The sequence below is a fragment of the Camelus ferus genome, chromosome 6 (assembly GCF_009834535.1).
Source record: "Camelus ferus isolate YT-003-E chromosome 6, BCGSAC_Cfer_1.0, whole genome shotgun sequence".
Lineage (NCBI taxonomy): Eukaryota > Metazoa > Chordata > Mammalia > Artiodactyla > Camelidae > Camelus > Camelus ferus.
In genome coordinates, this window is record NC_045701.1 from 83,667,261 (window position 1) to 83,736,203 (window position 68,943).

General features: G+C 42.0%; 1 protein-coding gene and 1 non-coding gene across 2 annotated transcripts; both read left to right on the forward strand.

The window, feature by feature from the left end:
• The first annotated feature begins 501 nt into the window (after positions 1–501).
• On the forward strand, positions 502–29,919 carry GOLGA5 (golgin A5). The gene is made up of 13 exons (XM_006184185.3): positions 502–759; positions 2,850–3,426; positions 8,200–8,424; positions 9,496–9,715; positions 10,161–10,284; positions 10,993–11,196; positions 14,877–15,047; positions 17,456–17,584; positions 19,917–20,015; positions 23,868–24,093; positions 26,500–26,605; positions 28,048–28,111; positions 29,463–29,919. Exons 2-13 carry the CDS (start codon positions 2,880–2,882, stop codon positions 29,541–29,543), a joined length of 2,196 nt encoding a protein of 731 aa, XP_006184247.1. The 5' UTR covers positions 502–759; positions 2,850–2,879; the 3' UTR covers positions 29,544–29,919.
• A 1,982-nt stretch (positions 29,920–31,901) lies between these two features.
• On the forward strand, positions 31,902–31,973 carry TRNAT-GGU. Its single transcript has one exon. It is a non-coding gene; the product is annotated as a tRNA-Thr (tRNA).
• Positions 31,974–68,943: the final 36,970 nt, after the last annotated feature.

Consider the following 68,943-nt stretch of genomic DNA (forward strand, 5'->3'; position numbering starts at 1 on the left):
TCCATCTTTTAGGTCTCAACTCAAATATCACCTCCTCAGAGAAACCTTCCTGACCACATCATTTAAAATGCTTCTGCCACCTCTAGTCAATTCTCCCCATTATCTTGTCTTTACAGCGCTGGTAACGCTCTGAAATTGTCTTGTTCTTTCACTGGTTTATTAATTATGTCTCTGCCACTAGAAAGTAAGCTGCATGAAATCAGGGATCTTGCTTTCTGTATTTCCACCTCCTGCCATGGGCCTCAACATCCTCATTCGCAAAAGAGGGAAAGGTAAGTACTGGCAAGTCCACCTGGGTCTCAGGACTCGAATTCCTTCCAGACGGGGTACCTCCTCTGACACCCACGCGGGCCGCAGTGGGGCCCGCCCCCTAAAGGCGTGGCCTCCAATGTTGCCCGGGCCGCTTGGAGGCCGTCCTCCACGGAAGGCGAGCTACGTCACACGCACGCAGACCCTGCCCTACCCTTTCTCACCATTGGCGGAAAAGGGGCGTGGCCAGGCGCGAGGGCCCCGCAGCCGGCGGCGCTGCTGCCTGAGTCACCTCCAGGTAGCTGCTCTAGGCTCCCGGCCGCTCAGGCAGCTCTGTAGCCACTCTGTTTTGGGGTCCTCACCGCTCTTCCACGTCTCCCGGAAGAGTAGCTGGGCCGCGGGAGGTCGAGGACCAGGTTTGCTCAGCCTGGATCGTCTCCGGATCGGCTGCTGAGAGGGGCGGCCCCGGAGGGCGACGAGGCTGCGGTGCAGCCGCTCCGGAGTCCTCAGGTGAGGCGGCAGCGGTGGCACAATGGGCCGACTGGTCCCTTGGGGCGTTAACGGCCTTAGGGGCGGGGGTGGCATCCTCTCAGCTGAGATTCTGATTTCTCGGTCCTGCTGGGGACTGAGGAAGAGGGCAGAAGAGCCCCCTTGAGCCTCCGCGGACGTTGCTTAATGCCCTCCCCTCTCCTCCCTCCGCCATCCCCAGCCTGGTTTGGCCTCTTTCCTCCACAAGAGGCTCAACGAGGTGGGAGGGGAGCGAAGTGAGGGTCTGTACTTGCCTATCTGGGAGCCACTGACAACGGAATCCTTGAGACCGAGTGGCTGACCCTCAGCTTCCCTTCCTGTGTGTTGACACCTGGCCTTCGTAGCAGGCCCAGCCACCGCCGGCCGGCCGACCCATCCCCGTCCCACGCACCGTCCCTTCTTCACCACGGCACGGACCGTTTCCTGGGGAGAATTTCTTGAGGGCTCTGTACCTCTGAAGTCTGCTAGAGATGTCCGTTTGTCCATGGGGCAAGTGCCCAGGGTCCATCTTGACATTTAATTGGGTAATCAATCTTAAGCCTCAGGCTTTTGTTTTAAAACCTTATTAACTTTGAAATGGGAAGCAAGGTATAAGGAATTAATAAGTATGTTTTGATTGCTTTATTAGGAGAAATAATTTGTCTCAATTACCACCAATGTTTACTTGAGAATAATACATCTGTAGGGAGTTTTATGTGTTATAAAGCATGTCACTTCCATTTTCACTTGACTTCACATAAACTGTGAATAACCGTGGCATTTTGTAAGGCGCAAGTTTAGAGGGTGAATTTCTTCTTGAGATTGTTCAGATACTGGGAGGCATGGGGAAGGCAGGGGTTAAAAAGTAGGTTTGGCTGACTTAGATTTGCCTATCTGAGCTGCTGTCTAATCTCTAGGATCTTTCTAAACCTTTTCCCTATTTGTGAAGAAAGAGTATTGCTGCTTACCGCATAATGTGGTCATGAAAATTATGTGTGCTTAAGATGAAGTCTGCAGGGCATCTAACATAAAAATTAATTCCATTCAGCAGTACTTATGGGTGCCTACTATGTACTGGGAATTCATTGGTGAGCAAAACAGATATGGCCTGTATCCACCCACTCCCCCACCTCCCTTCCCCAGTAGAGAGAGACAGGAAAAAAAAAAAAAACCCAACAGCACCACATAAAACATGAAGGGCTGTGAGGGAGAAGAATAGTGTGTGAACAGAGAATGATAGGACCTAAGTTAGATGGAAAGAAAGAGTTGTCTTTGTAGCAGATGATATTCAAATGAGGACCAGGATCAAAAAAGAGTTAACTGTGAAAGAGTGCTCCAAGCAGAAGGAACAATGTGCACATGCAAGAAATGGTGGCTGACTTTTTTCTACACTACTCCATGTCATGAAAACTAATTATTTCATCATCATTAGTTTGACTTACTGTGGCACTGGATAAGTACTCAGATATATGTATCAAATGAGTGGCTATGTAATCATACTGTTTTATTCTGAACTTAGCTTAATGTGCATATAGTAAGTACTGAGAATTTAACTTAAGGTGTACTTTAGACTGATTATATATATGCATGCCTAAATTATCCACGATAGTGTGCAGTTTAACATTAAGATAGCTTCTGTGTTAATCTGAAGTTTCTTCAAGTTTTAGCACCTTAAAACAAACTTTAGAGAATTGTTTTTATTTGGTTGTACTGGGATTTTGCCATATTGATTGTTTGATATTTGGATGCTTTTGCTACATTAAGATTTACCTTTTATTGAAATAGGAATAACAATAATAGTAGTAGTTGTAATCACAGTAATAGCAAATACTAAAATGAGTGTCTGCAATGGCATTTTTCAAAGTGTTTTTTAATGTATTATTTCATCTTAAAACTATCCTATAATATAAGTACACTTATTTTCCTCATTTTCTAGGTAAAGATTCTTAGTTTTGGTATGTAGTTTGCTTAAAGTTACATAATAGGAGGCAGGGTTATACTTTCCAACCCAGGACTCCCTGACTCCAGAGCCTGGTCTTAACCTCTAAACTCTGCTCTTATGCCATACTGATCATTTTATGGCCTTTTTACAGGTTCACCAATAGGATTATTCTGCTACCATCATGTCCTGGTTTGCTGATCTTGCTGGAAAGGCGGAAGATCTTTTAAACAGAGTTGATCAAGGGGCTGCAACAGCTCTCAGTAGGAAAGAGAACACCAGCAACATTATTTATAGCAAAAATACTGACTATCCTGAGCTTCACCAGCAAAATACAGATTTGACCTACCAGACTGGACCTAAAGCTACTTACATTTCCTCAGCAGCTGATAATATTAGAAATCAAAAAGCCACCATCTTAGCTGGCACTGCAAGTGTAAAAGTAGGATCTAGGACATCAGGGGAGGCCTCCCATCCTGTTGAAAATGCACCTGTTCCTAGACCTTCATCCCAGTTTGTTCGAAGAAAAAAGTCAGAACCTGATGATGAGCTGCTGTTTGATTTTCTTAATAGTTCACAGAAGGAACCTACCGGGAAAGTGGAAATCAAAAAAGAAAGGGGCAAGACACCTGTCTTTCAGAGTTCTCGGACAACAAGTGTCAGTTCTGTGAACACCAATGCAACCACCGTCAAAACCATTGAAGAAAATCCTTCTGGGAGCCAAAGCCACGGTAGTTAATCAGTTGTCTGTTTCTTTGACAGTTAAGCAAATTGAATGTGCTGGTAGCATTTGTCATCCTCTGTTTGGTTACCTGTCCTACTGGTCCAAGGGCAGGCTCTGAAATGTGTGGCATAAACAAGGGAGACAGCATGGAACCCTGTTAGCCAATGTACAGTTATAGTAGGGACTTTTGAATGTTGTCTGTCTGGTAACAGCCCAGCATCTTGAGAATTTATGTCCAAAATGATTCTCTTAAGATGTTTTAAGATACAAAAAAGAATATTTTGAAATCTGAAGGAAAATGTTTAGTTTAGGATTTGGGACTATCTCCATTCATTTCATTTTGTCATTGGTATTATAAAAATGACAGGAGGCTGTATTTCACATATGTTTTGAATTTTGAGGTTTCTGTGTGTGTTTTTTCCCCCTACATTCCCCCAGAAGTAAAGCTGAGAAACTCCACTTTGATCCAAGTTGAAAAATTGAAGGCATTGACCTAGTAGTGAAGTAAGAGAATTCTGGTTTTCAGTTGTCTAATTTGCTATGAAATTACTTCTACATTTACATCTTCTCACCTGCAAAAATGATATAAACATGATAATGTGACTAATTTGAGTACTTACTAAGCATTTAAAAATAACAATAAACATGATAGGTTCTTGCAGGGGTTCCTTATAGAATTGATGATTAATAGAAGCTTGTTGTGTTCTTAAATGTTATGGCTTCTTCCCTAGTCTTAGCTGTTAATGAATGAAGTCTTTCTTGTATTTCAAGATAAAAAAGTGGTAGAGAGGTTTTGGACTTTCAAGACAGGTACATGCACTAGCAGTTGATTAATTAAGTACAAAAATCCTAAATTTCTTCTCAGCTATCTTTTGTTTAATTACAAAAACATTTATTAAGAACCTGTTGGGTGCCAGGATATAGAAGTGAATGGGTTATAGTTTCGTGGACAAGATACACATGTACACAGATAATTCATATAATGTAGTAAATCCAGCAGTTGAGGTGTGATCAGAGTGTTGTGGAAGCATTTTTTTTTTCCTTATTGATTCATAGATATTTTTATATATTCTATATGGTAATTCTTTCACATCCTCCTATAGTTTTACCTTCTTTTTTTCCCTCCTATTATACCTCAGTGAATAAAAATTCTTAATGTAATGAATTTATTAATTTTTTTCTTTTATGGTTGTTTTTTGTGTCTTAGAAAATGATCCCCTATCCTGAGATCATAAAGGTATTTTCCTCTATTATAGGAAAGGTTTTATACTTTTGCCTTTCATATTTAAATGATGTTTACCTAAAGTTGTTTTCTACGTATGGTGTGAGGTAGGCATCTAATTCCCTTTTTTTCTATGTGGAAATCAGTTATCCTGGCATCATTGAAAATATTTCCTTTCACTATCGATCTGCAATACTTCCTCTGTCATATATCAAATATCCATCCATATATTGGTATGTTTCTAACAATTATTTCATTGGTTATTTGTCTGTCTTTGTGCCAGTGCCACATTGTCTTAATTAATGTTGTTTTATAATATGTTTTTATATCTCAGAGAGCAAATTCTACCACCTTGTCCTTCTTTAAGAATGCCTTTGGCTATTGGGAATTTTATACTTCCATATACACCTTAGAATTTTCTTGCCAAGTTCCACAAAAATTCTCTTGGTCTTTTTATTGGGTTCCTTCTATATAGATAGTAGATGAGAATCAGCATCTTTACAACATAGAATCTTCTAACTTATTAACATAGTATAATTATTTTTTAAATCTTTCATTAAGATTTTATTGTTTCTTCCATAAAAGTCTTGCATACTTTTTGTTAACTTATTCCTGGGTAGTTTATATTTTTTAAAGCTCTTATAAATGGTATCCTTTAAAATATTTTATCTTCTGTTTGTTGCTGTGTATTTGGTTTTTGTAAATACACACACACACAGCAAGCTGGATAGCTGTTAAGCTTCATATTTTTCCGTACATTTATTTAAATTTTTGACACAATAATATCTGTGGATAATGACTGTTTTCTTCTTAACCCTTTTACTTAAAAATTTTTTTTCTTGCCTTACTGCATTGGCTAATACTTGAAACCAATTTGGTGTCTTGTTCTTTGTCTTAAAGAGAATGCTTTGACTGTCTCAGTTTGTGTTAGGTTTTTCACAGGTACTTTTTATCAAACTAAGGAAGTTGCCATGTATTGCTAGTTTGAGTTTTTATGTTGAATTTTAGCAGTTTTTTTTTTCCTGTGTGTATTGAAATATCATGATTTTCCTTTAATAGTGATATGGTATACAAATCAGTTGATTTATTTAAACTTGAAACCAAACTTAATTTCAGTAAATATTTGCTAGAACTCACTGGTAAAACCATCAGGGTCTAGGGTGTTCTTAGTGGCAGATTTAGCTATTGATTCAATTAGTTTTCCATTTCTGTTTAAATCTGTTTCTGGTAAGTTATATTTTTTTCTAAGAATTTATCTGTTTCGTATACTTTGGGGAGGATTATATTTATTTTACTTAATTTCAGGAAAATAATGTCACGGCTGAAATTTTCTGACAGTCAGACACTAATCATTTATACTAACTGCAGAAACCAAAGCTTGAACACAGATACTACCTGAAGAATACCAGTATCTGGCACTGTGCTAAATGCCTGTTCTTTAAAACAGCATTAATGAAGTATAACTGACATACAATAAACTATGCATATTTAAAGCATACAGTTTGATGGGTTCCAACATCATGTTCATTTAAAAATTTATTGACACAATGTAGTTTATAATACCTCCCTCAGAGGACCATTTCTGGTTATGTTGATCCTCTCTAGTGTGTTTCTTTTCTATTTTATTAATTTCTGGTCTTTATTATTAATTTATGCTTTCTTTGGGTTTATTTTGCTGTTTTTGTAATCCTTAAAATGGGTGTATAACCCATTAATCCCATCCTTTCATTTTTAAATGAAATGTCCTTCTAAATACTACTTTAGATATATCCTACAAGTCTGGATATATACTTTATTTCTTTTTAGAATCTTATAAAATTAAAAATAATTTTTAAAAATTCTCTCAATTTTTATTCATTAAAAAAAAGAACTTTATCTTGGAAAATTCAAGTATACCAAAGTAGAGATTGATGGCTCCCTTCCACCCCCATATTACCTTTTATCCAGTGATGATAATCAACAGTTCATAACCATTCTTGCAAATTTATATCCTCTCATTTCCAATCCCTTTCTTTACCTGTATGCTGTACAGAATTATTTTGGAACAAATCATATATATCATAGCATTTCTTCTATAAATATTAACTCTAAAAAATACAAGTTTTAGAAACATTCACACCATTATCACCATAAAAACTTAATAACTCCTTAGTATCATCTAATAGCTAGTTAGTATTCAAATTTACCTGTTTGTCTCATCATTTTTTACATATATTGAAACGCACAAATCTTAGCTGTACAGATAAATGGCTATACCTATGTAACCGACACCTTCATATGATAAAGAACATTTCCTTTGCCCCAGAGAGTACCCCTTGTCCTTTTCTAGTTAATCTATCCCCCAAGCACCCACTGTTCTGATTTTTTTCACCTTAGATTACTTTTTGTCTGTTCTGAAACTTCTTATGTTTGCCAGTAAATAGTGGGATCGTCTAGTATGAATATGTTTCTTACCTTTCTTACCTGTTGTCTTTTATTCAACATGTTAGTGAGAGTCACTCATGTTTGTTATTGGATAACTTAATAATTCTCTTTTATTATGTAGTATTTTATTATAGTGTGGATATACCACAATTTATCCACTCTTTTTTATGGACTTTGGGGTTGTTTCCAGTTTTTGGTCATTGTGAATAAAGGTGCAAGACCTACTTTCTTTTTGTGGGAAAATGTCTTCATTTCTCTGGGATAAATACCCAGGAGTGGAATTACTGGGTAAAATGATAGGCACATGTTTAATTTCATAAGAAATTGTGAAAACTTTTCCCACAGTGTTTACCATTTTATACTGCCATCAACAATCTATAAGAGTTCCAGTTGTTCCATATCTTTGGCAACATTTGATGTTGTCTTTTTAATTTTACCCATCTATCAAGGTATGTATTGGTTCTCATTGTGGTTTTAGTTTGCATTTCTTTGATCACTAAAAATGTTGAGAACTTTTGCATTTAGATATAGTTCATTTTTTAGCCCATACTTAATTTTTTTGGAGTAAGTAAAAAGTGTATTTGCATCATATTTAGTAATAAATTAAAAGCAAGATGAACCTGAATTAATGGGTATCTGAATTAATGAGTATCTCTTTGGGTAAGGGATTTTAGATTCCAGTTTGCTATATAACAAATTGCTCTGACCTGTAATTACTCTCCTTACCTTGAAGCCCACAGCTGTTCTTTTATGCCTTTCCAATATTTTCAGTGTCGAAACTTCTCCCTGATTTTCAAAAATGATTCATGGACAAAAGGGAAACCAAAATCCTTTTACCTAAACCCAACCATGTAAATTATCTCTGATTTTCCTCTTCCCATTCTTGCATCTATTCTTTGACACCATTCATTCAGTGTATCCAGACTTTGCTTAGAGGTCTATAGGCTCTATGTATGAGAATGAAATTTCATCAGAGGAAAGTCTATTAAGAATTTACATTTACTTTTTATGGTATTTTAGCTATAGCAGTCAATTTGAGCCAAAAGGCATTCTACCAAAGTAAGCTACTAATGTGTATGTTGTCTGTAATGAGCATTTTAATGTAACAAAAATGTATTTTTTTTTTTTTTGTAGAAGCCTCTAATAATTCAGATTCTGGCCATGAAGGCCAAGAGGTTTCTTCAAAGGAAAATGTATCGTCAGATGCCTGTGCTGACCACAACCCAAAACCTAATGATGATGGCAAAACACATGAATTATCTAATCTTCGACTGGAGAATCAACTGCTGAGGAATGAAGTCCAGTCTTTAAATCAAGAAATGGCCTCATTACTTCAAAGATCCAAGGAAACTCAAGAAGGTAGAGCCTTACTTATATTATCCAGGGTTAGGAATTTATTTTAAAAATAAACTAAAAACTAGATTATATCTAAACTATTAGAAATATTTTAGATGAGAACTGTAAAATAGTGTTTTCAAAGAAATACGGGGCCCAGATTTGGAAATAGGACCAGTCTTCCTTCCACCCACCTGAAACAGAAAACTGGCCTCTTTGGTCATTCTTTAGGACCCATGAATAGAAAGATAATTTAAGATTTGTTAGACTGACTTTCTTCACTTTACCCAGATGAGTTTTTCCAGAGACCCTGGACAGTTTACTATATTTAAATTTACATTTAAATGTAAATATTTAAAATATACAATAAAAATATGTATTTTTTGCTGGCAAACTGCAATTACAGATGGTATTGGAATATAAGGATATGGAAATCTGCACTGCATTGCTTTTCTGCCCCAATTTTCTAGGTTAAAAGAACATCTTTTTCCCACAGTAATTGAAAGAAACAGATTCTTTCCAGTGTTTATCTTCAGGTTTTGTTTTTGTTTCTTTTGGTCTTCCTATACATTGTCTACCCTTGATTTGGATTTGCATTTTTTCCTGTTTCTAGCAGAACTCCAGAAATCCACTGACCATTTTAGTGTTGTGAACTCTCTGTTATCTACAGGTTTTGACTCCCAAATGCTTTTTATCTTCAGAAAAAATTTGTAGAAAAGCAGCTAGCTTCATGCCCCTTTCCAACCAATTAACTGTAATACAGATATGAATGTTGGCCTTGAAAAATGGAGGTCTTCAAAAAAATCTGAAGATAACTGTAAGCTCCTAATTTTGGCAACAAGTACTAAAGGGACTCAAAAGAGAATTTCTTGTATTGTTTGTTTGCTGAGGGGGAGGTACTTAGGTTTCTTCATTGATTTCTGCTTGGAGGAGGTACCGGGGATTGAACCCGGGACCTCTTGCATGCTGAGCATGCGCTCTACCACTTGAACCATACCCTTCCCCTCAAAAGAGAATTTCTGTGTGCTCTGAGAAAGATGTGTTTACTTGTATAGAGAAATCAGTCTTTTTCTCTCTCTTTCTTTCTTTTTGAAGAATTAAACAAAGCAAGAGCACGAGTGGAAAAGTGGAATGTTGACCATTCAAAGAGTGATCGAATAACTCGAGAACTCCGAGCCCAAGTAGATGACCTGACTGAAGCTGTGGCTGCAAAGGATTCCCAGCTGGCTGTACTGAAAGTGAGGCTACAGGAAGCTGACCAGCTGCTGCATACTCGCACAGAAGCATTGGAAACCTTACAGAGTGAAAAATCACGGTAGCTCATTGTGTTAATAATGAAAAAATGAGTTAGAGTGTTTGTCAAATAATGATAAACATGGTAGTGTACTATCTTATGAAAATTTAGCTTTTGGAAATTTACAAGAGGGAAAATTGAGCTCTTGGTAATGCTGGAAGTGTTTGCAATTAAAAATGAATTTATTATTTGAATCTTGAGATGTGTTTTTAGCAAATTCTGAAATTTAAAAATATTTGAAGAGCAGTGTCATTAGTCTTTTGACATATAATGACGTGGACTGTGCTTGTATTTGATACCTAAAAGTACCAATGACAGCCCATTAAAAGGGAAAAAGATTTCTGTAAGAATGTTTTACTCAGACCATCTTTTTCGTGCTAATATGCTAATGCTCTAAAAATGATTCTACCTTTTCACTTGATATACTGTAGAAATGAGTTATTTCAAGGGATGTGTTTTCTTTAAGAATACTGCAGGATCACAGCGAAGGCAGCAGCCTGCAGAATCAAGCTCTACAGACTCTTCAGGAGAGGCTGCACGAAGCAGATGCCACCCTGAAGAGAGAGCAGGAGAGCTATAAACAAATGCAGGTCAGAATGGGACACAGCAGCATACTTCTATTATTTGGATGAGGAGGAGTGACTTTATGCCGTGAATAACCCATTTACTCTAGTAAAATTCTGCAGTGCATTCCAGAAAATTCTGTTTCTGTGACAAAAACTAAGCATTTGAAAATTTAACTTGATAGTTGCTGAATTTATTTAATTTTATATGTTGAAATACAATTAAAATATTTAATACTCATTAGACATGTTTTCATTTAATTTGTGCAGTGGATAGTACTATTATTTGATTAAAAGCTGATTTGGGGCATCTTGTTTATTCTCTTTATTTAAACTCTTTCTCTTTTTTTGTATATGTATTTTTTTATTGAAGTATAGTCAGTATGAGGTCAGACCTAGTATCCAAGTGACCAGGTTCACCTGGGAAACTTCTTAAAAAACAGATTTCCAAGCCCAGTCTTGGAAATTCCAATTTAGTAAGCCTGAGGGATGCCTTGGGTGGCTGTATTTCTAACAGACTTCGTAACTGATTTTGATGCATCACCATGTTTGGGAGACACAACCTCAGATTTCCTGCTCTTCAATTCCTAACAAATGAAGAATTTTTTTTTTACCTCATGTTATGTTGTTGGGCTGAGCTAATAAATCCCATAAGATATCTAAATGGATGGTTGTAAAATGTATCTCAAAGCAAAATGATATAATAAGTATGATATAAAAATTTGTCTGTCACAGGGTGAGTTTGCTGCACGCCTTAATAAAATGGAAGTGGAGCGTCAGAATTTGGCAGAAGCAGTTACTCTGGCAGAAAGAAAATACTCAGATGAGAAGAAGAGAGTGGATGAGCTACAGCAGCAAGTCAAAATGCTGAAGTCCAGCGTGGAGTCCTCTAAGCAGGAGTTAATTGACTACAAGCAGAAAGCTACTAGAATACTCCAAGTAAGCATGAAATGCGCCTGTGTGAATGTTGACTGAGCCAGCTGACTGAGAGACACTTGGAGACTTCAGATCTGTGAGATGGTTTGTTTCTGTTTGTTTTTGGATTGACTTGCTTCAGGTGCCTTGCTCTACTTAGAAATACTATAAAAAAAAAAAAAAAAGATGAATTGTCTCCTGTTCCTACTACCTTTTTTCTTTTCTTTTCTTTTTTTAAAATTTATTCTGCTACTACCTAGTTCAGGTCTTCAACCTGTCACCTTAGTCACCGTGATAACATCAGTGTTTGTTTTTAACAGTTTTTATATTCTTCCGTGTTGATCCTGCTTTGAATTTTTCAGAGCAACTAGCCTAGGCCTTATCCAGTTCTCAGAATCTCCTCCCCCAGCTTTTTCCCCCCTTTTCTTAGACCTAAGATGACCTTACCCTCTATTTTACTAAAACAGGCTGCAGTCATCCAATGTAGTTTTCAACTTTTCTTTCCTTTGCCTCTCATATCAAAGGGAAAACGTGTCCTTTCACTTTTTTTCTAGGGTAATTTTTCTGCCTGTACATTGATTCCATCTCCTCCCACCTCATTTAAGCCCTTCCTGCATAAGTCTGTCCTTTTTCTTTCTCTGCATCTCTCAGCTGCCTTCTTCTGGCTCCGCTTGCTCAAGAGCACATCGTTACTTAGTGGAATAACAAAGACTAGATCTTGAAACACCTGCCTGAGAAAAAACTTTGTTATTGGCTCTTTTGACCACTTTGATCCATTTCCCTGTCCTTCTCCTTTCTTTTAACATCACACTTAGCAGAATTATTGTGATATCTGCTGTCTTCATTTTCGAACTGTTAACATTAACTCTTTCATATAATTTCTGTCTGCACTTCATTTCTGTAATTGTCTACTCAAAAGTCTTTAATGACCTAAACAGTTACTTTCTGTCCTCTTATTAGTTTCCATCCACTTTGATTTTGGTAGAGCTTTTTGACCTGTGAACCCTCCTACCTTCTTGAAACTTGCCTTCTCATGCCACTTGTACTTCCTTAGGTCTCTGTCTTCTTTACTGCTTTTTCTGTCTCCATTGGGTCCTCTTCTTAATCTCTAATGAGCAGCAGTTCTCTCAAATTCTGTCCTAAACCCTCTTTTGTTATTCTTTCTTACTTTGCTTTATCATGTACTCTGATTCTGTCACTAGTTGCAACTTCACATGCCTCCAACTTGAACTTCCCACCAGATTTCTAAATGCCTGCCATGCTTCTCTGAATGGGATATCCCAACCCCCAAAGCAGCCTCTCCTTCATTTTTCTGTTTTGGTAAATAACATTGCCATCTTCCTAGGCAATGAAGCTTAAAACAGCAGTATCATTTTGACTCCACATTTTTCCTTTAGCCCCTACCTCCTATTAGTTATGAACACCCTTTTCATTCTACCTCCATGAAGTATCATATCCATCTCCTCCAAACTCTTGCTTCTAATTATTTTTTATATCACTGTATTTTGTTAATTTGTCTAAGAGGTACTTAATTGAGTACCTAACTATTCCCTAGGCACAGTGACAGGTGCTGAAGATACAGTGCTCAAAAGATGTGTCCTCTAGAAAGGAAACATTCTGTTCAGTGAAAAGATACTGAGCAGTTGACACAGTGAAGCTATTGATGCAGTACAATGGCAGCTTGAAAGAAGTCTTAAAACCTGCCTGGAGATGTGAGGAATCACTGGAGATGCCATATAGAGAGGGACTTGAAGGATGAGTGGGACGACTCATGGTAGGGAGGAGATTTCAGATAGAACAGCCTGTGCCAGAGCAAAGGGGCCCAAGGGAACATGGTGTGTTTAGGAGACTGCAGCTAGTTCTCTGTTGTTAGAGCATCAAGTATTAGAGATTAAGAGATTGAAGATAAAACTTAATAACAGCAGAAGCCAGATCATGGAAGGCCTTGCATACCATGCAAAGAAAGGAGTTTTGATTTTATCCTATAGGTGATGATAGGGGAGTGGGGAGGTGTTGGGAGCGTTTGAGCAGCATGATGATCAGATTTAAGTGTAAGAACTGTGGCAGCTGTGAGTTAGGGGAGAGTTGGATCTCTGTCCTGTTTATTGTCGAATCCCCCAGCACAGTGCCTGGCCCTCAGTGGGGACTCAGTAAATTGTTGAATACATTGAAGGAATGAGGAGTGGGATGGTGAGATGTAGATGATAAAGAGCCAGTTATCAAAAATAATGGTAATAAGTAAGGTGGACCTGTTCCAAGTTTGTGGCAGTGGGGATGGAAAACAAGGGATAGCTAGGAGAAATGTAGGAAGTGGACATATGGGTATATAGATACAGATCTGATCATGTTGACTGTAGAAAACGTGAAAAATACAGAAAAGTTTGAAGACATCACTCATAATTCTGCCACATAAAAAGGAGAAACTGTTTTTGATGGAGAAGAGTGACTTTCAAATATTTATATTTTAGGTGAAAGAACTAATGGTCCTTGTTATTGCTGGCCTAGGATTACAGCAGCTTTTTAAACTAGTCTTGCTACTCAAATCTCTTCTTCCAACTAATCCTTTACACTAGGGGCCGGCAAAGTTTTTCTGTAATATCATAGGCTTTGTGGGTTATATGTGGTCTCCATCATATAGTGTGCTTTTACTTTCTATGATCCTTTAAAAATGTGAAAAAACATTCTTAGCTTGCAGGCTGTACGAAAAAAGGCCACTGGCCAGACCTGGCCCATAGTTTGTGAACCTCTGCTTTATACCACTGCCAGTTTTACCCTCCTAAAGTGCATCTCTGGTCACATAACTTCTTTTCTTTTTTTTTTTTTTTTTTGGCAGGGCAGTAATTAGGTTAATTAATTAATTAATTTATTTGTGTGTTTGTTTGTTTGTTTGTATATGGCGGTACTGGGGATTGAACCCAGGACCTTGTGCATGCTAACTGCGTGATCTACCACTGAGCTGTACCCTCCCCCCGGATCATAGCACTTCTTGTCCACTTTCTGGTCATTTGTTTTAGACTGCCAAAAAAAATTCAAACAGTTTAGCCTGGTATCTGAAGCCCCATACATTGGTTCTAACATGCTATCTGAACACATCTCAGAATACTTTTGGGCCCTTGTCCTTTTGCATTTTCATGCTTTGTCCTCTGTTTCTCTACATCTTTAAAATCTTAGCCGTTTTCTAGGACTAGCATAAATGCTGTCTTTTAAGTAAAGCCTTCTCTTCCCCAGAAGTGGTTTCTTCCCCTCAGAACTGTGCAAGTACTCTTACTGTATCCTTCTCTCAGCTTGTGTTTATTGCCTTCTACTGGAATTTGTCACTTCCCTTTTCGTTTATAAGACAGAGAGTACTATCTGGAGTGAGAGACATTATCTTTATTACATAGGACTCTTTGCATAGTGCCAAAACCATGGTAAGTGCTCCATAAATATTTGTTGAGTGGAATGTGATGGGTAAAAAAACATAAGAAGAGTGAGAAAAATCTTAACAAGTTTTTAACAATAACATGGTCCTGAGGACTAAAATCTAAGAACACTGTACAGCGAGGCTCTGTTGCATTTTTACCCCTGTGGATTCAACAGTCTGTGGACTTTCTTTGATGGAAAATATAATTGGAGTATTTCCATAGTGGTTTAGTTGGTGAGTAGTAGGTGGTAGTCAGTGTACAAGCTAATCTCTGCTTTGTTTATTCTTTTTTTTATAATAGTCCAAAGAAAAACTGATCAACAGCTTAAAGGAAGGATCTGGTTTTGAAGGCCTAGACAGCAGTACTGCTAACAGCATGGAACTAGAAGAGCTTCGACATGAGAAGGAGATGCAAAGGGAGGAAATACAGAAACTGATGGGTCAGGTACATCAGCTGAGGTCCGAATTACAGGTGAGAGTCATTACAGTTCAGCTTCACAGACAACCGTTTAGCCCCAGCTATTAGTAGGTTGAGAGATGTTGGACTCTATATTTTGGGGGAAGGGTATTAATGAAACAATGTGTGAAACTTAAGGAATGTTGGTTACCATATGGAAGTGAACCTAAAGCAGTAGGTTTCTCGTCCATTGATTGACTTAAGGTTATAGGAATAAGAAACATAGGTAACCAGATTCATTCATTCAGCAGAAACTTACTAAGTATTTGTCGTGTGCCAGGGATCTTCAAGGCTGAGTTATAACAGGCAATCAGACAGAATCTTCATATTTACGGATCTTACATTCTAGAGGCTAAAAACAAATTAGACTTGTCTAATTGTCTGTAAAACTGGGATGTTTTCTAATATTAGAAAGGGCTTACAGATGATCTTTTATGTTTCATGCATAATCTTATAGTTTATGTGTAGCTAATATATTTAAAGGTAAAATTGGGCTGCTTATTTGCCTTAAATATGGGGTCTTTGACATAGGAGGAGGCTCTGAGGATGAGAGGAGATAAAGTGTGGGGTAATGAGCCTTCTCTTCTTTAAAAAAAAAAAAAAGCAGCATTTTGCAAAGAGTATCTATCCATGCATTAACTCAGGAAATAATTGATTTATAAGGTGTATGTGAAATACTGGGAGAAGTGTAAGTTGTGAGAACTGTACCAGCTTGTCTGGGACATAGACACAACTATTATATCAAGAGGCAAATCCTGTATCCCAACTTTGGCACTTCAGTAAGTGTGTTATCTTGCACCAGATACTTCATCTCACTGAGCCTTAGTTTTGTCATCTGTAAACTGCAGATAAGAACAAAGGTTCTCTTGAGAACAAGGGATTATATGTGTAAAGTGCCTGGCACTGTCCCTGACACATAATAGGCCCCCGTAAGTAGTAACTGCTATTATTTCTGGGTTTTTCCCCTTACTATCCTTTAAAGTAGGGTCTTTTTTCTATGAATAATTTTGAATTCCAAATAATTCAGTCCCATGAGTTTAGACGTTGAAAGAATGCTGAACTGGATTCATACCTATTCCATGCCTTTTGGGTGAGATTATGAAAAATATGATTTGTTTTATTTACTGTCTCATCCCTACCCCAGCATCATTAATGGCATTGACACATTTTCTTACCCTTTCTCAAGTTTATGAAAGTATAATAAAGGTTATAGTGTTAGGTCTGGTAAGATGAAAGAATTGTTAATAATTATAGTAGCTGTCATTTACTGAGCACTTCATGTGCCAGGCCCTGCACTAAGCACTCGACATACATCCTTTCATTTATTCCTTACCATAACCCTGTGAGAGAGATGATGTGTGTTTTGTTCAAAGAAATTTAGGTGTGGGAAAGAAGGTAACTTGCCATGACTAATAAAGTGGCAGAGCCTGGATTAGAACCCTAGTTGGTCTGATTCCAGAACATGTATCCTTGACGACTGTGCGCACTGCCCACCGCTCAAGAATTCATCTGATGTAGTTAATTTGATGGCAAAGAGCGAATCTACCTTCTACTAACCCTGAAAATAGTAGGGGAGAATAATTGAACTTATTGCTGTTTTCCTCTAAGTCCACAAAGTTGTGTGAATTTAGAGTATTACACTGTGGTTATCTGGGAGTATCATTAATCTGTCAGTTCTTTTGAACAATATGTGAAATGCCAGAGTTTGTGAAGATGAGTATATAACAGATGGTACCAAAAGGTAAAAAGCACAATTAAGATGCCAGTTTTTGTCTCATGAAGAACCATGTGAATGGACTTATGCTTACCCATAGGGGAGAGTGTAGAAACCTAGAGCTATGTTCTTTGCCACTCGTGGATTTCACAGGACATCTAGACCATGGTTTTTGACTTTGAAAAAGAAGAGTAGTGACACCAAGTGAAGAAGTTACAGTGAGAAATATTGAAAGATGTGAAAACAGGTAATAGTAATAGAGGTAAAAAAGAAATAATATGCTAACCTCAGGTGATGTCAGAAAAGTGTATTTTTACGTATATTGATTACTGATTCACACATGTGTGCAAAAACTAATTATAACTTGCTATTTCAGAGGACCAAGACAGTGAAGTCCTTTTTGAAGCTATATTTCTACTCCTGAAATTGTTAGCTTCTGAATAGAGATGTAAATCTCCCAGTGAGCCACTGTCTACTACTCTTTAAACCAAATGGTTTTTACCACAGCATCCTGTTCATTTCTCTCACCATTTGCCATATGATATAATGAAGTGTCAGTTAATGAGCTCCTCTTAGCTGTGACTGTGTCTCATTCATCTTTATCCCTCCAGGGCCTGCTGAGCCCCATTCACAGCACATAATGATTGCTCAGTAAATACTGACCTGAACAGTTCACTATTGCTCTCACATGTAAGGTTCATCTTTTTAGGATATGGAGGCTCAGCAGGTTAGTGAAGCAGAATCAGCAAGAGAACAGTTACAGGATCTGCAAGACCAAATAGCTGGGCAGAAAGCATCTAAACAAGAGCTAGAGGCAGAATTGGACCGACAGAAGCAGGTAAGGATTTCAGATTGATAATTACCAAGGAAGACTGTCCACTGGGGTCATATGAGAAGACTTCTAGTAAAGCAGCTTACTGAGCTTTCTTAGAGGTTGAGTTCAGAGGTCCCGCCTACCTTTCCTACCCCAGCCTCCTCATTGTTTGTTTTAACAGATGAAAAATAGAGGCACAGAATGGCTTTGAGACTTGCCTGATATCACACAACTAGAGAATTGAATAGAGCCCAGGATTCCCGTCCCAGAGCCCAGAATTCTTTATGCTGCTCTGTATATATGTTATTGTATCTCCTTGTCAGAGTATATATTTACAGAACACTCAAAAAATATGAAAATATGATTTTCACATTTTATCACATTTGTACTCTTTAGACACAATAGTAAATATTATTTAATAGAAATACAAATACATCAGTGCCATAATAGACTGCTCTTTCTGTTTGAGAAAAAAAAATGCTTCTAACAGACTGTTCTTACAAGTCCTGTGTAAAATTATATTTCATTCAATTAGCAGTTGTCTGCTCTCTAAGCCAAATTATTTTGCTTTAATATACATATATAATAGTTTCAAAATTAGCACAGTTAAACATATTTAAGCCAAATTTTCAGAATAAGAATCTATATTTAATATTAGTAACATCTATAATTTACTAAGTAACAACATTATTTTAGATGCTTAGTATATATTATTTTAATCTTCATACTATCTCTGTTCTCTTCATTTTACAGAAGAGAAGTTTGTATATTTCACAGTGCATCACTTAAACATTTCCAGCTTTGCATATTTATATTCTTTAAAGGTTTTTTTCCATCCGGATTTATCATTTCCAAAACTGGTTCTATTCTCAGAGATGTTTGTTTTTATTATGAAAGTGGTACTTGATTCTGTTTCCTGAGTAGTAAGAGAAAAATTCACCATGAAGCAGCCTGTGGTGTTCATCATAGGCTGTCTGAGATAATTTAGTTATAAGATTAGCTGTCCTTTCAGAAATTGCATTTTAATTTATTCAAGTAGCTATTATATATTAAAGGACAAAAATTTGATGTTCTTGCTAGTTAGATAACTTTCATTTTATTATGGCTGATGGTTTTACCACATCCATTTCCAGTGCCCTTTTCTAAAATGAAGGAGTTAAGTAGAGGAAAGTGTTGCTGAATGTAGCTTTAGGCTGTTTACTTAGTAATCAAATGTTCCTGATGGGAAGTACTTAATCTTGGGATTAAATAGTCCCTTAGGTAATTGAAGTAATTTCAGCCTTAAATTTTGTGCTAGTCTAGAGCTTAAAAGAAACCAGGCAAACCTTCCTGTAAATTGTGATTCCCCTACCTAATTCTTTCCTCATTTTCCCTTTTCTCACTTGTCTCAGTTTTTTCAGTCTGTGAAATGAGCATGTTGAACTAACTGTCTCAGGTAGTCTCTAGCAGTTTGATTCCATACACGTTTACTTCTTCATGCAGCTCCCTTTACTTACTCTGTCTGCACAGTTAAGTGTAATGCTTTTGCGGGTGCTTAGTTAATGATTTACTCTTTCTTCCCTGGCATGTGCTTTACTGTTTAATTCTGACCTGACTCTGACTGATTATGTCCATTGTACAAACTAATTTGGTACAGTTGTTAAGAGATTTTGTACGTATTTCTTTTTTTCCTTTCTTTCTTTCTTTTATCAGTAATGGAACAAAACAGGTGCAAGATATTGCCTGATAAAAATAAGCCCATGCATGAAAACAAATATGTGTGTGTATGTGCATGACTGGAACACTGTGCTACACACCAGAAATTGACACATTGTAACTGATGGTACTTCAGTTAAAAAAAAAAAAAAAAAGCCCACGGAAAGCTACTCAGAATCATCAGGGAAATGCAAAGGGAAAAAAAACCATGGTGAGATACCACTATATACCCACTCTAATAGCTACACTTACATAGACTGACAGTACCAGATGTTGGAAAGGACATGGACGAACTGGAACTCTCTCACATTGCTGTGAGAATGCAAAATGGTACAGGTATTTTGAAAACCGTCCAGAAAACAGTTTGGCAGGTTTTCTTCCTTGAAGTTAGGCATACACTTATCATTTGATCCAGCAATTCTGTTCCTACGTATCTACCCAAGAAAAATGAAAACATATGACCAATAGACTTGTGCTTGGTACGTTATGCTGACATACTGACTTTTCAATAGATCCATCAAAGTCTGTTCATTTATCTATTCAGTATCCATGTAGCACATATTGATTGAGTGCCCACTTTGTGTCAGGCACAGTTTCAGGTACTGGAGGTGAAATAGGGAGCATTGATTTAGTTTTTGTTTATCCATGCCTCACTTTGTAGGACTTCCACTACATGGAAGAAGATCTGTATCGAACAAAGAACACATTGCAAAGCAGAATTAAAGATCGAGAAGATGAAATTCAAAAACTCAGGAATCAGGTATGAAGCCACATTCACAACTTGGGAAAAGACATCATTGTAAAATTACATTTTTTTGAAAAGTTACAGTAAGACTCCCCCCCGCCCCCATATTTTCACCTGAATTCTGTTATTGGAGTAGTGAGATAAGTTATTTTCAACCTGATACAGAATTCTCATCTAATGCCATTTGAGTCTGCATTTGCTATGTCTGCATAGCTTGCTTCTTATACAAGTATTTTGTAGCCAGTCACCCGAGGAGATGAGATGTGAATTACTCCAGATTTTCATACCTTCTAACGTCAGTGGTGGTTGTACTGATTGCCAGTTTTATAATCATGGTTTCCTAAGAAAAATCCAATGATGAATCTTATTAATAGATCTTTCACTAGAGTCACTAAGACCTTTTTTTAACTGAAAATGTAAAACATAGAAAATAACATGTGCCTACCACTCAGATTTACCAGTCTTTATCATTAACTGACAAACTCATGCATTCACTTACCCTGTCTTTGTGCATTGTCCTTTCTTCCCTTATAGTCACATGAGTGACTTAAATGTGATCATTTAAATAATTTACATAAAGATTGACTAATTCATTTCTCAGTTAGCTAATGACTTGGTTTGAACATGAAAAGTCCAATAATTTTAAAATTCTTAGACTTCTTAGTGGTCCATGATTTAAAATGTTTAAAAACTTTGATTTTTTTAATGAGGTGGGGACAGCTAATTGATTTGACTGTTCCTTTCTCCTTCCCTTTCCTCATTTGTGAAATGATTACAAATGATAAGATGACTTGCTATCAGGAAGTCAAAGAAAAGAAAGAAGCATAAACCACCAATCACTTTAATCCTTAGATAAACATTCCAATATTTGTTAAATATTTATTGAGCATGTACTATGTCTAAGAAATTGTACTATTTTTGTTAATCAAGAATTAACCATAGCAGGCTATCTCTTAAAGATTTTTCACCTAAATGAGAACAGAAAAGAACCTTTGTCTCAGAAGGAAGTTGACTTATACAATTTAAAAAGAGATCAGCATCTTAATACTTTGCAAAAAAAAAAAAAACCCACTTAATCAGTGATTTAAAATTTATACTGAATGAACAATTTAAAATGTTGTGTCTGCTTGTCTTACTACCTTTGAGCCTCCTAGGAGAAAAATATCTTGGTTAAAAAATTATGTTGCAGTTTGACTATTTTTTCATTCTTTAAAAGCTATTCTATGGGACTAGATAAAAACCTATGGAAAAAATGAACTTTGATCTTTATTCCCTAATTAGACTCATAAAGTTAAGAAAAGTTGATTTGGAGTGCAGCTAGGCCTAAACTACAAAGCCTCTAGAAGAAAGTATAGACATTTCATTTGTTTCCCGTTTTGGCTATTTATGAACAAAGCTTTTGCAATTTCAGAGAAGACAGATTTCTTAGGACATAAAAAGCACTAACCATAGAAGAAAAAAGTGACAAAATTGGATTTCAACAACCTTAAAAATTTCTGCTCATCAAAAGACTATTACAAAAATGAAAAGAAGTTAGCCACAGACTGGGAGAAGATATTTACAGTACATATATCTGACAAAGGATTTGTAACCAAAATAAGAACTCTTACTAAAAATAAAGAGATGGACAACTAATATTTTTTTAACGTGGACAAAAGACTTGGACAGACAGTTCACAAAAGAAATGCATGAATAGCCAAATAAGCACATGAATAGGTGCTTAAAATCATCAGTCATCAGGGAAATGCAAATTAAAACCTCAGGGAGATGTAGCACTACACACCCACTAGCCTGGCTGAAATGGGAAAGATTGGAACTCTCATACACTGCTGGTATAGCAGCGCAGGCACGTGGGAAAACTGGCTGTTTCTGAGAAGGTTAACAACACACATCTAACCTGTAACCCCAGATATTCACTCTGTGAATGAAGATATAAATGAAGCCATATGTCTACAAGAAGACTTGTACAAGAACATTTGTAATAGCTTTGTTGATAAATAGCCAAAACGGGAAACAAACGAAATGTCCATCAACAAGTAAACGGACAAACACATTGCGTACTACTCAACAGGGGAAGGACACAGACTACTGATACAGCAACTCAGGCAAATCTGTTTAAAAAGCCACACACAAAAGTGTTCATACTGTGTGATTCCATTTATAGGATATTCAAGAAAAGGCAGCACTAATTCTGGTAATAAAAATCAGAACAGTGTTGTCCGTGAGTGATGGAAATATTGTATATTTTGATTTGGGTGTTGGTTGCACAGTTACATTTGTCAAAATTCATTGTATACTTAATATCTGGTTATTTCACTGAATGTAAATTTTCCCTCACCTAAAACATGTTGAAGTCTGGAGTGAGTAGATTAGGGGGTCACGGTACAATCTCAAAGTCGAGCATTCCTTTTTAATAGTAAGTAAACCTTCGTTTATATTCAGTGTAATTCCATTTCACAGTTACTTGTTATAGACCTAGCCCTGCACTTAACTTGTGGGAGCACTGAAAGGGTTTCAGAAGGAAGGAAGCTTGATGGATGATAACTAGACTTATTGTGGTGATCATTTCCCAGTGTATACAAATTTCAAATCATCCTTGTACCCTTGAAACTAATATGATGTTAAATGTCAGTTTTACTTGAATAAAATAAATAAATAAAATGTAAAATAAAATAAAAATACTTAAAGATGTTTCTAACAAGCAAAAAGCAAGGAAGGAAGCTAATTTTTATTAAGTGCTTACCGTATTGCCAATTCTGCATTAGATGTTTATCGCTTCATTTAGGCATCACATCCTGTGGGCAGGGAAACTGAGGCTCAGATTTGTAGTTTGCCCCAGGTTGTAGATAAGAAAAGGCTGAGCTGGGGTTTTAAACTTAAATAAGTCTATCAGCTTCTTTTCCAGACTGTGTTGCTATAGACGGTGATTCTTGCCCTCGCAGAGCTGACTGGCAGTTTTATTAAGGAGACAAAATTGACTCCAATTAAACAGTGTTACCAGAGTGACTGGTAAATGCCAAGTCAGTCAGCAGGAGTCTAAAAGAAGGCTGAGATCAGCTTAGGCTGGTGTAGTTGGAAAGGGCTTCAAGGAAGAGGCTCTGAAGGCAGGTAGAGCCTAGGGAAGAGAAGGGGCCTGAGTTTGCCAAACAGGGAAAATGTGAACAGCAGAGCAAAGGCTGAATGGGGATAGAGGAAAGTGACAACAGATGAGGACAAATAGAAGATGGAATGAAGGAAGTTATTAAGAAGCGACAGACCCTACTAGGAAAATAATCCTCCTTTCATACCCCAGTGCAAAAGGCACTGTTACCCTCACTTACAGATGAGCAAACAGTTGTGGAGAGGTGTAGCAACTTATCCAAAGTCAGGTAGCTAGGAAATTGCAGAGCAGAGATGAAAACCTCAGGCTGTGGTCCTTGCACTGCACCACCACTGTTGAGTTACGGGGGGTTTTGAATCCAGGTTGAGAAGTTTGAGCTGTGTCCCGTGGACCAGTGCTTTCAGATGTATTTGACCATGACAGCAGTGAAAAGTCAAGTCTACATCGTCTCAGTGCTCACATGCACTTACACATATAAAACCAAAATGAAAGTTTCACTATGTAATACCGTCACATGCTATGTGCTGTGCCCTCTGATAGGTCCTGTTCTGTTCTATTTTTTAAATGCCAACTGTGACCCACCAAATTGATTTCATGACCCACTAACACAGTTTAAAAGTTGCTTCTTTAGAAGTAGGTAGTGAAAGAATCATAGAGTTTTGAGAAATCACTTAATTCCACAGTTTCCCTGCAGAATGTAGTGACGTGGTTTCTTGTTGTATGACTTTCGTTTTATGTAACAATCTTATGAACACTTTGCCTTTCAGCTTACCAATAAAACTTTAAGCAATAGCAGTCAGTCCGAGTTAGAAAATCGACTCCATCAGCTAACAGAGACTCTCATCCAGAAGCAGACCATGCTGGAGAGTCTCAGCACAGAGAAGAACTCCCTGGTCTTCCAGCTGGAGCGCCTCGAGCAGCAGATGAACTCCACCACTGGAAGCAGTAGTAATGGCTCTTCTATTAACATGTCTGGAGTTGACAGTGGCGAAGGTAAAACAAACAAAAAAAAAAGCGGGGGAGGGGAATCTGAAAAGAGTATTTCATTGCCTTAGTTTCCAATCTTGCTAATTCAAACATGAGTTTGAAAAGTTACAGAAAGACAATTTTTGTTTAAAAAGAAGCTTTATCCAACAAAGCACCCACTTTTCTCTTGATGTGAGGCCTGGGCTATGCGTTGTTTGATATGATCATTATTGAACTGAACAGTGGGCTGGTTAACACCCCTCACTGGTATGGGGCCTGGAGAAGGGAGGCCAAAGGACTAAGAATCAGACTGAAATATGTAGGACACTTAACAAGGTGCTGAGGACAAGGCAGATAATTCAGCTGAGAGGGGCTTTCAGGAATCTTAAAGCAAGATTTGCTTTCATAACCTTCCAATCCATAATTTTATTTAATATTAAAATTAATATGTAGTTACATGAGTATATCCATGCTTTGTAATTTTAATAGAGAAAGGTAGATTCTCCAAATAATCAAAAAGAATGTTGAAGATTTTAGTATAAGCTTCAACAGACCAGGTTTTTAATCTTAGAACTTTGTAAGTCTACAAAAGTAGTCATTCAGCAAATCTTTCAGTTCTTTGGCTTTAAATTTTTAGAACTTTTTTCAAATAATATTTTACATGTATAATATATATAACTATATATTATATGTATAAATATATAATATATATATATTTTAAGACACAGGCTCACTGTAAAAAGAAATGCCAAAAAAAGGAAATTAAAGTCACCTGATAATCTATTGCCCTCAGATAACATTTTGGAACATCTCCTTTGAACTTTGTTCCTATATATATTTGTAGTGCCTGTTTTGTTGATTTTTAATTTTTCTCATATAATTATATCTTCATAATATATTTTATACAATAAGTTATATATTGCTTCATAGAAATCTGTCACATGGAGTGGAGATACCATAATTTGTTTAATCAGTTCCTTATGGTTGGAGATTTCGATTGCCAATTTTGTCACTAATATAAGACATGTATCCTTGGTACATGTCTTTTATTTTTGTAGAATAGATTATTAGAAATGGAATTTCTGGGTCAATAGGTACACACATTTAAAGGCTTTTGATTTTTGTTGCCAGAATCAGCAAATAATTAAGTACCTACTCAGAATCAGATGACATTCTGAAGATACAGTGGTCAACAAAAGAGACGAAAATCTCTGACCTGTAGATCTTACATTCTGGTATTGTGGGGAATACAGGTAGAGGAGACAGGCAATAAACAAATTATGTGAGATGGTAATGCGTGCTATGGAGAAAAGTAAGCTGAGAAGGATATACAGGGTGCCTGGTGTGGGGATGTGATTGCAATTTAAAGAGAGTGGTCAATGGAGACCTCATTGAAAAGGTGGTGCTTTTAAAGTCCCAAAGGAGATAAGGTAGTAGACTATGAGGAGGTCTACAGAAAAAATGTTCTAGACAGCAAGAAGAGCATGTGCAAAGGCCCTGAGGTAGGACTGTAGCTGGCATGTTGCAGGAGGCCAGTGAAGCTGCAGTACCTGAGTGAAGGGGGAGAAAACTTGGAGGAGGCCGTTTAGGTCTGTGGTAAGACTTTAACTCTGAATGAAGTAGGAAGCCATAGAAGAGTCTTGAGAGGGGTGACTGAGCTGACTTGTATTTTAACAAGTTGCCCCTGGCTGCTGCGTCAAGAATGGACTGCAGAAAGTTACGCATATTGAGGCAGGGAGACCAGGGAGGGGCTGTTGTATTAACCCATGTGGGAAACATTGCTGATTCCAACCAGAGTGGGAATTGTGGGGTGAGTTCAGGATTTATTTTAAAGGTAAGCAGACAGAATTTGCTGGCAGATGTGGAGTTTGAAAGAAAGAAAGGAGTCAAAGGTTTTGGAAAGATGAAGTTGTGTACTGAGATGGGAAAACTGCAGGAAGAGAAGGTTGGCAGCAGGGTGGGAGATCAGGGTACCAGTTTGCAGCTTGCTGAGTTTGAAATGTCTTTTAGACATCCAGATGGAGATGAAATAGGTGATCAGATGAGTCTGGAGTTGGGGGTGGTCTGGAATAGAGATACAGATTTGGGAGTTACCAACTTCGATGAAAAGGTGCACGGCCTCACTCTTGCTGGCACAGGAAGAAAGTGCACATTAATGCTGCCTCTCACCAACACGTAGTATTTGTAAACTCTAATTTTTGCTGTTTTCGTGGGAAAGTAATTTTCTTAGTTTTTAAATTTTGATTTTTGTGGATATGTAAATTTAAGTATTAAAACTGTCTTTTCTTTATGGTTTCATCTTTGGTTGTATTGCTTTAAAGTTGGCCTTGAAAACTTCTCCCAAACGTAATGTGATGTGTATTCAACTGTAATTTTGTTAGAAATTTGATTTCGGTGTTGGTACATTAATGAATTATTTTCTTGTTTAAACAGGCACACGTCTGCGAAATGTTCCTGTTCTTTTTAATGACACAGAAACTAATCTGGCAGGAATGTATGGAAAAGTCCGCAAAGCTGCTAGTTCAATTGACCAGTTTAGGTAAGCAATGTCAGGACTGATGAGTGTTGGACCACATTTTTACAGTGTTTTCTAGTGTTTTCAGTCATAGTCCTGTCTGGCAGAGCTGATATTTAAAGTGACATTTACCTTATTCCTTTCCATGTCATGAAATTGCTTTAAGAGGTCTGCCAGCGCCTGTATTTTATCGAAGGTGATTAGTCCTGACCATTTCTCTTCTTTCTATAATTAACTCTATTTAAAAACGCATAAAATTTCATTGAGAAAACCTTCATTATGTAAATGAATCCATTTGAATGTTTTATCACCTTTATCATATGTTTAGGATAAAAGATGCTACTATATATAAATGAATAGTGCACATTTTAATATATATCTTATATATGTATTATATAAGTAACATAGTTTATATATGCTATGTATGTTTATAAGTGAACTTTTTATACTAGCAGTCATCCATCTTACAAAGAAAATGTTTTACCAGTATGTATATGTAGCCTTGATAAAGTTCATATCTAAATAACCTACTGAATTCTTTTGCCTTTTAGTTTTTATAATTAAACATAGTTTAAATTAATTGTTGTATAATAGAGCAATCTTCGCTTACCCTTTTGTGTCATAATAGAGCTATGGCATTAAAAATAAGGAGGGTGATTTACTAAGATTCCTGAAGCCATGGGCCTTGGATGCCATAGTCACTGTCTCCAAAGTATCGAGCACATCTATTTCAACTATTTTATTTAACATACATATTAATTTTTAGAGAACATATATTCAAGGCGTTGTGCTAGAGGTAATGAAAGAAGCCCTAGGGCATAGAAGAAAGGTGTATTTGTACATGTATCCACGTTGGGGGGAAAAGTGTTGCAAAAAGGCAGGAACAATAAGGTCTGGACATCATAATGCTTCCCACTCTTGAAGAAGTGTTTACTTGAGTTTCTGTGGTTTTGTGCCTTTTAGAAGTATGTGTCCATGCTGAAGCTTCCAAGTTAGCTATTTGCAGGTTTATACCAACTAGACTCTTCTTTTTTTCTATTCGTATGTTCACACTTGCCTTTGGTTCTTAAAAATGATTTTAGAGAGATCAAATTTGCCTTCTACAGTTATAGCTGAAGAAGAGGACTAGCTTGTGTTAGTTTAGCAGCCGACCCCCAGATAATGATGAAAGTATTTATTCACTACCATGATGTGCTATATGATTATTTCAGGGAGTCATTTAACAATCTACCATAAAACAGAAACAGTCTTTTATGGTGGCCACATAAATAGTTTAAATGAGTAAAGTTTTAAAAAGCATCATTAGATATATTACCATGGGAACATCTGTTTTTGTTTTTGTTTTTGTTTTTTAGTGGGGGGAGGTAATTAGGTTTATTTATTTTTAGAGGAGGAGGAACATCTGTTTTGAGTGTAACTCTCTTCTCTTCTCTCCACCCCCACCACCCCCACCACCACTTGCACAGCATCCGTCTGGGAATTTTTCTCCGAAGATACCCCATAGCGCGAGTTTTTGTAATTATATATATGGTAAGTAAGCTTGTTTGAAAAAAGTGCTGCATTTGATTTTTAAACTAGTTTTTTTTTTTTCAGCTGCTGATCTTTTTTGACTAAATGTTTATCAATCAATTTTGAAAGAGAATAGAATTCATTTTTGGTAATTGAGATTTTTTTCTTAAAGTATGCAAGTGGACAACTCATTAGATCTAAAAAATAAATCACTCGGAGGCTTTTTCTACAATAAAACTGTCGTGCGGTTTAATGGTTACTTTTATTTCTAAGCCCCTCTGATGATAAAAATACAATATGAAACAGCTGATTTCATTTTTATCTGGATATAAAGTTTCTTTAATTATTTCTGTGTGTTTTGCTTTATTACCTAAAGGGATCTCAAGATTAATGTACTTTCTTTTAGATGTCTTAGCTCTAATAAAATGGATGCCATAGCTTGGGATGTCATTTCATGTCTCCTGTGAGTCTAAAAAGACCACTAATTCTTCTGAATGGGAATGTCTTAAAGTAGTTAAACTGAATTAAGACAGGCAGTTTTGAGAAGAAATAAAAACATACTTAGAAATTTCCTTGTGATCCACTAGAGGGAAGAGTTAGTCCTTTAAATAAAAAGTTTTTAAGAAGAGAGGAAGAGAGAGGTGGGGAGGGCAAACGAAAACATTGAATGGCATCAGAAAGGATTCAGCATATGCTCACATCTGGGTTGATTTCCGAGGTGCTGGGAGATTATGAGGAACACAGGCACCTTCTGTCAGCATGAGGCACGATGTTGCACAGCTTATGTGCAAGGCACTTAGCGATGGAACCTCGTCATGTCAGCACCACCATGAGGAAGGGAGTGGAAATTCATCACTGCTGGTCCTGTGCTGGACCCTAGATCAGCCTCTGAAACCTAACACCTTAGTCCTGTCAGGAGTTTCTTCCCATCTCTTCTTCACCAAATCGTGGCTAACCCTTTTTCAAAACACCAACTATAACTCTTCTGAAAAGCCTTTCCAACCAACTTGATGTATATCTAGCAGTCTTAATCAGGCATTGACTCTGCGTTATAATCTCCTGATTGGTTATTCACATGTACATGTGCACAGTCTGAGTGAGTTCAGGACTTTGCTCCTCTCAACTGAGACGCTGTAGGTATCACAGCTCTTTATTGCCCTCACTGCACTTAGCTCAGTTGACTGTACATTTGTTTCTTCGTTGTTTATCCAGTAAACATGTTTGGAGCCCCTGCTGTGTTGCAGGCACGGTGCTAGCCCCAGGAATACAAAAACAAACAAGACGTGGCCCTTGCCCTCAGTGCACTGCACAGTGGGCCTTTGGGGAAGATTGATTTCTTGGCTAACCCATAATTTTTTTTTTCTTTCTTTAGGCTTTGCTTCATCTCTGGGTCATGATCGTTCTGTTGACCTACACGCCAGAAATGCACCATGACCAACCACATGGCAAATGACCTGAGCCTGGTTGTTTTTCTCCAGCCTTGCGGTCTGCAAAAGGGCCACTGCTTACAATTCTGAGAAGGGTGCACATGGTTAGTTTATCACTACAGGCTTTTAACTTTTTAAGTTATTATACAAGTACTCTGCTACCTACATCTTCCTCTGATTTCCTTCAAATGATAAGAGTTCCTAAAACAAACCATAATTTAATGAGCTCGGCTTTGCTTTTTCTGAGGTCAGTGGTTCAGTGTATATATGTACACACATGGATTCTGGGGTTGTTCGCCTCTGTACAGACCGTCCTGTATTTTAGGTGGCACTCATTATGGGTTATAATCAGGGAAACTAATTGTATTTAGTGATATAAATAAAATGTTTTCTTTTTGATAATTCAGTCTGCTTTGTATTTTCATATATTTAACTTGCAAATATAGATATACTTTTTACATGTTAAAGGCCTGATTGATATAAATCTTTTTATAAATACTGAAAATTTACTGTGCATTTTTCTTTTTAAAAAATAGTAGTTTTCATCTGCATTAAACAAGACCTTTGCAGATGGGCGTTCGTTAAGTAGAGCCAGAAATCAGAGCCAGCGTCACTTGCAATTGCTTTAGTGGTTTGTGCACTTCTTTCCTTTCCCTGCTCTTGTCCACATCATGTGCTGTCTTCCTTTGATTCTTGCTCATCATCCTTTGTCTTCCTCCACCTCTCTTCCTTTTCTCCAGCCTTTGCCTTCGGTTAGCTCAGGACATCCATAGCCCCTGCTGGTAGCATTTAGGAATCAAATTTGGTTTTAACACCCTTTGTCCCTTTGCATTCTTAAAACACTCCAAGACAGAGATGATACAGAATTATTCTTTGAAAAGAGACATTTTCTTTGCTTTAACTCCAGTATAATGTATGCTTTGGCTTTCCTTTTCATCTACCTGTCTGAATTTTTATTTTGTCCACCCTGGGTACTGGTGATCTCTCTTTGCATATAATTAACATGTAGATCCTGGGCTGGGCAGGGGTGTAGACCTTCCTATCAGGAATGCCTTTGCAGTAGCCTGCTGGTGCCTGACCAAAAACCTGAGCAGTTTCTTTTCTTAGTGATATTTCTCCTGTGACTTTAAATTGTTCCAAAGTTTTGGTACACTAGATGTATATGTTTCTTATTTTTCATCAGAAAATGAAGATTTAAAGGTCATCTTAGGTGTGTTTGGGCTTTTTTTTTTTTTTTTTTTCAACTTAACATGAATAAAAAAGGCAGAAAGTTCCACACCATCTAACAGTGGGTGTGAGATTTTGGAAGATGGGGTAGAGACACATTACAGGATATATGTCACAGTTCCTATTCAGGTGATAGCCAGTCAAAGTCTGAGCTGTGAAGTCAGATCTCATCTCAGACAGAACAAAGAGTTTAATCTTGTTAATATTTTTTAAAAGAATTTTTTTTCCTCTTCTGATTTGGAAGCATTTCTGGAAAATGATTAAAACCAGGTTACATATTTAAAATGGAAAACAGCACATGCTGCATCATCGTGTGTTGCCAGACTTCCCGTCTCTGCATGTCCTCCTGGCCTTTGTTGGGACAGCTCTAAATCTTTTATTCAGTTTTTATACACATTCTTGGCTTTTGAAATAGTTTGACAAAGTGTTTCCGAGATTATTTTTCTGCAGTTACTTAAATCTTTAATTGATTTTCATTTTCAGTGTTCTTGCCCACTAATACACTGGGGGATTTTAAAAGTCTCCCATTCACTTATCCTCAGATAACATGAAATCTTGACCTAATTAAAAGGATTGTGTGAGAGCTGAATTTTTTTCATTCTCAGTGTACGGCTTTGTATTTATAGCTGTCAGTTGGAAAATAAGATTACTTTATTATTATAAGAAAAGTTATTATTATAAGAAAAGTCTAGAGACTTTATGCTTAACAAAAACTACCGTTTTTATTGCTACGGAACAAAACTTCAAAGGAAAAGCATAGGTTTTGTTAAAATGTGGGACTAGGTTTACCCTGGTAGTTTTCTAGACAATGTCTGGGGCTGGCAGTCTAGCCTAAATTTAGGGAGACTTACATACAAGTCACCCTGTAGAGGGAAAACCCAGCCTACTCGGATATGCCTCACTGGACTCCGGCTCCCTACTGCAAGAGGCCCGCTGTATTGGAAAAGGCCACTGTGGCATCTCGGTCTGGACGGAAGTAGGACAACTGATAAAGCCAAAGGGACCGACGGCTAAAGCACTTCAGGCTGTGATTGATCAGAAGAAAGAAATGACGGAAAAATGTCTTAGTGGTTATTGTGAACACAGTGAGACTAGCTTTCCTAGTAACTCTTTCCTGAGTGAGAGGACTGTGGATTAAATGATTCTGAACGAGGGGAGGGGGTATAGCTCAGTGGTAGAGTATGTGCTTGGTGTGCACGAGGGCCTGGGTTCAATCCCCAGTGCCTCCACTAAGCGGGGGAAAAGAATAGATTCTGAACATTAGCAGTTCTGACTTGCGGTCTGCTCTTCAGACACAGACTCCAACACAAACACCTCAAAGTAAGTGACACTTCTGTGCAAACACTTAAGGTGTCAAGTATGTTACATTCAGAAACCTCATTTGTAGAAGATGTCTCAAAGAAACAAAAGTGGTGGTCAAATATTTTTAAGCCATAACAAGACTCTTAAGATACTTCAAATCAAGGCCCCTGTGTGCTGGCCCCTTCTAGGTACTGGGAGAGTGGTGAACAGAAGTCCCCGCCCTTGTGCGGCTTACGTTTAAGCGGGGAAGGCAGACTACAAACATGGATGTAACATGTCACTAAGTGTTAAATGCTATGAATAAAAGTAAAATGAGGTAAAGGAACAGAGAGAGATGGGCGAGGAGGGAGGGAAGTCGTCCCTGCAGAGGTGACACTGATACAGAGCCTGAATCAGGTGACGGGCCATGCAAACGTGGATGGGCAGCGCATTAAACAAGAGCAAAGCCCCTGGAGTGGGAGTTTTCTTGGTGTGTTCAAGGAACAGCACAGCACGGAGGCCAGCGTGGCTGGAACAGAGTGAGGAGGAGGGGCGGGGGGGGGTGGGCGCGGGGCAGGGACCTGGGGCCAAGGTAAGTAAGGACTTTGAATTTGAAATCCCACTTAGTTTCTCCTTAGTAACCCCTCTGTCCCTGAACCACCACCACCACCTTTAAGCAGGGAAAACCTTTAAAAATCTGTTTTAGAAATCTATAGAATACATTTGCTCCACATGCAAACTGTAGTTACAAAGACATTAGAAGCATAGTTACAAAGAGACCAAATCAGTGAATTTGTATTTTCCCCCATAACTTCTCTGTATCCACATTCATAGTTAACTCCTCATCTTTGTTCACAAGGATAAAGAGAAAAATGAAACCCAAGAGTAGAGCCCTTCATGTCTGAAGGCAAATGTCTCCCACCCTTTGACCAACCAGACTTTGCATGGCTCGCTGTCTGAGCTCATACATTCAAAATGACATTTCTGATCCCCTGAGGGCAAAGCATTACCTTTTTTATCCGCTCGTCTATCCTCAGTGCCTAGAACAGTGCATGACACGCAATTCGCCTTCAACTGTTGCGCATTGACCCTCACTGACTGAATCAGGCACAACACTATAAACCCGTGGCTGACTCCCAGCACTCCTCAGACCTTCACTCAGCATTCATGTAGCACATCCGGTTTCCAAGCCCAGAGCTAAGAACAGAAACTAACTGGCCAGGCCCATTGCTGATAGTGAGGACTTAGCCTGGGTAGCTTGTCAGAGTTTTCCCCAAGAGGGAAAAGCCGTGGGAGTTTAAAATACAAAAGTGAAATGGGGCTTGAGGATATTCATGGTGAAGACCTTTAACCACCAGGGAAAGTCCAGTTGCACTTAATGACTCTCCCAAAAGACAGGCAAGGCTGCCTTACAGCGGCCACTTCTGGAAACAGTAAGATATTTAGATTCAATTTTTGGAAGTTCTGCAAAGCAACACCTAGACACTATCAGTTTCTTTCTTAACATCAGATTCAGTGTCCTCTCTACTCCACTGGACCGCTCCTCTTTAGCCAGTTAGCTTCTTGCCCTGCGGTGCTGGCTAAACGGAGTTCACACAAAGTAATAACGGCTTTATGCACATAAACTTGCCAACTACTAGCTTTAACTCACAAATGTGGTTTAAGTCAGTTGAACTCAGCTAATTAAAGCCTTAAATGTAATTGGGGTGAGAACATGCATTCTCAACACGGGCTGATATCACCTCCCAAGGGCGTGAAAATTGAGTTTCAGAAGGGGAAAAAAATATCTTAACAGTTTTTATATATAAAGCCCAGATATGCATGCTGTACATAGCAGTATATCTGTGATGTTAAGATTTTATGGGGGTGGGGGGTAGTAATAACGAAAAAAGGATGAGAAACACAGGAGGAAAGAGAAGAGACCTAATTCCTTCCCTCATGAAGCCTACATTCTAACTAAGGAAATGTTTTGGCTTAAAAAAATTTTTTTGAAGTACAGTCAGTTACAATGTGTCATTTTCTGGTGTACAGCACAATGTCCCAGTCATGCGTATACATACATGTATTCATTTTCATATTCATTTTCATTAGAAGTTATCACAAGATATTGAACATAGTTCCCATGCTATACAGAAGAAACTTTTTAAAAATCTGTTTTTATAGATAGTGGCTAACATTTGCAAATCTCAAACTCCCAAATTTATCCCTTCCCACCCCCTTTCTCAGGTAACCATAAGATTGTTTACTATGTCTATGAGTCTGATTCTGTTTTGTAGATGAGTTCACAGAGTTCTTTTTTTTCTTTTTCTTTTTAGATAGGAAACTGGTTTTTAAAGTCATGCCTGATCTGGCCCTCCCTACCTCGTGAGCTTCAAGCTCATCTTATTCCACACTCCAGTCTCTTGTACTGTCCCAGTCTATCACTGTTCCAATTATTCACTGCCTCTTCAGCTTTAGACTGATGAGGAACAGTGACGAGTGACAAAGAAATATAAACCCAAGGCAGGCTGCTACTGCTTTCTGGCTTGCTTAACTGGCTGTCGTGATGGGCAAGTCACCGAACATCTCTGACCCTCAATTTCCTCATCTTTAAGAATGGAGAAGCTGGGAAGAATCACAGAGAACTTCTCTTAGGTAAAAAGAGCATTTTGTAAGTTGAAAGTGTATCCAAATGTTTTATTTGTGGTACGTTTATTTTAAAGATGGATGGGACGGAGAAAGTGGCGAATGGCCCTGCTAACAACCAGTCAGTCATGTTCCCAGCAGAGCATGAATGATACTCAGAACAAGAGATGGACAAAGCCAGTCTTGTGAGCCCAGAAATTACTAACACCCCCCTCCCGACTATGAGGAGCACTCCTCCTTTCTGAGCAATCACCACCACCAACTCAAGCCCCATTTTAACTCTTCTCCTAGATGACAATCACTGAAGTATTCGGTCAACCAGTTGCCCCTGCTTCTTGACAATATTCAACCCAGAACAGGCCCTCAGTTCTTTAATGCCCCCCACAATCATCCAACACAAACACAAACCCTAGAAGAAGCCCCTCCCATCTCCCCTGCAGGGATTCCCCGACAACATCTTCTCCTTGGCTGCAGCGAGCTGGGTAAACCTAACTTTGGGAGTATGTGTTTATTTGTTTTGACTATAGATGTGGTCTTTGGTCCAACAGAAGCGCCTCATATTTCACTCTAAATTCACAGTCAAGCAAACAGGTTCAGAGACCCGTCAAGGTCCTCCAGTTAGCTATAAAAATGAGATCAAACATGTTCCTGTTTGTTTTCACATAGCCATGGGTTTAGACTATTTGGTTACTAAACATGTCAGCTTACCAGATCTGTCTGGCACCGAGTCTCCCATCTTGGCTGGAAGCTTCTAGTAGCTTTTAGTTGCTGGAGAAAACCTGCCGTATTTTTTTCGAATACCGCTTAGTCCTGGGGCAAAGCCAGATACGTTCTGATGAGAGTTAATTGTTCTTTATCAGTGTGAGAGGAAGCAGGTGTGTGTTCCCCGCTGCCATCTGATTTATTTCTTTGAGCTCTAGAAGCAGACACTCCATCAGCCACCCAAGCAGGAAATTGCCTTTCTGCAGAAGGTAAACAAGAGAGTTTGCTCTATTTTTAGCTGTAATATTAGACCTAAAAAACATTTCAAATCACTTGTCTTTTAATCTGATTATTAGAGTAATATTCCTATTGTGAAAAATACAGAAAAGTATAAAGCAGAAAGTATCATTCCTCCATGGACCCACCACTCCAAACTAGTAAGTCTTCACATTTTGATCTGTTTCCTTCTAGTCTTTTTTCCCGTTGTGTATATGTACATAGGTAGGAAGGTCCAGAATTGGAGAAAAAGCAGCTTCTAGTGGAAATTTTTTCAATTTTAATTGTATTTTTTAAATTACATAATGCATGTTCCTTGTAAACATTCCAAGCAATACCATATACAGAGCAAAAAGTCCTAGTGCCCTTTTGGTACCACCCCATCCAGCCATTTCCCAGTGATAACGCCTCTTAAATTCAGAAGAAATGAGCTCTAGTGCCCAATCGTAAACACTCGGTAAGTAAGAGTTTAGTGGTGGGGAGGGGTAGATGTTGAGTGGGTTCTTCCCAGCCATTTTGTGGTAGATAGACCCTAAGTTGACTCCTAGTGATTTCCCACCTCCTGGCACCCATGCCTTTGTGTAATTCCCTCCTCGTGCGTGCAGGTGGGACCCAGGACTTGCTTCTAACCAACAGAATATGGCAATGTCTAATAGGATGTCAATCTCTTGATTTGGTTACATTATAAGACAAAGGTGATAGGATGTCAGCCTCACGATTACATCCCATTATGTAAGATTCCATCCTAACAGACTGGACTCTCCTTGTTGGCTTGATGAAGGAGTGGCTGTGTTGAGGAAGCCCAGGTATTAAGGGATTGTTGGTAACATCTAGGACCCGATGGCAGCCTCAGGCTGACAGCCAGCCCAAAAAGCCAGACCCTGTACTTTGTAGTAATACAATTACAAAGAAATGAAGTCTGAGGACCACTTGCGTGAACTTGGAAGAAGATTCTTCCCTAGTTGAGCCTCCAGGTGAGATCTGGCCAACATCTTGATGGTAGCCTTATAAGGCTCAGAACAGAGGACCTAGCTGCACTGTGCCCAGAATCCTGACCCATAGAAGTTTTGAGATAATAAATGGGTGTTGTTTGAAGGTGCTAGAACGTAGTAATTTGTTATACAGTGATAGGAAACAAATACACTTTTACTATGCATTTCCATACTGTAGGGCTGGGACTAGGGTGCAAGAAACAAGTACCAGCTCAAGCTGATATCAGCAAAAAGGAAATCTATAGGTTCACCTAACTTTAGGCATGTTTAAGTCCAGGTGCTCATACATTTTAAAGTGGTATCTTTCTCTTTCTTAGCTCTCCTTCTGTGTCAGCTTAATTCACAGACAGCTACTCCCAAAACAAAGATGACCACACTGCTTCAGTTCACATCCTAGCAGTCTGACAACCTCAGTGGAAAAGAGTAGCACCTCCTCCCCACAGGTCCAGCAAGAGCCCTGGGGTTGATGTCCACTGGCTCCGGTTGGACTAACTGAAGACATAGGCCCACCAGTCCCTGGAGACAGATGGATGTGGTTCAGATCTCCACATCCAAACCCCATGAACCAAAAGAGGGAGAGTAAATGCCAAAAGGAAAGGCGGGTTCTGCTAGTTGCAGAAGGTGGAATGGAAGCGGAATGATCAGACACAACAGCTGTCTACTATGGCTTTGTGCATAACCGTATATCCAAATGTATACACTGCTTCATAGCCTACTTTGATGACATAGCTGTATCTAACAATGTTGCAGTAAATACCTCCCATAGCATTTTTGCCAATGTTTTTAAAAAGAAACATGAAAAACTTTGTACTCACAGAAAAGTTGAAAAGATAACAAAGTGAATATCCACATGCCCTTCACCTAGAGGCCCCCGTTGTTAACATTTTGCCCCATCTGTTTTCTTTTTTTCTCTCTGAGTGACTTAAATTGCAGACCTCATGGCACTTCACCCCAGGATAGATCCCAGCTTGGATCTGAGAAGAGAGGCAGTCTCCTATATAACAACAGTGCCATTAACACAGCCAATAAATTTAACACTGTGCAAGGATATTACCTAATATCCAGTCCATATACACATTTTTCTAATAGTCAAAAAAATGTTCTTTGTAAGCTGTTTTAATTTTTTTTTTTCTGATCCAGGATCCAATCCAGGATCCAAACCAAGATTGCACTGGATTGTTCTATCTCCCCAGTCCCTTTAATCTAGAACAGCCTTCCTTACCCTTTTTTCTGGTTCTTCGTGCATTGATATTTTGAAAAGGGTAGGCCAATTATCTTTAGAAGGACCCACAACATGGGTGTCTGTTTCCTCAGATTTAGATTCAGGTTTAACCTCTGGGGAAGAATTCTTACACAGGTGATGTCAGGTCAAAACATCAATGCAGGAGGCACATAGTGTCAGTGATGCTGAGTTTGATCACTTGGTTAAAATGGTTCTTGCCAGATCTCTCCATCATGAAGGCATATTTTCCCTTTGCTTTGTAATAAGTGTTTTTTGGGGCAGTAACCCATGCAAGTATTCTATTTCCCAACAAACTTCAGTGGTTTTAGAATGTACTGGTGAATTTTGCCTGAATTATTATATTGGTGGTTACAAGTATGGTACCAAAATGGTAATTTTTCTAAATCTATCATCATTTTTGCTACCATTGTTAGCTGGCCTTTTTCTTTCTCACCACTCTTTTTTTTTTTTTTTCAAAAATACTATCACTATGTACTTAAGAATTCTTTTTTTTTTTTTTAATTAAATCTGTTAAAATCCAGTATTGCCATTATCCTTGTTGGTATTTAAATTGTCCTAGATTTGGCCAGTGGGAGTCCCTTCAAGCCAGCTCCTGCATCCTTTCCACTTGTTCCCCTTCATTTTGGAGCACGTCTTCGCTTTCTGGCACACCAAGATGTTCCGCTCTAATCTGGAAACTTCCCTGCCCTGGACCTGGAATTAGCCATTTCTGCAAAAAAGTTTCCTTTCAGTGGACAATGATAGAAACCAAAATCTCAACATTAGAACCTTCCATACAATTTTTAAAGTTGCTAACCATGTCATATTTCTAATACGTGTTTGGACTACCACTTAACTATTCCATTAAAACAGAGTACTTTGGAGAAAGTATCCTTTACCATTCAAAATAACACCGTGATGAAATGCTGCGTGTGTAAATGTATTTTTTGAATTGAGTGTCTCAGGGTACAGTTGGGAGTGGAATCACTGGGTTTAAGGTAGAGGCACTTTTCGTCTGCTCTTTGCAAGTCACCCAACTGTCTCCAGAAAGACAGTGCCAGTCTGTCACCCACCAGAAGTGGATCGAATTCTTAGCGCACCTCACCTGCAGTATGTTATCAGAATTAAAAAGAGAGCGTGGTTCTTTAACTCCAATAGAGCATGCTATCTCATTGGTTTAATAGTCATTTGATTACTGGTCAGATTGAATACAAGCAGGCAGAACATTTTTCATGTTTATTATTTGAATATGTTTTATAAAATCAGGTCATTTTAACAGGAAGTCTCAGTAAAAGAAGAACTAAGTGAATACCGTCTGGGCTCTTGTAATTTATAGGTTCAGCGTGATCAATGAGTGGGAGGGGGACAGACTGTGCTGGAGCAGCGGCGAACGAGGCTCAAAGGCCCGAGGCCCACAGCTCAGGTCAGTACCTGCTGCAGCAACCAGGGGGCCCCTGGGTGAACAGTGCAGCCCCTCCCACGGCGAGCACAGCCAAGTGGGGGAAACGGCCACAGAGGAGCCCTTGGTTTGTGTTGAATAGTCCAGTGAGCGACAGGTGATGGCCCCCATCCCACCTGCCTCACGCCCGAGTACCCCACTCCGAGAGGCCGGGGCGGATGTCAGGGGGAAGCAGCCTGCCACCGAGGGCTTGACTCACTTCCTTCAGGGTGCTGATCAACCGTCAACAATAGGGAATTCTGGAAAGCAAGGTAGACGGCTAGGTGATCTATCAGCGTGAGAGCAAGCAATGCCACCATTTTGTGGCTGAACAATTATTAAGTATGTAGTCATCCAGGAATAGGCCAGCTGCTTCAAACCAAGCATCTATGGACAGGCAGGTTTTGGTCACGTGCGATCTAGTGGGAGGCTTAAATCCACCATAGTTTCAAAGCAATGAATGAGTGTAAACAATAACTCAACTTATGTGCAACAACTGTTATGTGATATCTAAATATCTGCGGCTTCCATTGGAAACAAATTCAGGTATACAAAAACAGGTATACAATTGTGGTTTATTGTCTATATTCATAGTTAAAGGAAAATGCTGAATTTAAGTTCAAGAATAAAGAAAATAATGATGTTGTTTTCCTCCTTAAAGTTCACGGGCCCCCTGAATTCTATCCACAGACCTCTCAAGGGTCCAGCAGTGGTTAACAACCTCTGCGTGGATGGAAGGACCCTGGATCCCTGGGCCCCTGCTCAGTACAGCATTTCATTGTAGACACCTGCTGACCACCCACTTGCTCTGAGGGAATGATAAATGAACTCTTTTTCTACCAGGCCACTGAGATTTGGAAGTTGTCTGTTACAGCAGCTAGCATTACTTGTTCTAACTAACACAGAAATCAAGCCTTCAATTCAAGAAGTCCAACAAACCTCAGAAGGAGATGCCAGGACTCTGGAACCAGGCAGTCTGTTCCCAGAGCCAGTCTCTTACCCCCATCCCCACTCCACTGCCCTCCTGGCCATGACCCTGGGAGTACGAGGCCTGGGTGTATGGCTGGGTGAACGTCACAATCTCTCTGGGCTTCAGATACTTTGGCCTTATGTTTTCTTAATAAACAAATATGAGACTAAGGCAAAACAATACTTGGAAATGCTTTGGAGTAAGAAAAAACATAAGTTTAAGGTTAGAGTGAAAATAATAACGTTAAGACCATTCCTCCAGCAACAAATAGCGGGAATTATAGGCCTGCAACTCACACAGACCTGGCTCTGCCCGTTGCTTGGCAAGTCATTGGACCCCTCTGAGCCTCTGTTTCCTCATCTGTACAATGGAGACCCAGCCCTGTGGTGACTGCAAAAAATTAGATGAGATGATGTATGCAACGGTGTCTGACTCTGCCTGGCATATAGCAGGTGCTGGGTAGATGCCACCTCCCTTCCCCCGTGTCCCCTGTTCACTGGGGAAACCCCGGGGGCTTGGCGTGACGACGTGGAGCAGTTTTGCCAGACCACCTGATGAAAAGATGACATCTTTTCAAGCTCTGTTTCCTTGCTCAGCCTTTGTGGACTGCTATTTCCTGCCAAGGCTTAATTAAATCCTGGAGCAGTGAGCACAGATAATTAACGGTGAGGCTCATTAGGCGTGACTTTTGTTAATGTCTATGACTGTGGAAGATCCTAGTCACGGGCAATTAGTATTTATCATGTAATTAGGATGCTCAGTTGGCAGGAAATGGGTGAGCAGCTTGCCTGTCTGGGGTGGCAGATGGAGGGCTGTGCCTGGCCCGGGCACAGCAGGCCGGATGCGGGCAGGACAGGGGCAGAAGTCCTGGGAGGGGCTGTGGCCGAGCTGCCCTCTGTGAACCAGACACGTTCAGCTCAGGGAGTCAGCATCAGAAGCCTGGATGGGGCATATACAAACTCTGAGTTACAATAAAATGGAAAAATAAATCATATAAAATTTCATATGGTATTTATTTACATTCTGAATAGGTAATATATTCACATAACATCAAAATGTACAATAAAACAAACCAGACATCTTCCCGCCCTGACCCACATCTACTCAGTTCCCATCCACACCCAAGGCTGAAACTGGTAACTACAATGTCAAGAACGATCCCCAGTGTAAACTGTAGACCTTGGGTGACAGCGATGTGTCCATGTGGGTTCATCACGGTTACAAAGGTTCCACTCTGGGGGGTGTCGTTAGTTGGGGAGGCTGTGCTTGTCAGGACATGTGGTCCACGAGAACTGTCTGCCCCTTTGGTTCAACTTTGCTGTGAACCTAAAACTGCTCTAAAAAAATAGTCTATTAAATTTTTCACTTCATTTTTTAAAAACTAGTCGCACAGAATTTCACTGGACAAATGTGTCTCCGTTTTTTTTAACTGTTGCCTGCTAGTGGACATTAGGCCATTCCAGTCTTCTGCTCCGGCCAACATGCTGAATCACGCTGGAGGAGCAATGACTACTGTAGTCTTTTCTGTGGAGGTCTGTCCCTGCTACAAGGTCCCTGTGACAAAGGGACTTGGCCGGGAGGACAGGATGTTCCACCATCCCTTGGGCCACTGTCCTGTGCTCTGTTTGCAGGAAGGAGAGAGAGAAACCCTGGGCAAACTGAGTCCTTGAAACACCCGAGGGCAGAAGTCGTGTAGCTTACTTCCGCCCCCGTTCCGCTGGTGAGGACGCGGTGACATGGCCCCAACTGGCTGCTGGGAATTGGGTCCAGCTGGAAGCATGTCCGGGGAAGAAGGGGACACGGAACTGGGCAGATAGTTAGCAATCGGCCCCAAGGGAAATGGGGCTCCAGGCCCAGACCTGGGACACGTTGGACCAAGGGGTAGAGACAGGAAAATAATGAATTCTTGGTAAAATGTGTTTGATAGACAAACATCTCTTGAAGCGTGAACTCAAAACAAGTCGTGCAATTTGGGAACCACTGACCAGATGACCCCTTCCAGCTCTTAAAAAAGAAATCTCAAAAAAAAAAGTGCACCCAGACCCAGAAAATAGCAACTGTTGGCAAGGATGTAGAGAAATTAGAACCCTTTGTGCAGTGTTGGTAGGATTGTAAAATGGTCTTACCGCTATGGATAAACATAGGGAGGTTCCTAAAAAAATTAAAAATAGATGATCATATGACCTAGCAATCCCCCTGCTAGGTATATATCTGAAAGAATTGAAAGCAGGAACTCAAACAGATACTGTTCATATGTTTATTGCCATGTGTTCATAGCAGCATTACTCACAATGGCTAAGAGGTAGAAGCGACCCAAACGTCCATCAATGCATGAATGGATAAATGCAATGAGGTATAAAAATACAAAGGAATATTACCCAGCCTTAAAAAGAAAGGAAATTCTGACACATGCCACAATATGGATGAATCTTGAGGACATTATGCTAAGTGAAATAAGCCAATCACAAAAAGATAAATACTGTATGATTCCTCTTACATGAGGTATCTTAAATAATCAAATTCTTAGAAAGTAGAATGGTAGTTACCAGGGGCAGGGAAGAGGGGAGAGAGAGAGGAACAGGGAGTTATTGTTTGATGGATATAGAGTTAACACTTGCAAGATGAAAAAGCTCTGGAGATACATTTCATAACAGAGTAAATATATTTAACACTACTGAAGTGTACATTTAAAAACAGTTAAGATGGTAAAATTTACATGTTTTTTTTTTACCACAATAAAAAAAATGCATTAAAGTATACCTGAAACTAACACAACATTTTAAATCAACTATGCTTCAATAAAAAGTTGTTTGTTTTGAAAAAAACTTTAACATTAAAAAAGAAAGAAATCTCTGAGATATCTTTAAAATGTTCATGCTCTCTGAGCCAGCTGCTCCACTTTTTAGCGAGTGGGGAAACCTATACAATTATTTAAGTGTCAACAGTTCAAGGTAGACTTATTTTTATATTAGCATAAAAGTGAAAACAACCCACTGCCTAGAAATAGAGGCATGGTTAACGGAATTGTGACATCCGCAGTCAAAGAAAAATACTACAGACATTTAAAATAATGCACAAGAAAAAAATGCTTATAGATAATGAAGGGAGCTAATTTGTAATTAATGAAAAAAGAGCAATCAAAATGTTATGCTATGTCATGCCAAAAAAGATGTCCATACATACATACACACACACACACACAGGAAATGACAGCAGAGTGCTAACAGCATAAATCTTCAAGCACATTACAGGAGATTGTTTTTCTTCCTTTTCGCTTCAGTTTTTCTCAGTTTCTAAAAGTTAGCATACAATTTTTTTTTAATCATGAAAATGTCTCCATTTAGGGATAAGCAAACTGTGGTACATCCACACAATGGAATATTACTCAGTGCTAGGAAGAAATGACCTACAATGCCCCCAAATGACATGGAGGATTCTTAAATGCATATGCCGAGCAAAAGAGGCCAGGCTGAAAAGGCCACAGCTTTTTCAGTTGTATGATTCCAACTACATGACTTTCTGGAAAAGGCAAAACTATGGAGACATTAAAAAGATGAGTGGTTGCCAGGGATTAGGAGGGAAGGGGGACTGAATAGGTGGGGTCCCGGGGATGTGTGGGGCAGTGGAACTACTCTGTATGGTCCTGTAACAGTGGCTACATGTCTTTTTATATTTGTCCAAACCCATAGAATTTGCAGCACGAGTGAGCCCCATGGGGAGTTGCTGTTTAACATGTACAGAGTTTCTGTTTGGGAGACAGATAGTGGTGATGGTTGCACGAGAGTGTGACCCTGAGCTGAATGCTTAAAAATGGTTAGAATGTAAATTCTAGGTTATATGCATTTTACTATAACTACAAAAAAAAAAAATGAACTCCCTAAACTCTGGACTTTAGGTAATAATAACATAACAACACTGACCCACTGGATTGTAACAAAGGTGTCACACAAATGCCAGGGGTTTATAGGAGATACTGAGGGGCTGGGGTGGGGGCAGGGGATATGGGAACTCTGCTTTCTGCTCAATTTTTCTGTAAACTTAAAATTGCTTTAAAAAAAAGAATAAAGCCTACTAATTAAAAAAAAATCCTCACTTTGCTTTTCATTAAAAGCAAAGACTGGATTTTATCGACAACCATCTCACAGGCTATGTGTCTTCCCAATGGATCTGGACAGGCTCTTGTGCTGGGAGAGAGGTCGGCTGTGAATCATTCCTGGGGTCGGAGAGGTGACTAGCCCCAGCCTGGACTGGAAAGCAGCCATTAGTCATCCTGGTGGGACACTGCACAGGGACATTTATGGGACATGGGACTCTTGTGAGTGTCACCTCCCCTGGGGAGGTCAATTCTCAGACAGTGTCAGAGCAGGGCTGGGGGGAGGGGGTGTTCCTGGACATCAGGTGCAGGGTGGAGGGACAGAGACAATGAACCTTCCCTCTAACTGGGGTTCCAGTTTCAACGTATGCATCAGTTTCCTCATATGCAAATGGGACAATAAACTTTCTTTGCTCACCAGCCCTGCCAAGTCTCCCTGGGTCTGTGGAGCGCTTGGAGGGGCGCTGACTGCACAGCCCTGTGTTGGATGCTGCATACATCCTCGCCCTGATCCACAGGGGAAAAGGCAGAGACCACTGAGAGGATCCAATGATTTGCTGCAGGTCACAGCTCCCATCCGCTTGGGTAGGACTGGGCTTGGGGAGTACTGATGCACTCTGAGGATTGGCTGGAGTGATTTCCAGGGGTTTAAGGTAACCTTGAACCTTTTTCCAGAGAGATCCTGTACCCAAAGGCCCTGAGCTTAAGGCTGATTTTTTCCTGCTTTGTATTTATTGTTTTTAAATAATTTACCATTGTTTTAAATAATTGCATTTATTGTCGTAAATAATTTACTGGAAAACCGATCAATATTCTGTGTGGAACATTTAGACCAGAAGAAAATTAAGATCACCTATATTCGCACCACCCAGAAATACTGCTGTAGACATTGTGAAGGACACCCTTCTGGTCTTTATTTCTATGGCTCCTTACTCATCAAACAAGCTTTTATTACCAAGTCCTGGTTGTCAGGCACACACACATTCACACACACACACTCACACACTCTGGTATGGTTTTGACTGATACTCAACATAATGATTATTCAGAATGTAATGTCTTGGGACCTTTTTTCCCCACTTAATGTATTATGAACACTTTCCCATGTGATTGTATGTAGCCTCACAGAACCATCTAAATGGCTACATAGTGTTCCATTCTGTCAATGTACCATCATCTATTTAACCAATCTATTGTTGAACATTTAGCGCTTGGGTGAAAATCTTTGTAGCTCCATCTTTGTGTACTGCGATGGTTATTTCTTAAGGAAACTACCTAGAAGTGGGATTGCTGGGGCAAAAGTCATGTCATTATGTATTGCCTAACTCTCCCCCAGAACACACAACCGGTTTCCTCTCCCTTTGGCAGGACCAGAGTTCGCATGTCCTCCCTGCCAGAACTGAGCATTGGAAAGCATTGCAAGCTTTTTTTTTCTTCAACTTTTTGAAATAATTTCAAATTTACAGAAAGATTGCTAGAAGAGTACAAAGAACTTTCCCATAAATTTACCAAGTACTAGTATTTCCCCCATTTTCTCCTCCTCATTTTTTTCTGAACAATCTGAGAGTAAGTTGCAGGTATCATGACCCTTTACCCACAAATAGTTCTCTGTTTCCTAACAACCTCTTATGTAACCACTGTACAATGATAAGAATCAGTAATTTAGCCTTGACACAATACTACTATTTTCTAACCCATAATCTATATTCAATATTTACCAATTATTTTAGTAATGTCCCTGCCAATTCTAGTAATGTCCAGGTTCCGAATGCAGGATTGATTATACACTGGGTTTAGTTGTCACGTCTCTTTGGCCACCTTTAATCTGAAGCATTATACATTTTTAAAACCTCTGCCAACTTGACAGCCCTAAATGGTATCCTGTTATCTTCATTTCTTAGATTTCGGGTGGAGTTGCACACTTCTTCTGGTGTGTGTTCACTTGTCCATCTCCTTTCTTGCCCTGCCTGTTGGTGTACCCTGTGTCTCGTGCCCACCGGCTGTCCCCTTTCTCTCACAGATTTACACCGGCACTTTAGGAATCAGACATGATCTTTCACAAGAAGCCCCTGGCCTGGAAAAAGGACCAACCTGCCGCCCCTGGATTCTCCTGGGGCCCTGTCCCCGGAGCAGCCTTTGGCCAGAATTTTGAAATAGCGCAGTTGTCTGAGCCGACCGAGGACGCCCTATTCGTCCTTCCAAACTCCGGAGAGGACGAACGTGATTCCTGTTTGGGTTTGACATTTCCTGTGGGATCTGACCTTCCGCCAAGCCGGGCTCTGTTTCCGAGAGAGGCCACCTGCTGCGTGTCAGCGGCCCCGAGTTTGCTACTGATCAATGGTTCTTGGCACCTGAGGCTGCTCTGAGTCCCGGGAGAAGGGACTGCGCAGTGAAAGCCCCCCAGGGCGCATGGCAGGGGCGGATCCGGACCAGCCCTGGCTGCACCTGCCTAACAGGACAAGCCCTTAACCCAGGGTAGCCCGTTTCCTCTTCAGGGAAGACAGCAAACGGCAAGCTCACGGGCTCTGAGACACTAGCAGAGAGTCAACTGCAGATGCCAGCATGACACCGTGTTATCTCATCATGCATAAGGGTTACTGTGTATGTAGATTTTATTAAATCAGTTATCACTCTTTTGTGCAGTCATAAAAAGCAAACTATAAGAAGAAACCTCAATATTTACAATCTGACTCTTCTGAATCACATATTTTTTCTTTCTTTCATGTCTTAATTTTTTCTAATAATGGATATTTTAAGTACATAAAAGTTAGAGGAAATAGTATAATGAATCTTCAGGTAATGGTCATCATATCTGGTCTCCTCCACATACTCCCTCCCAGATTAGTATAGAATAGACTTCAGGAAATCATATAATGTCCTCTGTGAACACTTCAGGTTTTGTCTGCCAAATGTAAGATCCTTCTGTTTTTAACATCATCCTAATATCCTATCACACCTAAAAAATAACAGTATTTCTTAATACCATAACAATTGGGAGTCAATGTTAAATATCTTTATTTTTCTATAGTTGGTTTATTCAAATCAGGATCCAAACAAAGCTGACACCTTCACATCAGTCTCTATTTTGTTGATACATCTCAAGTCTCTGTTATCCCTTCCTCATTTTTCCCCCTTACAATTTGTTTGTGGAAGACACTGGGTCATTTGTTCTGCAGAGATCTTGCATTTTGGATTTTACAGTGTCAGTTAGCATTCCTCGCTCCCCTGTATTTCCTGCAAACTGGTAGTTAGAGTTGTTTTGACAATTGAGAGACTGTATCCCAGTTGCCTCTCAGTCACCGTAAATGTCCCTTAAAGGGAGTTTGGAAAAGCATTAGAAATGACTGAAGATATTGGGACGGTGGGGTTGGGACCCACTGGATAAGCAATTTGAGGTGGGACACATCCCCCTCTAGGTCTCATCTCAGCCAAGGACCTGGGCGTGTGGCCTCAGTGCTCCTACCTGGTGCTGACTTTCAGGTAAGAAGGCCCCTTGGGTGCATCTCTGACTGGCAGCGATGAGCTTGGCCCCACCACCTCCAGCTGAGAACTGAAGGCAGCTGGCTCATCTGGTACAAGGAGACCCCAGCTCCCTGAGCACCCACTGTCAGACCCTTGAACACGGTGTCCAGGAGTAGGGGCGGGGAAGCCTGCCCGTTTGCAGATTTCCCAGGGGTGTTTAGAGCCACCTGCCTCACGTTACAGGAACATTTATTCCCCCGGTGAATGCTACTCCTTTCTTAAATAATTCCAGAGAGATCACCAGCAGTTTCCCTTGTGCATAAGTCACAGCTCCTAGAAACTGATGCAAATGTTTCTTCCCTTCCGTTTTCTTTTCTCTTTCCTTTTCTGCCTTTCTTCTCTACCCCAACCTCCTTCCTACTTTCTCTGGGGTTTTTTCCCCTCCTGTTTAACAGTCAATTCGGTCATTTTTCAGTGCACTAGGGGGAGCTGCTATGTAACAAACCCTGCGACAAAGAGGGATTGTGTTACAGCCAAGTTATGGGAAGCAGGCCCCGCCTCCGTGGAGTTGGCCTTTGTACCCACAAAACACAGATGACGGGTCAGAAGGTCCAGTTTCAAGTCCTGTCTGTCCGCACCTCCTTTGCCCTCTTCCTCCAACGGTCCTACATCCTGACCCTGCCACTTTGCCGCTGTGTGAGCTAGGGCAAGTTGCCTGACCTCTCTGAGCTTTCCTCATGACTAATATAAAGCAGATAGTCCCTAGGATTAAGTCACAGGATTAAATAAGGTAACACCCTTAGCACAGAGCCCAGTGCATAGTAATCGCTCCATAGCATTATTATTTATAAAAATAAGACCAACCTCAGGAACCACTGTCCCTCGCAGGTCCCAGAGTCTGGGAAACGCTAGTGTATTAATGTTCACAACCTGCCAGCATCCATGGTTTGGGATGTAGTTTTATTGTGGATTGAAATTGTATTTTCCCTGATAATGTGACCTCCCCCTCCCCCAGGAGACGCAGACCTAACAGCCCTGCGACGTGGCTCTGACCTTCTGCTGGAGGCAGGGTGACCTCAGGGCCTGCTCCCCGCTGGGCTGCCCAGGCCACACTGGGTCCCCTGCCGGTCCTCTCAGCAGGAGTGGAGGAAGTGCAGACTAAGTGATGGTCCCCAAGTCAAGGCCCAACTCCAAACGCCTGAGGGAAACAGGGGGAGGGTTCCAGGCAGGCCTGGAGCACTTGGATGTGGGGCCTTTGTGGGCTCCTGTGGGTGGGGGGTGAGGGCACATACTAAGGGAACAGCAGCAGTGACAGCAAACAGGCCTGAGTGCCCAGCCTTGACCTGAGGAAACTGGGAGGAGCCAGTGTATGTGGCAGGGCCTGTGCTTCATTTGGGGCACAGCTAATGGGTTCTGATGTTTTCATTAGTGTGAGAGGAACGGGGCTCAGGTGGCCTTTGTCACACCTCCAGAGGAACATTTCCCTCCAGTCTCTGTTGTGACTGGGACCTTATCAGCCCACTGCCTAGGAGAGGTTTGAGGCAGCTTGGAAGAAGAGAGTCTCACCTGCTGCTTCTGGAGTCTTCCCGTGAACCCAGAGCAGCCTGACAGCAGGATCCGGGCGTCTGAGGAGCTGCTGGTGCATCGGGGCCTGGGCTTGGAGACCTCACCCTGCGGGAGGGCCGACGGGGAGGATGCTCATCTTCATACAACGGGAATAACTCCATCAGGAAAAGATGACAATGTGGAAAAGTGCAAGAGGTGGAGAATATGAAGGAAGGTTCAGAGGCTTGGGGAACAGAATGAGGAGAGAACACAGGATGGGCGAGAGGTAATATTGGAAGAAGCAATTGCTGAGAATTTTACACCATAGAGGAAAGCTCTCAATCCTTAAGTTGAAGTTGCACAGGTAGTCTTGAGTAGGGTCAAAATAAATGATTCCACAACTGGACACACTGTAGAGAAATGTCAGGACCTTAAAGGAGAAGAAAAGATCTTAGAAGCTCAGAGAGAAAAGACAAACTGCCTACAAAGGAACAGCAGACTGTCGGCCACAGGAATGGAATCCAGAAGGTAATGGAATGATATTTCTATAATATTTTGAAGGGCTGGGGACATATAAGCATCAACTTAAGGACCAGGGAGATATAGAGACAGAGAGTTATCACCATCCCCTGTTGAAGGCTCCTAAAGGAAGAGGAAAATCCAGTCCCAGAGGAAGGAATGGGTTATAAGAAGGAATCTTGATCAGATCAGTTGGTAAACATGGATACATTTAAATAAATATTCACTGTAGGAAACAACAATAATAAAAATGACTACTTTGTGGAAGCTGAAAAATAAAACTACTGATCAATAATAACATTTAAGACAACATGTAGGGCAGAATTGGAGGAAAAACACTTGAAGGTCTTTTTATTTTTGGGGGTGAAAAAGAAATTCTGAGATTAGACTTTATTAAATCAAGTGGGTTAACAATTTAAGAGTAACCACTAAAGAAGAAAAGTAGAATGTAGGACTTCATACCAGTAGAGGAGCAAAGGGAAAAAAGAAAACCTGATCAATCCAATAAAAGACGCTAAAGAAGCGAAAAGATGACATGGGCAGGTAAATAGAAAACTGGAAATAAAGGGCTTTATATAAATCCAAACCATCACTAGTCACAATAAAGGTGAATGGACTAAATTTGCCATTTAAAAGGTAAGGATTGTCAGATTGGATTTTGGGAAAATCCACTGCCTGATGGTAATAAGAATTCAGATTCTTTTTAACCTCACAGACTCAGACCCCGATTCCAAAATATTTATTATTTACCATGAGCATTTTTTCCTTTTCTAACATTTAAACTGCTTTTGTCACCTTCTAACAATCAGCTATGATTATCCCATTTATACAGATGAGGAAATCAAGGCTATGATAAATTGCCTAACATCCCATTTTCTTCAGCTGGTGTGTGGTAGGATTTTAATCCACGTCAAGAACACCCCAAGCTTAATGCTCTTTAAAGCCCTAAATCATCACTTTCTTCTTGCTTTCTCCTGTTCAATTGTCTCCCTTGGATCCCTCATAGCTACAGATCATCTTCAGTAATGTCTGTTCAGGCCATTGATCTATTTACCCCCATGCACTGGTAAAGCATTGTCTTAATTATTGCCCTTTTATGTTTTCATATTAGGTAAGGCTCCTTTCTCTTTTCAACTTTTTTAAACTGTATTTTTACATTTTCTTCCCCATGTTAAGTTTGAAATAATTATGCCAAAATTTAAAGACACAGAACTTTACTGGTATTTTATTCAATTTGTTCAATATTCACATTTTCTTCTATTTCCCTCAGCCAGCATTCTTTAATGACATTTATTCCCCAGAGATTCTGCAATAACTTTGTAAAGATGTTCCCACCCCCACAGAGATTCACTGAACTTGGGTTTTCTAGGTAATTAAATTATATCTTCTTTAGATAATATTACTGTGTCTATTCTTATCTGGGAGTTATAACTCTTATTACTGTTTTAAGTCTTTTTATATTGGCCAGAACTTCCAAAACACTATCAAATAATAATGCTGGTTATAGCAGACCCCATGAGTTGCCAACCCCAACCTCCATTCTCCCTTTCCTATTTAATTACAGAACCCTAATTTTTAGCTGAGTACATGGCTACTCAGCATTCCTTAAAGCTACATGGGACTGTATGTCTAAATTCTGACCAGTGAGGTATAAGTGGAAGTGTAATGTGGGACTTCTGCAAAGTCTCTGTCTTCTGCTCCCTTCTACCTGCTGCTGGCTGGAATTGCTGATGTGATGGCTGGGACTCTAGCTGCCATATTGAACCACTTGGTAAACAGAATAACGACACCCAATGATGTCCATGCCCTAGTCCTTAAAACTTGTGAATTTGTTAGTTACATGGCAAGAAGAACTTTGCTGGTGTGATTAAGTCAAAGATCTTGAGATGGGGAGATTATCTTGGTTTATCAAGATGGGCACAATTGTAATCATAAGGGTCTTTATAAGGAAAAGAGAAAGGCAAGAGAGTTGGGATGAGAAAAAGCAATGTGAAAAAGGCAAGTTGCAAAGATGTAGCCATGGTCCAAGAAATTTGGCAGCCTCTGGAAGCTGGAAAAGCTGGAAAATGGATTCTTCCCCAGAGCCTCCAGAAGGCACGCAGCCCTGCTGACATCTTGATTCGTGCCCAGTGAAACTCCTTAGGACCTCTGACCTCCAGAGCTATGAGACAATAAATTTGTGTTGATTTAGCCTCTATGTTTGTGGTGATTTGTTAAAGCAGCAATAGGAGACTCATGCAAACCTAAGGATGGAAGACAAACACTAGGATGATGAAAAATACAGAAGAGATTTTTTTCCCTAAAGACAAAGGATTTGCCCTGGATTTCCTGCCTCCAGATTTATTTTGCCTGAGACAAAAAGTTTTGCTTTTGTGAGACACTATTTTTCAGGTCTTTTTAATTCATAAGCTTAATACTTGATACAGGGATAGAGACCACTTCATTTTAATCTTGATTTTAATGAGAATTACTCTATAATGTTCCATCGTAAAATGTGATCCAAGCATATAAGTTGAGGTATTTATTCTTTATTGTATTAAGGCAATCTCCTTATACTTTTCATTTTTAGAGTTCCTAAAATAAAGATGAATTTTACTGAATGCTTTTGGAGTATTTACTGAGATAACTATACATGTTTTCTTGTATGAATTTAATACTGATACACTTTATTTGTAGATTTCCATTCTTGAGATAAATCCCACTTGGTTACGTCATGTTATTCTTTTCATATACAATTGAATCCTAACTACTGAGAAATGTAGACACTTATTCCAGACATCAGTGAGCCCAGCTAGAAATCAGGATTCTGTTATTAAAGAGGGAGGGGGCAGTGAATATAGTTTTCTCTGTATTCATGACCAGTCTGTAGGTTTTGCTCTGTGGACTTCAGGTTTCACCTCGGGTTATGCTGGCTTTGTAAAATAAATTGGGTAGCTCTGTCTATTTTTCTATGTTTCCAGCAAGTGTACATATTCCTTGGGATTATTTGTTCCTTGATGGTTTGAATGACTTCATCCATGAAAACATCTGAGATGGAAGCATTTTTTGTTTTTGATAATAACTTTGCCAGTTTCTTTCTTGGCCATTTGTCTACTCAGGTGTTCTATTTCTTGACTGGAAAGGGTTGGGCTTGGAGCCCTGAATTTGGGTATGGGCTTTACCACTTACTTGCTGTGTCTGTCCATTCATTCATTCATTCATTTCATTACTGTCTGTTAACACTAAGGCCAAGTGCTGTGCTGAGTGCTGGAGATACAGCGGTGGACAGAACAGCCAGGGTCCCTGCCCTCAAGGCCCTCACAGTCTTCAGGAGGAGAGATCACAAACAGGCCAAGAAATAAGACAATAAGTGCAAGTGGTAGAAAGACAGAAAGACAGAAAGTAAAGGAGGGAAGGAAGGAAGGAAGGAGAAGAAAGAAACAAGAGGCTGAGATGATGAATAAGGGGGAAGCCTCTGTCTGGAGGGTGAGGTCGAGGATGAGCTCTCAGGCAGATGCTGAAGCCAGATGCCCTCAGATCCCATCAGCTGGTTCTGCAGCCCACCCTCCTGCTTCGGCTCTGCTTCTCAGGGCTCACACTTGCTTTCTTTAGAGAACTGCCCTTGGGTTACTGGAGTGGGAAATGCCTGGGTTTGAGGTCCCTCCCCCAGGGGACATATGGCCTGGATTGACAGCGCAGGGGTACAAAGCCCAGATCCCTTGCCTGGAGTCAAGGGAAACTCCAAGCTACAGTTTACTGTCCAGGGCTCCCCATGGGGTCAAGCCTGAGATCACACACTGGCTCAGTGTCTCCCTTTTGCCTCTGCTGCATACCCGGTTCCCTTCAGTCTCCCTTCCTCACTCCAGCATTGCTCAGTCAGTCACTCACCCATGCCTCCCATCTCAGGGTTTGCTTTTTGTGAACCTAACCTATGACAGCCTCTGTGAGGAGATGATCCTGAAGCCAAGGCATAAAGTGTGAGAAGTAGCCAGTTTGAGGAAGAGCCAGAGAGTCTCAGGATGTGAAGTTGGATTTGGGGGGGAAGAGAAAATAGCATGTGCAAAGGCCCTGGGGCACGAAGAGGCCTGCTAAATTTGAGGCTAGAAAGTGCATGTTTTGTTTGGGAAATGGTGAGTGTGTTTGTTGAATGTGAGGGAAGAAAGGGCAGTGTCCTACACTAATGTCCTTAGATTTTATCCTGCAGGTAGTGGGGGCCAAGGAAAGATTCTGAGCCAGGGAGAGGCAAGATGAGGGCTGCGTGCTACCTTGTGAATCTGGGAGCTGAGTAATGCAGCAGAAATGCAGAGGGCATCAAGATTGGGGACAGAGAAATCATAGGGGTGCGTGGGGGTGTCAATGAGTTTGGCACAGAGTTATGTGGGCCTGAACTTGATGGCTGTGGGGTGGGGAGGGGAGCAAACTGTGGAGAGAGATTAAGAGATAAAACGGAAGAGACTCAGCAGGCTGAGTAGTATAAGGAAAAAATTTCAATTACAGAAGTAATATGTGAAGTTATTAAAAAATGACTCCAATGAATAGGAAGCAAAGGCTTGGGAATAAAACATTCTTGGATTCGAACTCAGGAGAGGAAGTTCACCTCTCTGGGCAGCAACTTCAGCATCTGTGAGATGAAGGCCCCTAGGATCGTTGGGGGGTAGATGAGAAACACAGACTTCATCACGTTCCTGCTCTCTCGTCCCTTCAGGATGAAAGGGCTGAAGCAGAAAGCTATTCCCAGAGCTGCCTTTCAGCTCTGACATTCCGTAGTTTTTATCATCCTGCAAACCAGGAGCTGAGAATACAAAAGCCCTGTATTGAAGAAATGTGCTTGCTTTCCAGGTAAGCAGAGCACAATCACTGTCATAGGAGTTAAGTGGTTTCTGGATGGCTGCAGTGTGATTAAATTCACCACTTAACCAAATTGCTTTCTATTGCCTTGATTGGATGCAATTGCAAGGAGATGAAGGGGCTTAATGTGCAAAGCTCGGCTTGCCTGCATGACTAATGAATTAACTGTTCCTTCCCCTTGCAGCCTCCTGCCTGCTTGCCTGCCCCTAGCCTGTTCCGGGGGCAGAGGGCTCTGGTGTCACAGATCACCAAGAGGATGGCCAACATGGTGTCCTTATTTTGTGAAGTCCTAGCCCTTGCATTCCCCCTCCCCCATCATTAGCATTTTCTCCCCACAGCTGACAATGGTCAGGATAGTTTTTCAGGAAATATTCAGCATGGTAGGGTAAGAATACTTACTCAAAGTTGAGATCCTGGGCCAGCTCCCTGACCTACTAGTGTGGGACCTTCAACAAGTTACTTAACCCTAGATAGAGCTCTAGGTCCTGAGTACTTACATGCACCAAGAGTCTTGCCAGGTGCTCTCCCACACTATCCCCTTTACAATTCTCCTGCCTCAAGGCTATCAGTGGCTCCAAGGGTGGATGTTTTGTTGATCTCTGTGTCCCAGCTGCAAGTCCAGGGTCTGGTGCACAGCAGAGCCTAAGAAAATGATCTGTGTAAAATGATGAATGTAAGAAAAATGAATAATTGGGGAAATGATTGGATGAATAGATGGATGAATGAAGGAATGGAGGATAAGTAGATGAGTGGAAAGATGGATGGATTGACAGATGGAAAGAAGAAAGGATGAATGGATGGAGAGTGAAAGGATGGGTGGATAATGGATAGAAGGATGAGTGATGGTTGGTTGGAAAGATAGACAAATGAGAGAAAGAATAAAAGAATGGATGGGTGGTGGATGGATGGATGGATGGATGGAAAAATGGAAGAATGAAAGGAAGAGTGGAAAGATGAAAAGATTGAAAGATGAATGAATGCCTTTCATATTCTTCCTCACAGGGAGGTACCAATATGAGAGGCCAGCCCCCAATTTTTTGTTGAAAGCCATTCAACACGTGCCTAGAAGTGATCCAGGAGTCTTAAAACTAAGTGTTCTCATCCCTATCTGTAAAACAATGGTTTAGACTAGCTGATCTCTAAGGTCCTCATTTTCATTACTGCCCTTGGGCCATTAATTCTTAAGAGAAGAGGGGAAATGATACTAGTCAACATTTATAGCTCTAAGGAACATCACAAACATCATCCCATGTGAGCCTCAAACAACCCGTGAGAATTGCAGGGCAGCTGTATTGTCACCTTCCCTACTTTACAGATGGAGACACTGAGGCTCAGAATGGTAGCACCTGGTATTTAGAATGCATACTCGAGTCAGGCAGCTTAGATTCAAATCTAGGAGTGACCATTGATGACTTAATTAACCTCTGTGCTTCTGCTTCGTCATCCAAAAAAAGGGGGCATGGCAAGGATTAATAAAGTCATTCATACAGACTTGTGGTTGCCAGGGGGGCGGAGGGTGGGAAGGGATAGACTGGGATTTCAAAATTGTAGAATAGATAAACAAGATTATACTGTATAGCACAGGGAATCACAGAGGGAAAAATGTGATAATGAGTGTGATTATGTCCATGTATGACTGAAAAATTGTGCTGAACACTAGAATTTGACACAACATTGTAAAATGATTATAAATCAATAAAAAATGTTTTAAAAAAAATAAAGTCATCCATTCATTCAACACCTTTGTAAGGAGACTACCATGTGCCGTGCTCTGCTCTAGGCACCAAAGGTGCAGCAGGGAACAAAAAATCCAGACCCACACCCTAATCAAGCTAATATTCTGATACAGGGAGACGACAACATAGAAACAGGTGAGTGAGTTATGAAGTGTGGCAGCTATGGGAAATGATATGGCGAACAGTGGCTCGGGGAAGGAGTGGGGGAGTGCTGTCAGTGGGGCTGGGGCTGTAATTTAACTGGGTGACCAGGGAAGGCGTCACTAAGAAGATGGCATTTGGATCCAGACCTAAGGAGGTGAACACATGAACCAGGTGGGTATATGGAAGCACTGTGTTCCAGGCAGAAGGAGCCATACGTGCAAATCCTGTGCTCAGGAGCGGATCTGGCATGCTGGGGGAGCAGCATGGAGGCAGCAAGGGAAGACTAAGTTGGGATGAGGTCAGAGAAGTAAGGGGGCGGGGAACAGATCACACAGGGAAGTGACATGATCTAATCAAGTTTTCAGTGGCTCGCTCTGGCTGTTGGGTTGAGAAGAGACATGAGGGGATTAAGGACAATAGTGGGAGGAACTGTTGGAGGACAAGGGCTGGATTGGGGGCTTGAGTCAAAGCAGAAGCTGTGGAGGAGGTGACAAGTGGCTGGATCCTGAATGCAAGTTGAAGGCAGAGCCAACGGGATACTGACAAGTTGGAGGTGGGTGACAAAGGAGTCAACATGGACGGACCTGGAGAATATCACATGTAGTGAAATAAGTCAGACAGAGAAAGACAAATACTGTATGACATCACTTATATGTGGAATCTAAAAAATAATACAAATGAATATATATGCAAAACAGAACCAGAATCACAGGTATAGAAAACAAACTTGTGGTTACCAAAGAGGAGGGGGACAAATTCAGGGTATAAGATTAACAAATACAAACTACCATGTATAAAATAGATAAGCAATGAGAATATACACACATCACAGAGAATTATAGTCATTATCTTGTAATAATCTATAATGGAGTGTAATTTGCAAAAATACTGAATCACTGTGCTGTACACCTAAGACTAACACACTATTGTAAATCAACTATACTTCAATTAAAAAAAGAGATCTGTGGCCTGAACACCTGGAAGGTTGTCTTTGTTGTTTCTTCAGGTGGGGAGGGTTGCAAGAGGATCACATTTGGTCGGGAAGTTTGCCACAAAACTAATGAGATCATCAAAGGAATTATACTAGGTGGAGAGAGGTCCAAGGTCTAAGGTGGAGAAGAGAAAGAGGAGCCAGGAATGGAGACTGAGAAGGAGCAGTCAGTGGAATAAGAGGAAATCCAGAAGAGTAAGGTTCCTGGAAGCCAAGAGAAGAAAGCATTTCAAAGAAAGGAGGTGTGTCAAATGTTGTGAAAGGTCAGTAAGCTGATGACTGAGAACTGACCAGCTAGATTGAGCAAATTGGAGGTCACTGACAACCGTGTCCAACAGATTCAGTAGAGCAATGAAAGCCTGATTGGAGTCGGTGCAGTAGAGCACCGGAGGAGAAGAGACGGGGGCTGGTGTAGTGGACGACTCTTAAGGAACTTCGATACGAAAAGAAGGAGGGGTTTGGGATTGAGGGGGCTTTTTGTTTTAAGATGGGAGAAATTGCATGTTCACATGTTGAAAGGAACAATCCCTCCACCCATCGTCCATCCACCCACCTAGCCAACCATCCACCCATCCATCCATTCTTCCACCCACCCATCCATCCACCCTTCCACCCACACATCCATCCATCCATCCACCCTTCCACCCACACAGCCATCCCACCAGCACTTCCTGGGAGCCTTCAAGTGCCAGCCCTGAGCTGGGAGCTGGGCTAGATAAGCTGTCTGACCTCAAGAGCTCACAAGCTGAGAATAAGGCAGAGTCAAAATCAGTAACCATGGGGTATAACAAATGCTGTGACCAGGAATGTACAAAGGATTATGGGAGCAAAAAATATGGAGTGCCTGGAGTATTTAGCAGGCTTCACAGTGGAGGTTGATATTTGGGCTATATCTTAAGGGAGTGGGTCGTGTAGACAAAGGGAGGGTAGCTTTGTAGACACACACACACAGAGGAACCCTATGCATGGAAGTGGCGAGGGCTTGGGTTGGAGCCAGGTTGAAAGGCTTTGCGTCCTTTCTTTGCAGACAAAGGAAAGCCCCTGAAAGATCTCAGGTGAGGGAGTGGCATGATGAAGCAAAGCTTTTAGGAAGAGGGGGCAGGCTGCAGGGTGGGCTCAGGTGTGGAGAGGAGGGCATGGTCCTCGTGCAAGAGGGGCTTGATGGGATGGGTGTGAATGAGACCACCTGGAAGGGTGCAGAGTGTGAAGCTAAGATGGACCCAAGGGGACGCCAGCATGGAGAGAGGGTGAGGAGGAGGATGGGTCAAAGGAGGTGGGACCCTCTGCTGCCCTGACCTTAGTCTAGCTGGTCTTAGCCTGATGTTCTCGCCCTACTTCTCCCTTCCTCTCAGCGAGTTGGTTCAGTCTTCCCCACTTCCTGGAACCCAGGAAGCATCTGGCTCAGCCTCCATCACAGCAGGGACCCCCCCCCCCTCCGTATCCAGCTTCAGCCTGGACAACCCCAGAGACCAGAAAGGAGAACTCACTACCTGGGACGGTCTCGTCTCCCTGAGGGGAGTGTCAGTTTCCTTTCTCCTCCTGCTCCCCATCCCGCCCCAGCCTGACCAAGGAGGAGTCTCAGTCCTCTTGGGCCCTCGAGGGCCTCCCAGCCCCAGAGTTGGAATTCTCCGTTTGCAAAAAGAAATGAAATTCATTATTGTTTTTGCAGATTGAAAAAGTAGCAAATGCTTGCTTTATTTCTCTAAATCAGATAATCCAGAAAGATAGAAAGAAAATTTAAATTATCTGCAGTCCTATTCCCTGGAGGACATCGTTGTTACCATTGTGCTGTGTACCCTTCTGGGATGCGTTCATTGGTAGGCCCACGTGGGCACCCACACACACCTTTCTGTGAGATCATGACAACAGCGCACTGTACACACTGTTCTGTGCACTGCTTGTAATTTTTCACTTATATCATGAGACTGTTTCCCGGTCGGCACACCTAGATCTCCATCATGGTGTTTTCTTAGCTGAAGACTATTCTGTGGTGAGAAAGGAGCTTGTTTGAATCCCATGCCTCTGAAAGACTTTTAGGGTCACCCCCTCCAAAACAATCTTCCTGTATAAATAATGCTCTGTGTACATCCTCCATCTAAAGCTTTGAGCAATAAAATTGGACTGTTCAAACTTGGGGGTTAATATGGACCTCTGACTCACGTCATGAAGGAAATTGATTTTTATTTTCAAAGTCGGTGGTGATTGAATGAACAATGGTTGCCAGGCAACCTGTGAGCAGGGCCTCCGAGTGGAGGCCAGAGCAAACAGCAGCCAGGACCCAGAGCCTCTCAGGCTCTGCTTCCAGGTAATGACCATCCGCCCACCCCGAGCCCCACTCGGCCCCAAGCCCCTAGCCCCAGCCACGGCCCTCATTGCACCTGTCCCCCGCACAGAGCCACCCTGGCCTCCTCCAGCCCAGCCTTCTGCCCCCATGGCCCAGAGAAATCTTCGACGTCCCAAGATTCCCTCCCAAAGCGACTCCAGTGGGTCAGCAAATGTTTGCTACTTGCGTGGCTGCGTCGAGTGGGGCTGCTGGGATGTGCATGAGACCCTGTGTCCTGGTCGAAGGCGAACCTCACAGCCTCTTGAGAGGCTTAGGAATTGGGGCTGTTATCCTGGAGAGTCCACAGTGTCCACCAGCCATTTTCAAGGTGTTTTTTCTTTTTCCGCCTCAGGTTATCTGGTGGGTAGGACCCACTCCCTCCAGTAGTAGGGTATCCAAAAGGCAGGTGTGTGTTGGGGGGATGGGGGGGATAAGTGGAGTTTGGAAAGGCCCCTCCGCCACCCTCACAGCCTGGGGAGCTGGTGTAGCTTCCCCAGGGAAGGGGGCATGCTTTTGACCAGGAGGAAACTCTGAAGGATTCTGAGCAAGGGAGGAACAGGAAAAAAAAATCTATCATGTCATTCCTCTCCCTCCTTGAAGTAGGATTGTTGGTGGGCCTGGAGCCCCAGCTTCCTTCAGGAAGAGGAATCCTAGGGCCTGCCTGGGCTCTGGCAGTGGTGTGGGAAAAAGCAGAGAGAGCCAGGAGGCTGCAGGCTGGAGTGGACAGCACCCAGGGAAGGGGGTGGGGCACGGAGGGCGAAGAGGAGGAACCCCCTGCAGCAGGGGTGGGGCGGGGGCCAAGGGACAGTGTGAGAGAGGGAAGGAAGCTGGTCAGCAGAACCGAGTTCTGATCCTGTCTCCCTTCCTCCAACCCCCCCCCCCCCCCCCCCCGGCTATGTAGGACTCAAACTCCCTGCGCTTCCTCTCATGGACGTAAGCTTAACCATCATCAGTACAGGGACGTCACCTTCAGTGTCAGGTGTGTGCTGAGACTCTACCCGTGTTTTCTGATTTAGCACTCACATCAGGCATTATTATTTCCTCCATTTTACAGATGCAAAAATTGAGGATCAGAACATTCGGTTGCCTTGGCCAAGGGAAAAGAGCCAGTATCAGAACCTGCCTGGTCCACAGCCCCAGCTCCCTCCTACACCACTTTCTTTAAATAAGATATTTTTTTAAACAGCCCTTGTCCCTGTTATCCCATATCTTGTCCCATATCTGCACTTAGAAGGAGCTCTGTGTTAGAAAGAGTAGCTTTGGCCCACGTCCCATCCATGTGACTCCAACCTCACCCCTCTGGTCTAACATCTGTCATGGCTCATGACACACTAGACAGAGAAGAAAGCCAGAGTAATACCCCTAAGATGGCATCACTGCGCCTGCTGCACTCAAGGGGGAAGAGGGAAGCAGATGAGCCCACTCGCGTGGTGTTAAGCTTGGGCCTGAGGCTGCTCTCAGGGTCCTGCTGGCTGTGGTTCTGGTGGCGGGTGGGCAGCCCCCTACAGGGCTGGGAGAGACATGGCTACTTCCCTTCCGGATGAGACTGACTCATGCAGGGTTGGGGGAGGGTGCGGCAAGCCTATCTTTCTCTCATCCCGGAGAATGGCAGGGGCGCTAGGAAGGTGCCCTAGTCACAGCCACCACGTGGTCCGGTTCTGCGCCCCTCAAAACGTCCCCCCCAAATCCTAGCCTACTGGTGTTCACATCCACGTATACTGAATAGAGCCAGCCTATGTGAACCATAGGACATTGCAGAAGGGACAGTGAATGGCTTCTGAAGCCAGGTCCTAACTGGATCATTCTCTCTGGGGGAAGCCAGCTGCGTGTCATAAGGACACCCATGCAGTCCTATGAGAAGCCCATAGAGTAAGGAACTGAGGCTTCTGCCTACAGCCAGCACCAACTTTCCATTCATGCAATTGAGCCACTTTAGAAGCAGATCCTCCAGTCCTAGTCAGGCCTTCAGATAAGGCTGCTGCCCTGCTCAACACCTTGTCTGCAACCTCACGAGAGACCCTGAGTCAGAACCACCTTGCTGAGCCGTTCCAGGCTTCTTAACCCTCAGACACCGTGAGACAATCAATGTTTATTGTTGTTTTAAGCCACTACATTTCAAGGTAATCAGTTACATAGTAATAGAAAATACTAATAGAATACCTTAGGGAAACTGGTGTGGCCTGAGGACTGTGTCTTGGTGATTCTGGAAAAATCTTTAAAATGAAGTTTTCACATTGGGACTCAAGAATGGCACCCAAGGGCATTAGCTTTGGTAGATGTATCATGAGAATTCTTTCTGTTACAAAAGACAGAAACTTAACACATGATCTTAAGCAAATAAAAAATGTAAAGGAGGACTTATCCTATAATTAGATCATGTGATTTGGAAGGATGGGTGGAATTAGGCATGGTGGGATTTGGGTTTACATAATTCCAGGCGCCCAGAAGTGCAAGAGTATGAGTTGGGGGTGGGCTGGGGAGAGGGGCTGAGGGTCAGAAGGACCAGAGTCTCCAGCATCGTCTGGGTGCTGACTAGGAAGGAACACTGGGGTCAGAGGAGCATCTCCAAGGTCAGGAGAGCAGAGGGTTCCCACATACCCACCTGTCCCTATATCTCAGTGTCCTCAGACTTCCGTTCTCCACCCTCCCCCTTCAGCATCAATACCTCTTGAGTCTAGTATCTCTGGACACCTCCATCCGGCCCAGGGCCAATGGCCCTTACCCTCGCCAAAGCCAACACTGTCCCAGTCATTAAATAAACACTTATTTACCCCCAGGCCTTCTGGATTACAGTAATGGGTCACACCATCCACCAGACCACCTGAGGCTGCATCCTTACTTCATCCTCCCCTCCTCCCTCTCCCTCCGTCCCTTTCCAACCACCTTCTAACAAGCCCCCAGATCCATCCACAGCTCTGTTCCACTGTCTCATCCTGCTCCAAGTCATCACCTGTTCTCCCCTGGATGACAGTGACCGTTTCCCACCTGGTCTCCCTGCCACCAGTCTTACCTCCCTGCCCCTCCCCTCTCCCTGCCCCCCCGCCCCCCCCACATTCTGCCACCTCCTACTTCTACCTATCACTTGACTGGGGCTATGCATCCCACCTAAAATTTCATTTCCCACTCTCATCTGCCAACTGAACTCCCCTTTATTCTTTAGATCTTGGCTCTGGTGTCCCCTCCTCCCAGAAGGATGCTCCAGAGCTAATCACCGCTTCCTTGGTGCTGTGGCTGAACTTTCTACACGCTGGTTTGTAGAATGCTTACGAAGACAGTGTCCTGACTCAGAAATGGGATGTTAGCCCCACCGCTTACCAGCTGTAGGACAGCCTGGGCAGGGACAGAGTGGGCTCGGCAGCCAGGGAAAGCCTTGGCAATAAAAAAAAAGATGGAGTTTCCCAGTTCAGGCAGTAGAGAGAGAGAGAAGTGCAGGCAGGCTGTGGGTGGAGGGGGTGGGAGGTGGGAACGGACACTGGTGGGGCACCTTCCTGTGCCAGGCACTGGCCTATACTCCTTATGTTACCTCATTTAATCTTTGCAACAAGAGGTGAGTATTATTGCTCACATTTTTACACATTTAGAAAGTGACGCTCAGGAAGTTTGTGACTTGCTTGGCAACACTTAGCTATGAGGGATGGAGACAGAATCTGAACTCCAGGTCTGTCGGCCTCAAAGCCTTTCAGCTCTGACATGCTGAGTCTGTGTAGATCTAGCTGGAGGGTCCCGGGCTTCTCAAGAAGGAAGCAGAGTGAGCACTTAGTCTGCCTGGCCCACAGTGGACTATCCCCTCCCTTGTGTTGGGCGATAGACTTCTAGTAATACAACTCAAGACAGACCTGGCTTTAAAGTTTCCTCTTCCCAGTTGTGGAATCAGTCCAATCTCACTTACCTCTTGGTCAAAGCAAGACACCTTCCCCCACCCAGAGCCCACTCTCTAGTGTTTTACCTTGAAATTATCTTGTAGTTGCAATAAGTCCTGATTCACCTCCCCTACGCCACCTCCGGCTGGTGCCAACATAAGGATTGCCACAGCCAACAGCTCACAGCTCCTGGTGTTGGATGAAGGGTGTGGAATGGGGTGGGGGTGCTCTTCCCTTTCTGGAGATAATTTCCTTTTGTTTCTCTACTGAGCTCAGCTCAGCAACCACCCACCTTCAGCCTCGCCAGCTAATTAATCCCACATTTTCCATCAGCCCTGATTAGATTTATCTGAGCCACCACCCTGAGGAACAGGAAGTCTGACTCGGACTCCACCTGAGAGGAAGTGGCTGACCCAAGGAGGCAGAGAGGGTACAGGGCAGAGGACGGGGCATAAACAGATATTGGCAGCAAGGGAGGCAGAGAGAAATCAGTGGACTCCCTGGAACTTTCATCACCTGAAAGCTGCATGGGACAAGTTTAATCATTTGATAAATATTTAGTGAGCCCCTACTGTGGACCATCTGTATTCACGACATGGCAGTGAGCAAGACAGATGAGGTCCCCACCTGTCCTCATGGGGCTGACATTCCAGATAAACAAAGAGAAAACACTGTCTGGTAATGATAATTGTGATGATGAAAAATAATGTCTGATTCAGCTCTCTATTAGAGTCTCACAGAGGTTTGAGGTCAGCTCTCATCCTCCTGTGATCTGCCCCTGCAGGCAAAAACCCCCAACTCCTTCCCTCTTCCACTCCTCACCTGGCACATTATTATGGCCTGTTGCCTACTGAGCACAGCACTAGCCCGTCTCTCTCGGCTGTTTGGTGTTATTCTTTTACAGAAAAAGAAACTGAGCCAGATGGTGACAGAGCAATGGAGCAGGGATTAGAGACCAATGTCCTCTTCAACTGTTCTCACTGGAGAGCGGAGGAAGGCTTGGAGTCAGGGATGAGGGCCCTGGAATTTCACATTTGGACAGAGTTGGGTGGGAATAGATGAATTCAGGTGTCTGCAGATACAATGCCCTCATCTTGAAGTCACTGGATGCCACTGGCACGGGCAGCTGAGGCTCCGTCCCACCAGGGATCCTCTGAGGAACTGCCCTGTCAGATGCACCTCAGAACCGTCCCGAGTGAAGACAGGCTGGGGTTTGCACCCCTGACCGCCATCCACTGACAGAGGGAGGCTGGTCTCTGGGGACAGTGCTACAGCTGATGTCCAAGGCTGGCTGCCGGGACCAGGAGCAGAACACCCACAGCATCCACTGTAGACACTGAAGGAAGAGCCAGGCCTGTCACAAAGCCATAAGGAAACTCAACACACACAGCCTTGCATTGGCCAAACAATGGGGGCAAGCACCTCTCTGGCCAGCTGCTGAGATATTTTCTCCTAACCTCCTTTCCAGGTTTGGAAGGAGGTAACTCCTCCACGTGGAAACAACAAGGGGAAATGGCAGCACTGGAGTGCCAGCTGGCACAGGCTCGGGACGGGATGGCGGTGCCCGGAGTAGGGTAGGTTTCTTACTGGCCCAGACACAGCCTGTCCAGAAGTCAGGAAACTGTGAATGGGACACACCAGGACACAGAAACAGGTCTATCAGGGCACCTCTGGTGGTCAGCATGTCTGGGAGACAGAAGACAACACCCCAGTGTTTGGAGCCTCCAGCCTCTCAGAGAACCTTCCATGGCAAGAGGCAGCCTGGTGTCGGTGGAAAGGTGCCAGCCTTGGAAGCTGATGCCCTGGGTTCAAGTCGTGACACCCACCACTAACTGCACACTGACCGAGGCTGATGGACAGATCAGAAGGTTGTAGTGAAGCACACAGTGGGAGCAGGTCAGGGCACTTGTCACTGATCCCCACGACCAGAGTGAAGCTCACTTCCCACTGTACAAGAGGAGCACCTGAAATCAAAGGCAAGTCCCAGGTCTTGCCCCTCAAAGCATCAGACCCCAACGTGCAGCAGGCGTCTCTGAGTCCAAAGCTCCTCTGATCCCACTTTTGAGGAACAAACCCAGAGGCAGCTCCCCAGGTGGGGATACCCCAGGAAGACCTCTGCACTGGCGATAAGGCATAACCAGACCATGCTCCCGGAAAAATGCAGAAGGCTCGTAGGGTATCAGAAGGAGTCAGGGAGTGAAGGTCAGGGCCAGAAGTCACAAGGTGTGGCATGCTAAGGCCTCTGTCCTTGGGCTGGTCTTGGTTTTCTTATCCAGCTGGACTTTAGAGCCCTTTTTGGAGTCAATGATCTTGTTGCCAACAAGGTCTGGGAGGTTGGTGAGGGCTGGGGAGACAGGGGAGGTGGGGAGGGGAGCTGACCTTTGGGGTGGGACCACTGCGAGGCGGGAAAGCATCCCTGTCCCCAGAGCTCTGTGGGGACGGAGCCCAGCCCCATTTCAGCAGTGGAGATCCACCCACTCCTCCCTTTCATTCTCACCGCATCTGAACTGGAAGTGGGCTTTCATGGTACACTGTCCTGCTCAAATCCCACAACCCCCTCATCCAGCTCAGCACCTACCTCCTGCGTGACTGTATAGGAGGGAAGGGGTAGGGTGGGTGCTGGGACAAGTCTGGAAGGAAAAAGGAGTCACTGGTCCACCTGAATGTCTCTCAGAGACCTCCACCTGTCCTGGAGCTGCTGGGTGGGTCCCATGTACCTTGATTCTGAGCGGTTAGTCCAGCCAGGCCTGTGTAGTGGAGCCAGGCTCTGGGCCCACGCTTGTTTTCAAAGAGCCTCATATAAAATGCACAACGATGTGAAAGACTGACTCTGGACTCGGGGACCAGGGAGAGGAAGAGGTGACCTAGCCTGGGGAAGGGCCTTCACTCTCAGATTGAGTCCTGTACAGAGCAGCAGAGGTCTGGTGATGATGGAGAGCTGCCTGATACCACCTTTAGGGCACAAAATCCTCAGCCTCTCTCTGTCTGCGGTTCCTCATTCCGTACAGGGAGAAGTAACAGTACCTTCCTCAAAGCGCAGCTGTTGGGTGAATGAATTAACACATGTGATTCTAAGCACATGTGCTCAGAACAGTGCCTGGCACATAATAAATTCTCAATGAATGTTAGTTATTTTTTGGTGCTGGTTGTTATGATGACGATTATTAATGCATTTTTTCAAGTCCAGAGCCTTATAGGCATTCTGTTTGCGCTGAATGATTGAAATAAATGTAGGTGATAAAATGTTGGAAGCAGATGACATCAAAGATTGAAATAGACACTCAATTTGCACTTGATTTGGTCTAATTAGTTATTATGGTCTGGTATCCATGGAAACTGCTGGGTAGCAAGGCTCAGAATAGACGGTTTTCCTCTGTACTGAGTACATATGGGGCTTCTGCACTTTGCAAGCCCACAAAGGGGGCAGATTCCTCACCCACCTTGTTCATCTCTCTCCTTACCAGATGATAAACTCTTCCCGGGCAGGGCCTATGACTTACAGACACTCTGAAACCAAGGGTCAACATGGTTGCCGAGAGACAGCAAGTGTTCAGGCATTTTTGTTGAATGAATGAATGAATGTTGTCTGATTGTCTCAGAAAATGGCAGGACTAAAACCTTTAATAAAGGACCTCAGAGCCTTGCCCTGGGAGGGGCTGGGGAAGGCAAGGGTTAATTATCACTCCTGAATGGATTAGATTAGATGTTAGAATGATTAACACCATTCACTGAAATAGGGTTAGGCCGTGTTCAAGTTCAATTCCAAAGTAGTGAAGAGCTTGGGCTTTGGGGTCCATCAAACCTGAGAGGAAATGTCTCAGCATGCCCCAGCCTTGCAGACTTGGGCATGTTATTTAATTTCTCTGGGCCTCCGTTTCAGCATCTAGAATCTAGGCTTGACGGTGTTCACTTCTCAGGGAAGCTGTGCAGATAAAATGGTCCCATGTGTGGAAAGCCATTCACCCCCCCAGAAGGGAACCATGTATATTTTTCCCCTTTAAAATTGTTTTATTCAATGCAAATTATATCAGTAGTATAAATGGTTAAAAGAAACAAGTTTTGAGTGAATCGGTCAATTTGCCAAATTAGCTATTTGGCAAAACGTTTCTCAGCTAGTTGATTTTTGGCATCAGCCCTGATATTCCGCCATCACCAGCTCTGCAGGGGGCGTGGGGGGGTGACAATAAAACTTCATTATAGATTCTACGAAGTGAGAAGAATAGCAGCCCTCTTCTCCTTCAAGGGATTCGGAACCACTAATGGCAGAAGTGATAGAAGAGTTCCTTGTAAACTGTAGAGTGCTGTGCACACGTAAGGACCATGAGGATGGCTTGAGTAGCAGAAAGAACCTGACCCTGGAGCCTGGCCAGAGCCAGCCTCCCAGCCAGGGGGGACAGGACTCAGAAAGGGACAGACCCAGAAACCCAGTGGGGATCTTCATCCACAAGGCCTGAACTTCTGAGTCAGACAGCCTGGGATCAAGGCCTGCCTCTGCCTCTGCGTCTCTCTGCTGTCTGTGACCTTGGCCGGTGACTTAGTCTCGCAAGGCCTCAATGCCCTTGTTGGCGAAGTGGTGCGACAGTAAGTACTTTGCTGGGTTGGGACAAGTCTGTGAGGTGCGCAGGCCAGCTCCTGGGACACAGTAGCACTCAGGAAATGTGGCTGCCCCCTACTTCTCCACAACCTCACTCTCCCACCCACCCTCAGGGGGCAGTGATTCCTCCTTCCTCAGCTGGTACAGTGTTTGGTTTGGAGGAGAAAATCAGCCAGCAGGACAGCAAGGGGAGGGGAAGCAGGATGACCCACCTTCCAGGGGAGGCCATTAGGCAGGAGGCAGGGATCATTGTTACCTCCATTTCACAGGTGTGGTCACTGAGGCCCTGCTCCACCCAGCTTCACATCCAGGTCTGTTCATGCTCAAAGCCTGTGCTCATTCAGCTGAACCAGGACCCCTCCTCATCTCTGGCTCCAAACACTGTGTGGGTCCCCAGGGCTGGAGGAGAAGATGCAGACAGAAACCAAGTGGGTGCTTGGTCCAGCCTAGCACCCCCATCCCCACCCTGGACTCCTACTCACCCCCTAACTATGACCTGTTGCTACCCGGGTGCTCTCCTGGGCTGGTGGACCTGTCAGCTCTTCCAGGACGCTGGGACAGGGACAGGAATCACCAGCTTGGCCTGTGTCCTTCTCTGC

What these genes read in the sequence shown, in the direction of transcription:
- GOLGA5 (XM_006184185.3), top strand. Translation starts at nt 2,880, where the DNA reads ATGTCCTGGTTTGCTGATCTTGCTGGAAAGGCGGAAGATCTTTTAAAC. An exon ending in TTCTGGGAGCCAAAGCCACG is followed by an intron (nt 3,427 to 8,199) that starts GTAGTTAATCAG and finishes TTTTTTTTGTAG; the next exon opens with AAGCCTCTAATAATTCAGAT. An exon ending in AATTGGACCGACAGAAGCAG is followed by an intron (nt 17,585 to 19,916) that starts GTAAGGATTTCA and finishes CTCACTTTGTAG; the next exon opens with GACTTCCACTACATGGAAGA.